The sequence below is a fragment of the Bos javanicus genome, chromosome 24, assembly GCF_032452875.1.
Source record: "Bos javanicus breed banteng chromosome 24, ARS-OSU_banteng_1.0, whole genome shotgun sequence".
NCBI lineage: Eukaryota > Metazoa > Chordata > Mammalia > Artiodactyla > Bovidae > Bos > Bos javanicus.
In genome coordinates this window covers 11,312,939-11,385,027 of record NC_083891.1, presented here as the reverse complement: position 1 = coordinate 11,385,027, position 72,089 = coordinate 11,312,939, and positions in this window count along the sequence as shown.

The following is a 72,089-nucleotide window of genomic DNA, read 5'->3' as shown; positions in this document are numbered from 1 at the left end:
CAAGGTTCATACATAGTGTTATTATTCTATTATTTAGGTTTTTTTTTTATCCTGTTTAACTCAATACCAGGTTTAATAAAAGTCCCAAAAAGTCCTTTGAGATTTATGGAGATAAGAGATTAGGGAAGCGAAGCTACGTCTAGTTTATCCTTACATCAGGGGTATAGTCTTTTGAGTACCCAGCTTACTGCAGTGAGGGTTCTTATATAATCCCTACTCTAGATTTAAATTATATACCTATCTTTATCCTTATCCCACGAGACTTTGAACTAAAGCCTGCGTTTGCTGGCTTGTCAGGACTTAGAGGAAAAAAATATTTGTATGCTCAAGGATTATGCCTGCATGTCTTCTTTAGAGTTTTCCCAAGAATGTATCTTGTCCCTGTCCTACTGGCCTGACAGCTCATCTGAATGCATTTAGGTCATCAGAAATTTTACCCAGCAGTTTTATTGTTTTCCTTGTAAAATTCGATCCTAATAAAGAACTTGATCCACATTATTAGAAACAGAAGTCCTCATCTCTGAATCTCTAGTACTTGATAGAGTACTTGACACAAATTAAGCACCTCATAATAAAAAGATGAATTGTTGAGGAGTGCTTTTTGCAATCATTTTTGGGCCTGAGTCACAAATTATACATTTCATAATTGAACAAATTTAGAATGTTACTTCTAAAATTCTGAAGATGAATAACTTGTAAGTATTTCTGCCTCAGGTGAAACTTTAAGCTAAAAGGCTTCTGTTAACTTTTGAAGCATTTTTTCCATGGTTAAAATTCCACAGCATGAAGTTTTCTAAAACCAACTTTCATGATTCTTGCAAGTGCATATCAGCTAAAATTCAGTTTTGGTAAAGTAACATTTAACAGAGCTTATTATTTATAAATGAAAAAGTGATCAATGTTTAAACATCAATTTGGTCAAATATATTGGAGCTCAATGTCAGTCTCCTCAAATACTTTTCAGTTATGTAAAGGAAGTATTTAACTTTTGCCACTGAGGTCAGTTAAGTCATTTGTATATACAGATAGAAACAGATAGTTCATGAAATTGTAATTAGACTTCTTTAAAGCTGTTTAAAAGTTTACATCAAGAATATTTTGTAAATATAATGATTCTATTAAAACACTGGAGAGCTTTCAGAGAAATCTAACAGAAGTTAATGGATAAAATATATCAAGTAGTTGATTTCAGATGTGGACAACATGGGTACTCATTGAGAATTGTATGAATCTCTACTAAGTACTGTATATATTTTCCAATTGTAATGGACATACCCTAGATTGACCACTATGGAGTCATGCCTTCATAATGGGGTCTTCCTTTGGAGTATGGACAGTAGCTATAACTTGATTTGAACCAATAGAATGTGCTACTCCCTTGATTGTTGTTGTTATTTAGTGGCTAAGTCATGCCTGACTCTTTAGTGATCCTCTGGACTGTAGCCTGCCAGGCTCATCTGTCCATGGGATTTCCCAGTCAAGAATACTGGAGTAGGTTGCCATTTCCTTCTCCAGGGTATCTTCCCAATCCAGGGACCAAACCCACATCTTTACCATTGAGCCACCTGCTAGGAAGCCCTACCCCCTTGATTAGGTAATGGTGTCTGGCAAAAGTGAAGGGATTTTGCAAGATGTTATTAAAATCCCTAATTCACTGTACTTAAGTTAATCAAAAGGGTAACTTTGGTGGGCCTGACCTAATCAGCTAAATGAAGTCCTTGGGGGTCAGAGGCTCAAAGCAGTAGAGACACTGTCCTGCTTGTCTGGAAGAACAAATGGCTTTATAGTAACAATTACCTGGCATGAACATCAGATGATTTCAAGGAGCTAAGCCCTTTTACTTCTAGGAACTGAAGTGAATCTGTCAACAACTAGCGAGTTTTTAGAAGCAAATACCAAGACCAGATAACATCACATCCCTGGCCATCTTCATGATGAAGCTCTGTGCACCCCTAAACAGAAGACACAATTATAATACAGCCACAATCCTGGTCCACAGAAAACTACAATAAACATATGTTCTTTAAAGCTGCTAAATGTGTGATATTTTTGTTTCATAGCAATACAAAGCAAACACACAAATACATATTCTTCTAGAGATAACAATTTTTAAGAAAACATTCTCCCTTCAAATTCTACCTGAATTTAATTAGCCTTTATAAATAAAAATATAAAGTAACAGGTAAAAATAATTAAATCACATTATTATAGCATTTTAAGAACATTATTATCTTTTGCTATAGCCAAAAACTGTTAACAAGATCATTGTAGTGTGTTAAGACAAATTGATTTCTGAACTGATCTCAATTATTCTTTTTAATTTTCATCTAATTAAACAATTAGCTCATTTTCTTCTCAGAAAATTCATTACAGCAAAATTTTAAACTTAGTAAAAGACTTCAAAAAATTACTTTTAGTCTTCACTCAAGAAGCTAATGAGGACATTTTGATCTACAAGTCTTTAAATATTTCCTATGCCTTTCTGCAAAGAAACACACACACAAAGTCATATATTTATAAAATTGGAAGAATCATTCACTGTAATCTTTTTTCAATAAACTTTACATCCACAGTATATTTTATACAATGTATTTCCATTTTAAATGTATCCACATCATCTTTAAAATTGCTTGATAGTCTCTTGCATGATATACAAATTATTAGATTCTGTATTTCTAATTATAATTTTTTTTAATTTCTTTTTATTTTAAACAAAGCTGTGAAAAACATTTATGCACATGTATCTTAACTCATCTTCTGATCACTTCCTCAGGAAACTTTCTGAAAATAGAACTCCTTATGACTCTCCAGCATTAAACAGTCATTACTGACTTGAAGATTATCCACATTGTTCTACACTATTTTACATGCACCTCTCATGCTGGTAACACTCTTATTTTGATTTGAGGATATTGAGGTGGACTTACATGAACACCTGACTATGCATGAGGAGTCCAGCTGCAAGTCAAACCCTTTGTGTGAGCTTTCAGTGTTGACCATTGGCAAGTGCAGGACACTCCCTGTTCCGTGACACAGAGAAGCCGCCCTTCCTACAGTAACCTGGGTTCAGGGCCTCTTCACTGCAGTCTTTGAAGAGAGTTGGACATAGAGGCCAGTCATGTTCTGGGAATCTTTGCATTTCTCATCCAGACACCTTCTTTGGGGGATCTTTTCATCAAGGGATGTCGGCTGAGAAACTTGTAAGGTGTCTCCATGGAAACCTATTTATTGTTATTAGGGGTAAGGGACTAGGCACTTTTCTCCACTTGGACTCTTCTCAGCTCTCTCTTGGTTCCATAACGTGGCAGGGACCTTTTCTCCAGGCCCTCTCGGGAGGAAGATGGGTCCTCCATCTGCACTTATGCACCTCACTCTGCAGGTGATGTTTCATGGGTAAAAATAAAAGACTGTCTCTTTTGGCATCTTGTTCGAAAGTAGAGCCTAGGTTGTTATTCTCAGTTTGACTCATTGTCCTAACTAACCATCTCAACACCTGGCTCAATGAAGGAACTCATTATGTTGGTGTAATCTCTACCCTGCACTTGAATGCAGAAATTAAAATGAATATAGATGAAAAAGATAGCACATATATTTTTTAAAGAATTGAATAATATAATCAGAGCAGTTGAGTAATATAATCAGAACACAAAAGAAAAAAAAAAGAAACATGCTTATTATTTGTAAGGAAGTCACCAATGAGTGGAATCTTTGACAAATACTAAATTTCAACTAGAATTGGGTAAATAAAAGTGTTTTTATATTTGAACTTTTCAAAAATTGCTTCATTGTGAACCAAAAACAAATCTTTAAGAATTGGGCAAATAATGCTGGAGATGCATGATTTTTACTTACTGGAAATGTTTAGTAATAAGTATTTTCAATTGATATTACAATCTATATTCTAATATCAGTAATGATCTCAAAAATTAAAGCTGTATCATTTATATTTTATATGTATTAATAAAACAAGCCCAAATGGTTATCATTGACTATAAAAAATATATGTAAATAATAATGTATACTTTTGAACTTTATGAAAACTATCTATCTTTGACTTTTATTATTTTTTTTGCTTTCGTGGCTCAGACGGTAAAGTGTCTGCCTACAATGCAGGAGACCAGGGTTCAGTCCCTGGGTTGGGCAGATCCCCTGGAGAAGGAAATGGCAGCCCACTCCAGTACTCTTGCCTGGAAAATCCCATGGACTGAGGAGCCTGCTAGGACCCTGCTAGGAGCCTACAGTCCATGGGGTCGCAAAGAGTCGGACACGAATGAGCAACTTTCACTTTCGTTTTATTAATAACACCTGGGGAACAAAATGGAGAAATCTGTATCTATATTTACATGCCAAAAACATGTCGAAAATGGTCTCTTTATATTCAAACACTTTAATATTTTCTAGTTATTGAATTAGAACATGATTCTGATCAATTAGTAAATAAGATATTTAAAACCCAAAATGCATAATATTAATGAATCATTGAATGGATAGGATATTCAATAGAACATTTTTCTGGGAGGAGAAAGCCAGGGTCACTGAGTTTTACTCTGCATATTTTGCAATTATAGCACTCTGAAGTATTACAGATTCTTAACTTTAAGAGGTCGACAGTCTAATTAAGCAATTTCTTCTTTGTTATGTTCAAGAAGTCATATCTTTATTCCTTCAGCCAAGGATTTAAATTTGTTTCTCTTTTAAAAAGCTTTGGAATATGTCTCATAATAATTGATACCAGAATCTTATTTAATATATAGATCAACTGTATTTAACTTTTATCAGTAATATTTTGCATAATTCTAAGACCCGACTTCCCTGGTGGCTCAGAAGGCAAAGCATCTGCCTACAATGCGGGAGATCCGGGTTCAGTCCCTGGGTTGGGAAGATCTCCTGGAGAAAGAAATGACAATCCACTCCAGTATTCTTGCCTGGAAAACCCCATGGGAGTAGGAGCCTGGTAGGCTACAGTCCATGGGGTCACAAAGAGTCGGACACGATTGAGTGACTTCATGTTCAAGGGCCAAAAAAGTTAACATCTTTTATATAAATTTAAAGATATCTAAAATATTTCAACAAATGAGCTTACACAATAAGTAAATTTTTAAGTTATTTTTCTATTCTGAAGCTTTTAGAGACCTTACTTTTGTTCAGTTTAAACAATATTCATGTATCTGCAAATAAGTACAAGTGACTCTTATGTGCATTATAGGTGGTACAAATTAAAAATCAAAGATCAGCAAAACATAATCCTCACATAAAAGATTATAAATAAATGAAAAATAAGATTCAATATTATTCAGTACATTTTAAGCTGAAAATGCCTTAATGAATTAAATACACAATCATTTTTCTTAGTAGAAGTTTATTTTACTTCTCTGACCATTATGTAGTTCATATCTTTCAATTGGCAAGTTATTTTATATAATTTGTAGTTTATTCAAAAAATTAAAAGATACACATCTGTTGCTTCTTATAAGTAACATTTATCAAATTATAGGAAATATGAAATTATACTTCACTTTATTGTAATATATTGAAACTAGTTATATTAGGTAAAGATATGCTATTGTTTCAGAGAAGGCAATGGCACCCCAATCCAGTACTCTTGCCTGGAAAATCCCATGGACGGAGGAGCCTGGTAGGCTGCAGTCCGTGGGGTCACGAAGAGTCGGACACGACTGAGCAACTTCACTTTCACTTTTCACTTTCCTGCATTGGAGAAGGAAATAGTAACCCACTCCAGTGTTCTTGCCTGGAGCATCCTAGGGATGGGGGAGCCTGGTGGGCTGCCGTCTATGGGGTCGCACAGAGTCGGACACGACTGAAGCGACTTAGCAGCAGAATGCTATCATTTAAGGGCTTCCCTAATAGCTCAATTGGTTAAGAATCCACCTTCAATGCAGGATGACTCGGGTTCAATCCCTGGGCCAGGAAGATCTGCTGGAGAAGGGATAAGCTACCCACTCCAGTATTCTTGGGTTTCCTTTTCAGCTCAGCTGGTATAAAGAATCCGCCTGCGATGCAAGTGACCTGGGTTCTATCCCTGGGTTGGGAAGATCCCCTGGAGAATGAAAAGGCTACCCACTCCAGTATTCTGGCCTGGAGAATTCCATGGACTGCATAATCCATGGGGTCGCATAGTTGGACAGGACTGAGCGACTTTCACTTTTCATGTTGTTGTTTTGGAGAAGGAAATGGCAACCCACTCTAGTATTCTTGCCTGGGAAACACCATGGACAGAGGAGCCTGGTGTTCTTGGGGTGTCAGAGAGTTGACATTGTTTAGTGACTAAACAACAACATGCTATTGTTTGCTTGAGTGCAAAATGGAATCTTCAGCCAGACAAGTTTAAACTCATCCAATCTGAAACACCAAACACTTAACTGTGCTAACAATACAAGTTTACATATTGGTGACTTAACTCATCATATAAGCATGTGTTTATAGAATTAGATGATCAGTTTATTGTATTGGCATCCTGCTGACTCCAAGGCAAAAATACATTATATTCATTATGCTGTTATTTTATTCTTTGTGAGTAATGTGATAACCATTGAATGCAATTAAGAGTTTAAAAGAGGAGGAACATTAGGAGAATATGGTGAGTTGTTTCTTACTGTAAAATAGCCACTTGTACGGAATAGATATAAAGCTCAGGTTCATTTTACAGAAAAGAACTTTTTTTTTTCTAATTTTATTTTATTTTTAAACTTTACATAATTGTATTAGTTTTGCCAAATATCAAAAGAAAAGAACTCTCTTAAAGCAAAAACTCACATTTAAAAGTTTGGCCTCTTGTTGCAAAAGGGAGAGCTTGTATTCAGGAAAAAGGTTGACAAATCATCTAAAAATAACACTGACTTTCAGGATCAATGAACTTCCCTGGTGGCTCAGATGCTAAAGCGTCTGCCTACAATGAGGGAGACCTGGGTTCAATACTTGGGTTGGGAAGATCTACTGGAGAAGGCAATGGCAACCCACTCCAGTATTCTTGCCTGGAAAATCCCACGGACGGGGGAACCTGTAGGCTACAGTCCATGGGGTCGCAAAGAGTCAGATATGACTGAGCAACTTCACTTTAACTTTCAGGATCAACACTTAGAATGAATTTGGGTAAAACTAAAACCCATAAGGAGAAGGCAATGGCACCCCACTCCAGTACTGTTGACTGGAAAATCCCATGGATGGAGGAGCCTGGTAGGCTGCAGTCCATGGGGTCGCTAAGAGTTGGACACGACTGAGCGACTTCACTTTCACTTTCCACTTTCATGCATTGGAGAAGGAAATGGCAACCCACTCCAGTGTTCTTGCCTGGAGAATCCCATGGACGGAGAAGCCTGGTAAGCTGCAGTCCATGGGGTTGCACAGAGTTTGACACGACTGAAGCAACTTAGCAGCAGCAGCAAAACCCATAAAGCCATGGGATTATTTAAAAAATAGGTTAAAGAAAGTTTTTGATGTAATGATTATACTTGGATAAATTTATAATCAACCTTTTATTAATATTTCAAATATGAGGATGTTTTAAAATGTGCTTATATGTATGTTTTAAAAAATGAAATTTACCTGCCATTTCATTGCAAAATCAGTCAGTATACAAGATCTCATTCTTATCTACATGGAATACAGAATATCACTGAGGGAGGAAAGAAACTCATGCATTACACAGTTGTCCAGGATTTTAAGCAAGTGAAAAATGTCAAGTGTTTATATAAACATTGAGGACCAGGTTTAACTTATGGCATGAGAGTGTAGGCAGAAATAGGAATATTGGGTTAAAGGAACCATTCGATTGGGTGATGAGGAATAACCATGTGTGTCTTGGAAGCTGAAAATAGTCTTGATGATTTTTCTACCACCAGGTGAAAGTGTGATTTAAGGCACGTAAGTATGAGCACTTAATTTCTGTCTCATAATTTATAATAGGCAAGATTTTTTTGTATCTGCCTTTTCATCTTAAAGCTAATTTTTAATTTTAGAATTTATGGTTGCATTTTTAAATGAATGCACCTGGATAAACATTATACAAAGAAAATATGAAGTGCCATTACATAAATTCAATTTAAAATATTATCTTTTCCTTGTATCTGCTGGTATTTGTTTTGCAAGACTCTAGTTGCCCTGTATTAGATATAGTCATCCAAACACAGGTAAAATAATCCTTGTAATAGAAGAAAAAGGACTCATAGTTAAAATAAATGTATTATATTAGTAGTGTACAATATGTTTCATTGCTGAAAATTAACTATAATTACAGTAGTAAAAGACTTTCAATTGATATTTTCACCCGTCCTTCCTTTAGCTAAGGGGAAAAAGTAAATGTACACAAATCTTTTTAGAGACAAATGTTTTACTGAATTAGAAGTGTGATAGACTTTCATAGACTGAGAAAGATCAGGCAAGTGAGAAACATATCAGTATATTTTTCTCTTATTTCTAAAATGGCAGATGCTAATTAAAAGTACTGAAGCTCTTAATTCTATCACTGGTAAATTATATGCATTTTATTATCTAGTATCCTAGTCTGGAGAAGGCGATGGCACTCACTCCAGTACTCTTGCCTGGAAAATCCCATGGAAAAAAGAGCCTGGTGGGCTGCAGTCCATGGGGGTCTCAAAGAGTCAGACACAACTGAATGACTTCTCTTTCACTTTTCACTTTCATGCATTGGAGAAGGCAATGGCACCCCATTCCAGTACTCTTGCCTGGAAAATCCCATGGACGGAGGAGCCTGGTGGGCTGCAGTCCATGGGGTCGCACAGAGTCGGACACGACTGAAGCAACTTGGCAGCAGCAGCAGCAGTATCCTACTTATTCATGAGTCCTGTTTAAATTTCCTGAGCTGACCATTAAAAGTCTCTTGTTAAATGGATTATTAATGATTAATAAAAGTTACAAAAGTGAAATTGCAAGTATAATATTTTAAATTAGGGAGTGTAGAAATTTAATTGTGAACTATGGTGCTGTAGAAGACTCTTAAGAGTTCCTTGGACAGCAAGGATATCAAACCAGTCAATCCTAAAGGAAATCAACTCTGAATATTCATTTGGAAGGACTGATGCTGAAGCTGAAGCTGAAGCTGAAGCTCCAATACTTTGGCCACCTGATATGCAGAGCCAGCTCATTGGAAAAGACCCTGATGCTGGGAAAGATTGAGTGCAAGAGGAGAAGGGGGCAGCAGAGGATGAAATGGTTGGATGGCATCACTGACTCAATAGACATGAATTTGAGCAGACTACAAGAGATGGTGAAGGACAGGAAAGCCTGCAATGCTGCAGTCCATGGGGTCACAGAAAGTCAGACACAACTTGGCAATTGAAAAACAACAATTCACAGTTAAGTCATAAAATTTTTACTTAATTGAACATTTAAGTAATCATTTTCAAATCCTAAATAAACACAGATGTATATGTTTTCTCAACTTTGTTTCAGGCTTAGATTTAAGCCAAACTGCTCAATAATTTGTATGTGTTGTGGTCACTTCTTACCAAGAAGTGGGTAAATCATGGGATAAATGAATTGAGCATGTTTAACCACCATCTGTCTTGCCAAAATTTCATATGTAAAGTGTACTACATAAAAAAACATCTTAAAATGCCTTGACTTTGAAACATGTAACATAAATTGCCTCTGAAATTCTGCTATAACTCATGACTGAAGGTCAGATCACAACATAAAGAAAGTTAATTAAAAACAAACTTTGCTGTCATAATAATTTTGAATAGCTCTGGGTAGTTTTAGAACAGCATTTTTTTTTTTAAGATTTCTTTTTTTGTGTGGACCTTTTAAAAAAATTTTATTACAATAATGATTCTGTTCTAAGTGTTATGCTTTTGGCCAAGAGTTATGGCCAAAGGGTTATGCTTTTGTGTTATCTTAGTACCCCAACTAGGGATTGAACCCTCACCCCCGACAGTGGAAGGTGAAGTTTTAAACACTGGATCACTAGAGAAATCAAGTTAAAAATTTTGATTCATGTTTTAAGCTGTGAATTAGGAAGTGGCATTAAGAAAGCTTTCCTTCAATGACTGAAAGTGAAACTGTTTGTGTAAATGGTATAACCTCATCCATGGGTTTGGAAAACTATTTTTAAATTCAAGCTGCTTTGGAACGTGAGTGTGTCTTTGGCAACATAGGGTTGAAATAAGTCTCTCGTCTTGCTTGATTAGAAAGAGTGAAAAAGCAGTTGTTAACTTGGCAATATTAACTGGAGAACTCTCAACATTTCTGAATGAGAAGTTGTCTGTAATATCTAGTCCTTTAAGCAAAATAGAGCTTCCAGAGAGCTATAATGTCTCCAGAAAAAATTATTGTGCAGATAGAATGCAACAATGAACAAGAAGACACTTGATTAGTACCAACAGAGCCTGGCAGTGCACTGAGGCTGTTGTTATTTCCCTTCTGAACGTTTTGGATGCTGTTTTTGCATGAGCCAGACGTCCACCGCTCTATGTAGTTTTGCCATAGTTAGTTCTCTGGATCAGAGCCACCATACCATTTGGCAGAGTGGCAGTGTGACAAATGAAGCATCAAACTCAAGGCTAAAGGTTTGTAAACTGAAGTGTGGCTTGCAGTCTGTTGTGCGTGTGTGAGACTGGAAAGCTTTCACAACCATCCCCTCAGCAAATTGTATTAGCCAAGCTTGTGCATCGTGTTTATACGAGACACGATATATGAGGATACATGAATATATGTATGCATACAAGAAGGCTTCTCAGGTGACTCAGTGGTAAAGAACCCACCTACCAATGCAGGAGGCATAGGTTTGATCCCTGGGTCGGGAAGACCCCCTGAGAAAAAAATGGCATCTCACTCCAGTATTCTTGCCTGGAAAATCCTATGGACCAAGGAGCCTGGCAGGCAGCAGTCCCTGGGGTCGCAGAGTCAGACATGACTGAGTGACTAAACAACACCAACATGTACACATACATACAGTAAGAGATAATTTTAAACTACCAGAGTGGGAATGAGCAGCAGTGAGAATCCAAGCCTAAAAAAAACTGAAGACTGGAAATTATCCCTGTAGTTTTTCTTCTAAAGGGGCAGAGATGCAGCATTGCAAGCAGCAGTTGAACTTTTCAGCTAAGGCCCTTCTTTCCTCAAAGCACCCTATGCATATGAACATCGTGACCAGTTAGCCTTTCCTTGTTCTCCATCATTTGTCAACCGGAGAAATTCCCAACAATTCTCAGAATGGGCTTTCAATTTGGAAAATTATGTTGATACAAAAAAATGCAAAGTTCATGGACAGTTTATCTCAATGTTATTAATATGATTCAGAAAAGATCATGACCAGTTTTCACTTTTTATCTATATTGAATGAAATTAATCTTTGTTAGGAATGATCTGCAAAAGAATGTCATGTGAAACAAAATAGAGTAATGAAAGCATTTTCAATATCAATATCATTTCAGTATCATTTGGTTCCTCAAAGAAACAAGATGTCATAATTACAAATCGTCTTATTTTTGTCAATGCTATTCTTTTTGTTGTAATAAACTTGGGTGAAATCACCTAAACAGTTAACTAGAGGAAAAGAAAAGCAAAATGATTTTTTGTAAAAAGTCAGTTCAAACTAGATTCAACAAAACCAGTCATTCGTATCTCCTGCCAAAATTTTCCGTGACATATTAGTGCTAAATAGTATTACCAACATTTCAGTGCAGCAGCCACTATTCAGTAATTTATAATTAGCTTCAGTGTCCAAAATTCTGTGCCAAAAACATTTATTTTGCAAATTTATTCCAAAGAAATTTTGTGCATACTTAAACCTGCAAGATGAGACATTTCTTTAAAATAATATATTCAGAATGTTTTGCAGTTGCAAGTCCACTTAATAGAAGAAATATCAACTTATGAAACTTTCCATACTGTAATTTTAATATTATTGAATCATACAGTGATTTTTTTCCATATTAAGATTCCTTCTACAATTTTGTCTCAGAAAGTTGAAAAGTCATGAACCAGAGTAGTGTATTATGCATTTTAAAGAAACAGAGGAAAGTTTGATTTGAAGAATAACTTAAAAGAGTACAAATTTATTCATGATAATGACATGCTAAACTCAAAGATGCACACATATTTAAAACAAATGTCTTGCTTTTAACAGTAAAAAGTGATGTGATATCTAGTATAAAATAATGTATGGCCAGCAAATCCATCTGAAAATCTTTTAATCTTTTTTCCACACACTTTCCATCAGCCACATACAATGAGAAACAAACTTAAGGGGAAGTATCAGAGACTAAGACTTAAAGTTTTCCTAAACATCAGCAAGGAATTGAATAATTCAGAGATGAACTGAATTGGTTGCTCAAAATTCAACAACAATACAATCTGAAGTGAGGTCAAAAGTATACTTTCAAATTTCCTGCCCCATGCTTACCAGGCATTCACAAAAACACTATCTGGATAAGTATAACTTTGGCCATGTGTTTTTCCACTTCATAAGCATGGATTTTACATCAGCCAAAAGTACTGATGCCAGATAATCACTTCTTTACCTTCTATCTTTTGGATGATGAAACTCTCTGAAAAACAAGTAAGTGAAGAATAAGAGTGGTAGTGTGATGCATTTAATTGAAGAGGTAACTCTTTCAAGTTAAGTTTTTTGTGCAGGGCAGAGTTGTTTAGTTGCTAAGTCATGTCGGACTCTTGCAATCCCATGGACTATAGCCCACCAGGCTCCTCTGTTCATGGGATTTTTAGGCAAGAAACCTGGAATGGGTTGCAATTTCCTTCTCCAGGGGAATCTTCTTGATCCAAGAATTGAACCTGTGTCTCCTGCATTGTAGGCAGATTCTTTACCATCTGAGCCACCGGGGAAGTGAACAGAGCAGAAGCAAAGTATAATTTGGAAAGCATCATTTTGGATATTAAAATTCTTCTTGTACTCTATTTTTTCAAGGTATAAGATCTTACACTGTAGAACTTCTGATTTGACGTGATGATGTTCAATTTACTTAGTCTTTCTTTCCTTTTTCTATTAAGAAATCTTTACCAACTTCATTTCCCCTTTCTCTGATTATGTTGCTTTTTTTTGACATGTTGAGAAAATTGAGCATATTTGTATAAGGTTCTTAAATTTTCTAGTCTCCTAACTACATGTTTCTATCTTTGGGTTGGGGGGATTCTGTCTCCATTTACTGGTAATGTTTCTTCATAGTCATAGAACACAATTTCTTGGTTTTGGAAATGCACAGTGATTTTTATTTAAATACTGGAATTTATAACTATACAGTGTCAAATGCAGAAGTTGGTGCATTTTTAAAGTGATGTTGAAATTGGTTTTAACTGCAATTTCCAAAGAATAGAGCAAATATAGTCTAAAGAAATTTCTTGAAATCCTTATCATCCAAGAGTATATAATAAACCTTCTAGTTGTAAAATATTTTCTTATTTTCAATACTTTTGTGGTCTTTGAGACAATACTTTAAAATCACATAAAAAAAGAAGAATAGGACTCATGATAGTTCTGCTGCTTCCATAAGCCTCTTATCTGTCTCCAACAGAGGGCAGACAGAATGAAAACCACAATCACAAAAAACTAACAAATCCAATCACAAGAACCACTTCCTTGTCTAACTCAAGGAAACTATGAGCCATGTATGTAGGGCCACCCAAAATGGACGGGTCATGGTGGAGAGTTCTGACAAAACGTGGTCCACTGGAGAAGGGAATGGCAAACCACTTCAGTATTCTTGCCTTGAGAACCCCATGAACACTATGAAAAGGCAAAAAGATAGGACGCTGAAAGATTAACTTTCCTGGTTGGTTGGTATCCAATATGCTACTGGAGATCAGGAGAGAAATAACTCCAGAAAGAATGAAGACATGGAGCCAAAGCAAAAACAACACCCAGTTGTGGATGTGAAGGTGATGAAAATAGAGTCCGATGCTGTAAAGAACAATATTGCATAGGAACCTGGAATGTTAGGTCCATGAATCAAGGCAAATTAGAAGTCTTCAAACAGGAGATGGCAAGAGTGAACATTAACATTTTAGGAAAAGGAAACTAAAATGGACTGAAATAGGTGAATTTAACTCAGATGAACATTATATCTCCTACTGTGGGCAATAATCCCTTAGAAGAAATGGAGTAGCCATCACAGGCAATGAGAGAGCCTGAAATGCAGTACATGGATGCAGTCTCAAAAATGACAGAATGATCTCTGTTTGTTTTCAAGACAACTCATTCAATATCAAAGTAATCCAAATCTGTGCCCCAACCATTAGTGCTGAAGAAGCTGAAGTTTAATGGTTCTATGAAGACCTACAAGACCTTCTAGAACTAACACCCAAAAAATATATCCTTTCCATTATAGGGGACTGAAATGCAAAAATAGTAAGTCAAGAAACACCTGGAGTAACAGGCAAATTTGGCATTGCAGTACAGAATGAAGCAGGTCAAATGCTCACAGAGTTTGGCCAAAAGAATGCACTGGTCATAGCAAACACCCTCTCCCAACAACACAAGAGAAGACTCTACACATGGACATCACCAGATGGTCAATAGCGAAATCAGATTGATTACATTCTTTGCAGCCAAAGATGGAGAAGCTCTATACAGTCAGCAAAACAAGACTGGGAGCTGACTGTGGCTCATATCATGAACTCTTTATTGCCAAATTCAGACTTAAATTGAAGAAAGTGGGTAAAACCACTAGACCAGTCAGTTCAGTTCAGTTCAGTTCAGTCGCTCAGTTGTGTCTGACTCTTTGCAACCCCATGAATCGCAGCACGCCAGCCTCCTTGTCCATAAACCAGTCAGGCATGACCTAAATCAAATCCCTTACAATTATACAGTAGAAGGGAGAAATAGATTCAAGGGATTAGATCTGATACACAGAGTGCTTGAAGAACTATGGATGGAAGTTCCTGATATTGGTTTCTGATCACAGGAAGCAGTGATCAAGACCATCCCTAAGAAAAAGAAATGCAAAAAGGCAAAATGGCTGTCCAAGGAGGCCTAACAAATAGCTGAGCAAAGAAAAGACATTTTAGGAAAGGAGAAAAGGAAAGATATTCCCATTTGAATGCAGAGTTCCAAAGAATAGCAAGAAGAGATTAAAAAAGCCTTCCTCAGTGATCAATGCAAAGAAATAGATGAAAACAATAGAATGGGAAAGACTAGAGATCTCTTCAAGAAAATTAGGGATACCAAGGGAATATTTCATGCAAAGATGGGTTCAATAAAGGACAGAAATGGTATGGACCTAAAAGAAGCAGAAGATATTAAGAAGAGGTGGCAGAGATACACAGAAGAACCATACAGAAAAACATCTTCATGACCCAGATAATCACGATAGTGTGATCACTCAACTAGAGCCAGAGATCCCGGAATGTGAAGTCAGGTGGGCCTTAGGAAGCATCACTACAAACAAAGCTAGTGGAGGTGATGGAATTCCAGTTGAGCTATTTCAAATCCTGAAAGAGGATGCTGTGAAAGGGCTGCACTCAATATGGCAGCAAATTTGGAAACCTCACCAGTAGAAACAGTACTGGAAAAGATCAGCTTTAATTCCAATCCCAAAGAAAGACAATGCCAAAAATGTTCAAACTATCACACAATTGCTCATTGCTATTTACAATTGCTAGCAAAGTAATGCTTAAAATTCTTCAAGCCCAGTTTCAACAGTGCATGAACCGTGAACTTCCAGATGTTCAAGCTGGATCTATAAAAGGCAGAGGAACCAGAGATCAAATCATCAACATCCATTGGATCATTGAAACAGCAAAGAGTTCCTAGAAAAACATCTACTTCTGCTTTATTGATTTTGCCAAAGCCTTTGACTGTGTGGATCACAATAAACTGTGGAAAATTCTTCAAGAGATGGGAATACCAGAACACCTGACCTGCCTCCTGAGCAATCTGTATGCAGGTCAAGAAGCAACAGTTAGAACTGGGCATGAATCAACATACTGGTTCCAAATCAGGAAAGGAGTACATCAAGCTGTATATTTTCACCCTGCTTATTTAACTTATATGCAGAACACTTCATGCAAAATGCCGGGCTGGATGAAGCACAAGCTAGAATCAAGATTTCCAGGAGAAATATCAGTAACCTCAGATATGAAGATGACACCACCCTTATGGGAGAAAGTGAAGAAGAACTAAAGAGCCTCTTGATGAAAGTGAAAGAGGAGAGTGAAAAAGTTGGCTTAAAGCTCAACATTCAGAAAAATAAGATCATGGCATCCTGTTCCATCACTTCATGGCAAATAGATGGGGAAACAGTGGAAACAGTGACAGACTTTAGTTTTGGGGGCTCCAAAATCACTGCAGATGGTGACTGCACCCATGAAATTAAAAGACGCTTGCTTCTTTGAAGAGAAGCTATGACCAACCTAGACAGCATATTAAAAAGTAGAGACATTACTTTGTCAACAAAGGTCTGTCTAGTCAAAGCTATGTTTTTTCCAGTGGTCATGTATGGATATGAGAGTTGGACTATAAAGAAAACTGAGCACTGAAGAATTGATGCTTTCAAACTATGGTGTTGGAGAAGACTCTTAAGAGTCCCCTGGACTGCAAGGAGATCCAACCAGTCCACCCTAAAGGAAATCAGTCCTGAACATTCATTGGAAGGACTGATGTTGAAGCTGAAACTCCAATACTTTGGCCACCTGATGTGAAGAACTGACTCATTGGAAAAGACCCTTATGCTGGGAAAGACTGAAGATGGGAGGAGAAGGGGACGACAGAGGATGAGATAGCTGGATGGCATCACCGACTCAATAGACATGAGTGTGAATAAACTCTGAAAGTTGGTGATAGACAGGAGGCCTGGCATGCTACTGCCCAAATGGGGTCACAAAGAGTCAGACATGACTGAGCAATTGAACTGAACTGAACTAGTTCTGTTTGATCAATTTCTATTTTCATGGAAGATAAATATATTTATATTCAAAAAACTGTGTGAGAAAAACTAATTAACTTTCTGAAATTTTAAAGTCAAGAGTAGCACTGAAGTATCCTGAACTTTCTTCTATAATGTCTCTTCATGTTATGAAATTCTCTCTTTCAATGGTATGAGTTTGTTCTTTCAAATCCAAATGAATTTGGTTAATTTTTCACAAAGTTCCTTCATGGACTACTTTTCCTTGTTGTCTAAGAACTGACTAAAATAAGAGCAGAATGATATTGAAAATGTGGACAAAAATTATAATATTTTCTTGATTTTTGCAAGTGACTGAATTTTCTCTATAATTTTTGAAAATTATGGTCCATGAATGGTCAATAGTGTTTCATTTTTTGTGTTTTTTTTTTTTTCACTGACTTGGATTTTGAGCCCCATTTGTATATTAGATCAAATTTTAAAAACTAAGTTTAACAGCTAATATTTAATACAGATACACTTTAATTCCTGAAGCTTTATTACTGAAATACACATATCTAGAAATGAAGTTGAGACTAATTTCGCAACTACGTTACAGTAGAATATCACAATTAGATTTAAATGACTTAAAATACATACTTAAAATTTGAAGAAATCAGGCTATTAATGTCTGCATTCCTATAATGTATCCCTTATTTTATTAATTAATCATTAACAAATCATCTGAGTAATTGAGTAGAGTTAAATGCTTAATGGAAATAAATAATAAACAGTGATATAAGCTGGTTCTAATAGTGCATAACCACCTGGGTTTCTTTTCCAAAACATTAATTTGTATAGTATATTAGTACAATGTAAATATATGAAATAAAAATTAAAAATAAAGTGTGAATAGTGTTCCTATAAGTAAGATATATATACATATATTGCACTATATAGTATATGAATTTTGTTTTATATATGTTGTTGCTGCTGCTGCTGCTGCTGCTAAGTCGTTTCAGTCGTGTCCGACTCTCTGCGACCCCATAGATGGCAGCCCACCAGGCTCCCCCATCCCTGGGATTCTCCAGGCAAGAACACTGGAGTGGCTTGCCATTTCCTTCTCCAATGCATGAAAGTGAAAAGTGAAAGTGAAGTCGCTCAGTCGTGTCCGACTCTTAGCCACCTCATGGACTGCAGCCTACCAGGCCCCTCCGTCCATGGGATTTTCCAGGCAAGAGTACTGGAGTAGGGTGCCGTTGCCTTCTCCTTATATATGCTAAAATATATTAAATATATTATATATAATAGAGCGGGCTTCTAAGGTGGCATTACTGATAAAGAACCTGCCTGCTAGCGCAGGAGACATAAGACTCATGGATTCCATCCCTGAGTCAGGAAAATCCCCTGGAGAAGGAAATGGCAACCGACTCCAGTGTTCTTGCCTGGAAAATTCCATGGACAGAGGAGCCTGGAATACTACAGTCCATAGGGTCACAGAGTCGGATATGACTGAAGTGACTTAGCACACACGCACAAATAGACTGTAAATAATACATATGTGCATACATATGTGTTAGTTGCTCAGTCGTGTCTGACTCTTTGGGACCCCATGGACTGTAGCCCACCAGCCTCCTCTGTCCATGCAAGTTTCTAGGCAAGAATACTGGAATGGGTTGCCATTGCCTTCTCCAGGGGATCTTGCTGACTCAAGAATCGAACTTGGGTCTCCTGCACTGCAGGCAGCTTCTTTACTCTCTGAGCCACCAGGGAAGCCCAGGTGTACAAATGTATATATAATGTAATAGTATGGTTTATTATTTAACTTTTTATTTATTTTATTTATAGTATAATTTATTATTTAAAAGTACAAGTGAAGAGTTATATTTCTGGTCTTGTAACTATTGTGTGAACTAATTTGTCTTCAGTTTCTCCATTGATGTGATAGGAAGATTAGCCTTCTAAGAATTGTTTCTGCTATGAAGCTCTAATTATCTTTGTTAAATTTTTTATGTACCAGCCTTTTGGTAACAACATTTGTAAGATCTTACTGTTTTAAAATGTCTTATATATTTTGATAGCAATAAGGGAAAACAGATTAATATCAATGCGTTTACCAACTATCACTTTATGTGAAACTATGTAGCAGAATATTAAAAATAAGGTATTTGAATTGATACAATACCCTGGAGAGAATTGTTGTAATGGCTGGTCCCTAAAGGAGATGAAATATTTATTCTTAAGATCCAGTCTTCTAGTCAATTTGTCTGATTTCTGTAGAGCTGCATATTTCTACATAATTTTAGATACATTCTATCCATGTGAAAGACCTTAAACAATGTGCAGATTTCATCTGAATTGTGTGGGGGAAAATAGGTAATCTAATCACACCACAGTGCCTAGATAGGTCCAAAGCACTTTTTAAAGATAGAAAAATATGACCAGCAATAAATGCTAAAACAGCAATTTGTGCAATGTAGAACATTAACTAAAATCTTAAAACAGTTTATATTCCAAGTATGTATCAAACTGCAGGTGTCATGTAAAATGCTTTCCCTGATGGAGATTACATGTCATGCAGAAAGGTCTTTTAAGGAGACTTCCAAGGTGATGAGCCATAATAATAAATCAGCCAAATGATCCTCCTTTCTGGCTGATGAAAGAAAATTCTCCTTAAGATCAATCATTGAGAACAAGCTGACAACTAACTAGCCTTGCTGATCTCGTGCCAAACTATATGGAAGATTTCACACATCCTTGAGTTGCAGCTAGTGTAAAAATTGCACGCTTTTCGCTTAGCCAATTTGTTTCAGAGAGAAAGCGACAGAATGATAGCTTTTTGACCTCAGAGAAGAAGAGCATAAAGTGCTGCAAAAGAGAGGGGTGTGTGTGTGTATCAGAAGATTTAAAAGCAAAAGAGATGTAGGAGGGATTTGGTAAACGTGGTGGGGGTAGAGCAGCTACATATTCTAATAGAACTTTCATAGTCTACTGACCTCGATTAGGAGTTCAGAATCAAGAAGCTGGTTGGAAACACTGAATTTTTGTAAAATCTACAATACCTTTCTATACATACTGCTTAATATGGAAAATCGCCATCTCTCCCACTACTGTGTAAATTGCCATGTGAAAATAACCTCAAGGCTCACTTACAAACAGATTATGGTTCCTAAAACCCTCCCTCCACACAAACATTCCAATGTATCAATGTACTTGTAATAAACCACTGAGTAACTCACAATGAGAGTCTAGGAGAGAAAAATGGAGATTTTTGCTGGAAACACAGGTAGTTATATGCTTTACCTGTAATTAAGAAACATGCCTAGTTTAAGTATCACAAGCTATTCTAAAGGATCCTTCTTACTCATCAGCTTAAGATATTTGTACTTGTTCAGGCTTAAGACAACAGCTAGTGGTGGGAACATTACTGACTAGTACAAGCATCAGAACTAAGCTATACTATTGGCTCTGCTACTATTTCCTGGACTTTGAGGAAGTCACTTAATCATTTTTTTTTTTTTTTTACTTCAACTTTCCTAGCTTCAATGGGAAATTCTTGCCCTTCATGAAACCTAAGTTTCTTATTATCAAACTTGCTGAAACTTACTAGGCTCTTCTCTCTGCATGGAAATGCATTGCCTAGGTCACGATTCTTGCCAAGGAAAAATATCACAGAAAAAAATATGATATTTTCTTGTCTAGCTTAATTGGAATGTTCCTTTAAACATCTACAAAGTTTCTAGCTAAGTGAATTTTGACTCTTTATTTTCATCACATAAATTATGGTCAGAAATCATTTAATTTTCTTCCTGATAATCAACCAGTAGGTATAAACATTATTTGTAAATCTATCTCAATTTTATTTTAAAGTTTCAACTTTAACCTTATGCATCTGAATCATTTTCACAGTTATTTTAAAACAGCTAGACACTTAATTAGGAAATCTAGCAATTACATCGGAGAAGGCAATGGTACCCCACTCCAGTACTCTTGCCTGGAAAATCCCATGGATGGAGGAGCCTGGTGGGCTGCTGTCTATCGGGTCGCACAGAGTCGGACACGACTGAGCGACTTCACTTTTTCACTTTCATGCAGTGGAGAAGGAAATGGCAACCCACTCCAGTGTTCTTGCCTGGAGAATCCCAGGAACAGGAAGCCTGGTAGGCTGCCGTCGCTTGGGTCGCCTAGAGTCAGACACGACTGAAGCATCTTAGCAGCAGCAGCAGCAATTACATACAAATGTCTGAACAAATACCAATGTTCTTATTCTTCACAAGCTTTTAAGTTCAAACATTCTATGGAGAAACTTCCAAGTTTGTCATGTTAATGCTTGTATTAATGAATAAAACATGGCATTTTTTCAAAAACATGATTTATTGAATGTCAAACCTTTGTAATAACATAGGTCTTTTAATTTCCTTTCCTCATAATGGACATTACTGAAATGAATCAAGAACAAGGAGGAAGAGAAGTAACAAAGTAACCGACTGCATAAAATGAAGAGCAACTTTCATACAGATTAACTGGCTCCATTTGTGAAAAAATAGAATCAAATGTAATCTCCAGTTCTATCTTCCCAACTGATGTTTGCTGATTACAGATAAAAGTTTTTGATTATGATGAATTTTACTTTCTATCATTTTTGTCTCTTTCACTGAAAACAGTTTCCATATGACTCTTATGTAAACATTTTCTCATGAAACTGAACTGTAACCCTGAAGTTGAACACTTCATATACACTGCTTTCTGTCAACTGGAAATCCCTGCATCTCTTAACAGAAATCTGAGAATCAAGTGGGGGAAGAAAATGGATGACTGTGTAGGATATTTCTTTTTCTTATCTTTAAAGTCAACATAGTCTGTGTTTGAGATGAAAAAAGATGTATCTGAGGGATTATAGATTCCAACATATGTAGTTTATGTAGCATCCTTGTGCTGCTTGCTCTGGGGAGGACTAATCTTAAAGTATGCGTTTGAGTCTTAAAACAGCCCCTGGATGTTGCTAGTGTGACAGTTATAGCAGCCTGGGAAGCACAGAGGTTTGGTTATAAATCAGGCTCAACTATAATAAAGTTTATAGAAGCTATATCAACAGCATATACCCGGCATAGGAGGAACTACTTTTGCCCTCTTCTTGCCTCCCTGTTTTTATTTCTACAGTAAGAACTTTTGAATATTTGGGAAACTGGCCCCTAAGCTCCTCATCTAGTCCCTGTGAGGGAGGAGCAATCATGTGTTTGGTGAGATGGGAGCAAAAAACACAACTGGGCATACAGCTCAGTCCTTCTGACCTCTCTTTCAAGTGAGCTGGTCCTTAGGATGTCCGCTCTTCTTTCCACACAGTAAAGAAATTCAGCTAGAATTCTTGCCTTGGAGAGCTGAGTGTGGAAGTCAATTTTCTCTATGTTTCTGTCTCTGTTCCCTCTCTCTCTCTCTCTCTCTCTCACATGCTTTATAGGTAGCTGCATTTCTAGAGTATCTTACCAGATTTTCATGTGATTTTAATCACAGAACATTCAAGTGTTCAATATTCAGAACTCAAAATGACACCTGCTAATTTAAAAATCGATGTGGATAAGTGCCAGCACAGGCTATTCTGGGCTTTATTTTCCTAGACTTTCTGAATGTAAGCTTAGAATTTCTAAAATGTGTAATGTTATATGTTACTTGATTTGAATTGAATTATTATGTGTTATAATAATTGTATTATGAAATTATAAGTGTTATAGATGTTTCTGAGGGTTTATATACTTAGAAAGATTTACAATAGGCTTAAGCTTGAGCCATGGGCCAAAAGTCTGATATTGTACAAAATGCCAACAAATATTGGAAGATAGATCAAATTAGCTATTATGTGAAAGTAAATCTGTAATGATGGAGATGAAATGAAGAAACAGGAAAAAAATTAATTCCAAAAATGAAAGCGAGAGCAAAAGACTAAAGGCTGATGACAAAGCTTAATCAATATACTTTAATTCATGTGCAAAAAGATACCAAAACAAACAGAAAAAAGTTTACAACTCTGAGTATTATAAGTCTAGATTCTGAAAACTTTTTCTCCTCCCTAATATTAAGAAATCTGCTACTCTCTGAAACACAATACACTCCATATTTCCTTATAAGATATCCTCATATATTACATTGGCAAATACTTCTAGTAAAAATTTAGGAAAATAATTGACACATAGTCGTTTCCTACAAAGTTTATATTCTAAAGAAGATACCTTGTAAATCTTCAGCTTTTTCAAACAGGATCCAGAAATCAAATTTGTGACAGAATCTGCTTTTAAATCCTAGAACTTTATTAACTTAAAGAAAATTTGCTTCTCTCCAGATGTGACTATAGAACTCTTAGTAATCTGGGATGTGAAGGCTTATAATGGAAAATTGTAAATTTGTTAATGTTTTATTAGCAATTATTTTCAAGTATTATCGATAACCTATATTTTAGTAGGCTGCATGCAGTCAGATATTATAAGACTGTATATTTACATCAATAATATGCATGGGCTTTGCTGAGTATTGACCGCAGGCTCCAACATCAGAGGGAGTATGGCATTTCCCCTTGCCACCTACTAATTTCCTCAACTTGCAGTTCAAAGGCTCTTGAAGGTTTCTGCTAAGAATATACTGATAAAAGGAAAGTCAAAATGGAGGCAGTGTTGTTAAGAGAACTCTCTAAACTGGAGCCAGGACTCTCTGAGGAAGTGTGACTTAAGAATGGCTCAGCCTGGTGGTATGTGAAGCCTAATGACTGATTGTCTCAGCACAGGCATCCAGAACACCTTCCCAATGCTCCAGAAACTCAAGATACTTACGGGACACTTATTCCAAAATCAGGCTTCTCTAGTGGCTTAGACGGAAAAGAATCCACCTGCAATGCAAGAGACTCTCTCTTGCATTCAGTCTGTCTCTTGACAACCTTCCCTTTAGGGACAAATATTTGCTTTCCTGTGTCAGAGTTAATCATAATTCCTGGCAGACAATTTTAACAAACCTTACAGTTTTTTTTGTTTGTTTGTTTGTTTGTTTTTTATAAGCCCCTGATTCTTTATCTCCCTAGAACACTTTTGGATTTTACCAGAATTTGGGTTTCCCCAGCTGCAATACCTAAGATACCCAAACAAAGCTCTTTGTTCTTGGCAGTCTCCAAGTTGATTATTAACTAGAAAATTCTGCCAAGAAGCTACTATGTTCTTTAGTTTTAGTAGAAGACACTGATGTTAAAAGTTTTTATATTCAAATAGTTATTTTGTACTTTCTCCAATTTGGAATTATCATTTTAAAGATTACCTCTTTGAAGGTCAAAAGTTGAAACCAGAGTGGATATTGTGAAGGAGCCTCAGGCAGATAGCAGCAGTTTTCCTCAAGTCTAAATGAAAAGGCTCCAGGTAACTTAAAATAATTCCATCAATAGTATCTGGATAGAGTGAATATGGACCAGAATGAAGGCTCAAAAGAGCAAGAGTGTGGTTTTTAAATAGTATGGCTCCTTTATATATTTCCTTCAGGTTAGGAACAGTCTCAGGGTAACAGGATAAGATTTAAAGATTTGGAGGTCCTTATCCTGCAAAGAACATTCTCATTTAGAGCCTTCTATATTCAGAGTGTGGAATTAGACACTGTTACCTTGACAGACTTCACATGATGACCTTTATAACCTTCAAGGCCATAGACACATTCATAACAGTATTTTTAGCAGACATATAAAAATACTTTGAAAAAAATAAAATACATTTTTTTCAGCTTAGAATGGTAGCAAAATTCATATTGTAAAAGTCACTGTGTATGTTTTGCTTTCATTATTCATGCATTTGTTTGGGATTGTGTTTCTGTAAGGACTACATATTTATAATTAACATTTCAAATACCCCACCAATGTTTTTCCCTCATTATTTACAACTGCTGCAGAAATTACTGAAAATGTTGCATTTCTAGGGAGAAAGGAAGGCACTTCAAGTCCTTGCTATTATGTTAGGAAACAACAGAAAAGGATGCAAAAGGAAAGGCTTGTTGGTGATGAATGACATTAGGAGAGAAATTGTAGGAGTGGTCTCAGGTTTGCAGTGCACCTCTGTAGTGTCTCTATTGCTATTGAATTGTCATTGCTAACATACAGAAGGAAATGATGAAGGCGCTTTATTGCTTTTTGAAACTTAGAAGGGAAAAAAAAATCAGTATCTTAAATAAAGATTTCAATTCCTGACCTCACTAGCCTACTTTGCAATTGAACCAAAGTCATTAATTTTAGCCTCAAGTAAATGAGAATTCAGGATTTTTCTCTCTGCATGCAAAAGCTCAATAAAATGGGCTGTACTGGTAGAGTAGAACCACTGCATATGCAAATTCAGACACATTAGGAATGGATTTCATTTCACAATGTCATAGTAAGTCACTCTAATATGAAACTACCATGCTTTTTTAAAGAAAATCACATTTTTAAGCATTCTATGCTGAACTTTAAAAAAAAATTTTTTTGTTTTGTTTTGTTTCCTAAGTCTTTTGGCATTTGAGAGTTTGGACTCTTTTCCAACTGTCAAATTTCTGTACCACTGATGAACATTTTTGATACCTGCCATCATTATTTTGAAATGTCTCTTAAAATATGCATGCATAGGTTGAATACAAAGGCAAAGGTTCTATGGAGAAGACGAGACCCAGGATTGGTTGGAGGACAACTGAGACAAACAGAGGGGCTGAGGAAGTCTGGATTCTTTCTCTAAGGAGAACACGCATGCTGACTGGCCCCAGAGCAGGGCAGAGCAAAGTCTACTGTGGTGGCTTTCAGGTTTCCTGTGGACCACTTCGCTGTGAAACCTGGCCCAAGCTGAGCTGGAGGCATCACAATCCTCAATTTCAAACTCTATTACAAAGCTACAGTAATCAAAACAGCATGGTACTGGCACAAAAACAGATGCATGGATCAATGGAACAGAATCAAGAGATGATTAAAGACCTAAATAAGACTGTAGAACTCTTAGAAGAGAAAGCTTTTTGACAATATTCTTTGGATCTGCCTCCTAAGGCAAAACAAATAGAAGCAAAAATGTAAAACTTGGACCTAAACTTAAAGACTTTCATACAGTAAAGGAAATCACTGACAAAACAAAAAGATAGCCTACCAAATGGAAGGAAATATGTGCAAATGATAGTCAGCAAGGGGTCACTCTCCAAAGTATACAAACAGCTCATATAACTCAACAGCGAAAAATAAGAACCCAATCAAAAAAAAAAAAAAATGGGCAGAAGACCTAGACTTTTTTCTTTTGAAAAGTAAGCTTCATAATTAATAAACTCAATTTTGCAAGATGTATATTTTAAAAAATTGTATTCCCATCAATTTATAACATGTCTGCAATCACAAGACTCTGGGAAATGCAACCCTATAGACCTAAAAATGTATACAAGATGTGGTTGGGAAGATTTTATTTGTTTAATTCAGATTTGAAGACATTTATCTCTTCCATAAATTACTTATTTGGCTGATTTTTAATAATATTCAAGAATTCAAGTACACATATTAGTATAAACTATCTTCCCAGATAGCATCTTAATCATTTTCCTAATATCCAGCTTCTTTTAGGACATTTTTGTAGCATATCATTCTGATATCTTACTTAAGCTTCAACAAATGAACATTTTCTTTCACCATTTTAAAATTCATTTTAAAAGCCTTATTTTTATTTATGTTAACCATTCACATTTCAATTTTCTCACCAAGTCATTTATTCCCACAAGTTTTCCAACTTCATTATCTCATAAATCTTAGTTAATAAGATCAATTATATCTAATGATGAAAATATAAATACCAAAGAATCTTTGGGTTTTCTTTTATATTGATTTTTTCAATGTAGGGTTTATGCTAGTCAGGAAGATTCCCATCAATTTCAATAGTAACTTATTGTTAGAGATAGGAACATGGAAAATTGTAAAGAAAGGAGATGAATCATAGTGTCAGAATTTTCTAGGACAAAAAGCAATAAAAACCTTTGGTCAGGAAACTATCTATTCCAACCCTCAACCTTTGCCCAGAGAAATGGCAAAAGGCTCTTCTGAAAAAGATTTAAAATAAAAATATAAATTTTGTTTTTATAAAAAATAAATATCTCAACCCTGTGCTGTGCTGTCTGTGATTGTATGGTAGCTACTTACTCTGCTCACGTGATAAAGAAATGTCAAGCTAAGAAAATAATACAGTAACTCTATCTGTGTCCATGGAATCCCAGGGCTCTGGAAGAAGCTGTATGAATCTGTGCTGTAGAGGCAGATTCATAACTTATGTTAAGACCCTGAGAATCATACTCTTTGTTAAAAATAAGCAAAAAAATAATAAATTTAAAAGCCACATGAGAAAACAAGTCATCAACAGGTAGAATCACAGTAAATAGTCTGGAAGGATCTGGGATAATTACCAACCTGTAAGTATAAAATCAGTTCAGTTCAGTTCAGTCACTCAGTTGTGTCCAAATCTTTCCAACCCCATGGACTGCAGCACACCAGGCTTCCCTGTCCATCACCAAATCCCAGAGGTTACTCAAACTCATATCCATTGAGTCAGTGATGCCATCCAAACATCTCATCCTCTGTCATCCCCTTCTCCTCCCACCTTCAGTCTTTCCCAGCATCATCTCTTAAAGAATTTTCCGCAGTTTGTAGTGATCCACACAGTAAAGGCTTTGGCATAGTCGATAAAGCAAAAGTAGATTTTTTTGGAACTCCCTTCCTTTTTCAATGATCCAACAGATATTGGCAATTTGATCTCTGGTTCCTCTGCCTTTTTTAAATCCAGCTTGAACATCTGGAAGTTCATGGTTCACATACCGTTGAAGCCTGGTTTAGAGAATTTTGAGCATTACTTTGCTAGCCTGTGAGATGAGTACAATTGTGTGGTAGTTTGAGCATTCTTTGGCATTGCCTTTCTTTGGGATTGGAAGGAAAACTGACCTTTTCCAGTCCTGTGGCCACTGCTGAGTTTTCCAAATTTGCTGGCACATTGAGTGCAGCACTTTCACAGCATCATCTTTTAGGATTTTAAATAGCTCAACTGGAATTCCATCATCTCCACTAGCTTTGTTCATAGTGATGTTCCCTAAGGCCCATGTGACTTCACATTCCAAGATGTCTGGCTCTAGGTGAGTGATCATACCATTGTGGTTATCTGGGTCATAAAGAACTTTTTTGCATAATTCTTCTGTGTATTCTTGCCACCTCTTCTTAATATCTTCTGCTTCTGTTAGGACCATACCATTTCTGTCCTTTATTGAGCCCATCTGTGCATGAAATGTTCCCTTGGTATCTCTAATTTTCTTGAAGAGATCTCTAGTCTTTCCCATTCTATTGTTTTCATCTGTTTCTTGGCATTGATCACTGAGGAAGGTTTTTTTTTGTTTGTTTGTTTTTAATCTCTCCTTGCTATTTTTTGGAACTCTGCATTCAAATGGTATAAAATCAGTATGCATAAAATGAAAGCAATACAAAAAGTAACAAAAATCAAAATGTATAACTTAATACCATGAAAAACTGAGAAAGCATGTTCGCATCATGATCAAACTAAGATTCTGGTGTTTCAAACTGTGATGAAAAAAACACATTATATTTCTATACTCAAATAAAGCAGTGTACAAGGATAGGCATGGATTACCCTTGTGGCTCAAACAATAAAAACTCTGCTCACAATGTGGGAGACCTGGGTTTGACCCCTGCAATCCCTGCATCCACAGAAGATCACCTGGAAAAGGGTATGGCTACCCACTCCAGTATTCTTGCCTTGAGAGCTCCATGGACAGAGGAGCCTGGTGGGCTACAATCCGTGGGGTCGCAAAGAGTTGGACACCACTAAATGACTAACACTTTCACTTTTTTTTTCACATTTTAATCAAGTGAAGAGATAACATGAGATAAAATTAGAGCACGAAACTGAGCAAACAAATTTAAATAAATAATAACCACCTAAGTCAATATAAAAATAATGGTACTTTGGGTAATTTAAAAGGGGAGCTAAAATGGTCAGATCAAATTTAAAGCATTGTATAAAGGGAAACTTTAGAGTTCTTGAAAACATTACACATTAGTAGGTCAAAACTGACTTAAAGAATTAGCAGTAAATAGAGTGTTTGACTTCCAAACCACAAGGATCAAAAGGAACAAAAAAATGCATGAAATTTGATGCATTCAAATTTTTGCCAGATAAATCTTACCAACATCTTATGCTATGCATATTAGTACATAGTAAAATCATAAAATAATTTTTCCATTCAGTCAGTGTCTACTATAACTACTGTCTTTCTGCTTTATATGGGAAATCCAATTCAGCTGAACAAAATATGAAAATTATATAAAAGGTAATAAAGGAGAGGAAATTATTGTATAAATGATAATGTGATATTTTACAATGTACAGCATCAGAGAAATCCTAAAAACTATTAGAAAGGGATGTTTGTTGGTATGGACCAGAAAAAAACTATAAAAGATTACTTAAAAAAATTTAATAGCAGAAAAACTAAAACTTTTTAGGATAAATATTACAGAATTATTCAGTTTGTAAAAAAATATTATCATATTTTATTAAAGTGCATAAAAAAGATCTAAATTAAAATACCTAGTAACCCCAAATTACAAAGTGATCCCTTTTTGCCCCCAAGTTATCTCATAATTACAATGCAATTAGGCAAGCTGATCCAAATGTTCATATAGGAGATGAACTGGTTCAAGATGAAATAATTCTCATAAAAGAAAATAAATTTCCAAACTTACTGTATTAGAAAATAAAGTTTGCTACAAAGCCAGTAATTCAAACTGTGTGGTAATGGCCTAAGGACAAGAGAGACAGATAGAAGAAAATTTATTAAAAAAGAAAAAAAAAAGTGGGATATATATATATATAGACACACACACACACATAGAGAGAGAGACACGTATAGGCTCTTGAAGCACAATGAAAATCAATGGGCAATAGATGGGCTAGTTCACCATATGTAAAGACATTGCCTAGACATTTTTTATGATACATTGCCATATATTTTATGTAAAAAATACCAATAACATATTTACTCTTGATGGGTATAGCAATATATTAATAGGACCTATACATAACAGTTTTATACATATAAATGTACAGATAGCACACACACACACACCTATTACAGCAATTATAAACATTTTATAAATAGTGATTGCTTGTCTGTCTGATAGTCTTCATTGTCTTATTCTGTGTACTTGAATTATTTCATAATTAAATATCATATTTCATATTTAAAGATAAATGAAATGAGAAGAAGCTCATAGAGCATAAGATATTCCAGTCTTCCACAGTGATTCTTCTGTAGGCAAATATGTTATGTCAGACTTAACACAGCTCTGTTTTCATTCTTCAGTCCTCACCATGCTGTACACTACCAATTATCTATTTGTGTAATGAAAACATTGACTGAACTTTTATAGATTCAATAAAAGTGTTGGGTTGTTGTTTTTTCTTTTTTTCCCTTTCTCTATTTCTTTAGATCTTGAATGTTGTGTTAAAAAAATAGATTTCATTTTGCTTTTATCTCCTAACCTGAGTCAGCACAATTCTGTTTTCTTGCTGGCATTTTATACTCTGGAAATCATTTGAGGGCTTAGAGCATGAGAAGAGTAATTACCCAAAACATCAAAATTGCCCACTGCGATTTGTAGGACTTCGGCCAAGAAGGCTGACGCAGTGACAAACTACCCGCTTTATAACTCCAGGTAATAGAAGACAAGCAGATTCTCGCCATCTGTACCTCATTTCATTTTCCATTTAAATGAAGTATCATCTCTCACCATCTCTTGCATTTTAACTCACCCTCTGAAATGGAATCGACCGTCCTGCACATACAAAGCAAATGGACATATGTAGGCGATTTCTGAGCGAGCTTGGCACGCTTTCCCCTCGCATGTCGCTGCCTCTCCCACCCGCTGTCCTCTGCCCTCCTTTTTGATCCATTCCTGTTTGAGAGCCAGCCGTTCCGCCCTCACATAGGGCACTTTTGGCAGCTTGAGGCCTCATCGGCATACTGGCCGGCCTTAGCTGGGTATGGAACAGATGTTGGGGAAGTCACATTTTTTGAAATTTATTTTCTCTGTAGAATAGAGGACAGAGTTTTAAAAATAGAGGACAGGGTTTATGTCCACATTATCCTTTCCACTCTTTTGAGAGTTAGGCTCTTAAAAGTCAATTCTTAGAGAAGAAACACATGAATATTTTCTGCTAATTTCATTAGGCATCGAGTTGATGATCGGAAAAGGTGTCGCTCTAAGATGCAACAAGGAAGGTATCACTGGTTACACAGCCAGAACAAGATGTCAAACTACACCAAGCCTTTCACTGAGGAAGAAACTGGAAGAAAACACAACTTAATAGCCATATTGTAGGTTTGTTAAACGAATAATATTTTAAGAACATTATTTATGGAAGCTTATAAAGACCTATTCTCCCTTGTGGAAAATGCATAGGATAATTAATGCATGGCTCCTATCCTCAAAGGAATTTACAATGTAGTAATCACAGAGAGGGAAGAGAAATAATAAAATACAAGTTAGGAGGGAAAAAATGAGATGGAAATAAAATGCCACCTGCATGTAGTATGAGTATAAATAAATGCCACCTGTGACCAGGAGGAGTGTGGTATAGAGTGTGAGCACTGTTTGAAACAGAAACCCTGAACTTATTCTGTAATGTTTGGTTGCTTGTTTTGTATCTTGGTATTCACAGTTCTTTTTAAACACAGAGTTGGTTATTTCTGAATATATGAGGGGGAGGTACATTTGAGTTAACTCAGAGGCCAACTTTGAAGTCTGAAGACAGAATGGGGGATTTCTAGTTTCTTTATTTTATTTTTAATTGCAGCATAATTCCTTTACAATGCTGTGTTGATTTCTGCCATACATCAACATGAATCATCCATAGGTATGTATATTTAAATGGATAGGATATTCATATGTGGAAACATGGAATATTTATGTATAGCCAGAGGTATCTCTAAAAGAATCAAATTGTAGGGGTTTGAACAAGATGATTCCCCCTCACACACCTGCCAAAGTATCAGATAATGTTTTCAATACTTGTTTGTATCTCCTTGTCTAGTCAAGGCTATGGTTTTTCCTGTGGTCATGTATGGATGCAAGAGTTGGACTGTGAAGAAGGCTGAGCGCCGAAGAATTGATGCTTTTGAACTGTGGTGTTGGAGAAGATTCTTGAGAGTCCCTTGGACTGCAAAGAGATCCAACCAGTCCATTCTGAAGGAGATCAGCCCTGGGATTTCTTTGGAGGGAATGATGCTGAAACTGAAACTCCAGTACTTTGGCCACCTCATGCGAAGAGTTGACTCATTGGAAAAGACTCTGATGCTGGGAGGGACTGGGGGCAGGAGGAGAAGGGGACGACAGAGGATGAGATGGCTGGATGGCATCACTGACTCAATGGACGTGAGTCTGAGTGAACTCCGGGATGAACAGGGAGGCCTGGTGTGCTGCGATTCATGGGGTCACGAAGAGTCGGACACGACTGAGCAACTGAACTGAACTGAATTGTTTCTCCTTGTAGCAGTCGGGAGATGAAGTGATATAGATTACCCCATTAGAGTTGGGACCATGTCAGCTTTTCAATTTTGACACTATTCTGTTAATGGTTTACAACTTATTCATAAAGTGTCCTTTCCTTCTGAGGGAAAAAAAGCAAAAACTTGGTTTCTCAGGTCCTGAAGGAGGAGAACTATTTTTAAAAACTGCTATTTTTTTTAAGACTGGCTATTTTAATTTTAAGGCAACTTTAGAAGAATGTTTTAAAGACATTTTCAACTCCAGAATTTTCAAAAGCAGGATTGATTTAATATGCATTTAGCCTTAGCTATGGAATAATTACTTGAAACTGGGGTCTATTTTCAATGTTACAATAATTTAATTTCTTTAAATTGAAGTTTAAAGTCCTATTTCAAAGATAGATAGTTTCTGTGTCATGTGCTAAAAAATTTCATTTGCTTTTTATCCATACGTTAACCACAAACTACTTCTTTCTAATATAAGCTATAGAAACAGTAGCAATGAAAGTATATTTTCCAGAACAGAATTTCATTTCTTTCAGTATTTCCATGACTAAGCACAAGAAATAAACAGTAGAATTCCACCGAATTTATTCTTTGCTAAGCTTTCAGTCCTTTTCCTCAGCAAGTTATAATTTATTTTTTAGTTTTAATTTGCATAATTTAATATTCTAATTATTTAGAGATATCAGATATTAGATTCAGAAAACTAAGGCTTTACAGAAATGAAGGTAGCCCCAAGGGAACACTTGAATTATTTTCCTATTCACTCTGCTTGGGTGTGAATGAGATACCTTTTCTTTTCCTTCCATCTGCTCTTCATAGCAATGATCATTTCATGTGAGAATTATTAAACTATTCACTTATCTTTCACATTCGATGGATATTGTTTCAGTGTCTTGATTTGTGCATTTAATCTTCTTATATTGAGTACCAGAGCAAAGTGTCAGGGAACTGTTAGACACTTTATGATTATTTATTGAATGAATGGATGAAATAAAACATTCCATAGCCTGAGCATCTTGCCTACTGATGATCTATTGAGTTGACACCAATTCTCTCTCATAGATTTTGCCATAAAGAGCAAAAGCTTCTTTTATTAAATATACATGCACACAAGCAAATACGTATACACCTAACAGATATACAAACACATAACTTTTTAATAAATCTTTTAATGGCCTATGACTTGTGCTTCTTCTTTCTTTCCTATTCTTTATAAGAACTGCATTTTATTTATTTATCTTCTAAAAGGAATTGATATATATATATATAATATATACATACACTGTTGTTACTTCTAATTCAGTGGTTTTTAAAAATGTATTTAAACCTATTTTTCAAAAATGCAAGCATCAAAATTGGAGAAATTTTTATATTAATTTTTCTTTTTCATTTTCCAAAAATGTTTTGTTTTTTATTGCCAAAATTTCTATTTTTATTTCATTTCTTTTTTGTAAGCTTACCTTCATGAATATAATTATTATCCTGATATCTCTTTATTAATATGCATATCAATTTTTCCCACTATTCCTTTTGTTTTTTGGCAAAAAGAATTCTAGATAGAGCTTTCTCAAGTTCATTCTTCACGTCACTAATTTAATTTTCTCTTTGGTAACAATTTTACATTTTACTGCTTCAAAGGCAGATTTTAATTCTACAGTTATATCTTTATTTTCCTTGCAATTTTATCTTATTTAAACACAGAATACAAAATAAATGTTAATCCTCTCATTTTCAGCTTTTGTTTCCTAGAGCACATTTCAACAATTTTAATTGAATGCAAAACAGATGTTTTCTAACAGTTACTCTGTGTACCACTGTCACAATCACCGTCTCTCTCTGTATCTGTTTTCTTTCAGAATTTTTCCTGGGTTTGTGTCAAGATGTTGACTTACTTATTTTATTCTCCTTCAGGAATTGTTTCTAGATACGGAGATTTTAATAATAGTTCGTTTGTAGATATTTTTTGTTTTCCTCAGTGCTCACTCAGTTGCCAGTTAAAATCTTTGTCTTATCTCTTGAACCGAAGGGCTCCGTACTGTAAACATTTTCAACCCAAAAGGCCTGGTGTTTCACAGCCCTTTGTTAAGTAAGTACCTCCGTCCCTGGGATTCTCCAGGCAAGAACACTGGAGTGGGTTGCCATTTCCTTCTCCAATACAGGAAAGTGAAAAGTGAAAGTGAGGTCGCTCAGTTGTGTCTGACTCACAGTGACCCCATGGACCACAGCCTACCAGGCTCCTCCGTCCATGGGATTTTCCAGGCAAGAGTACTGGAGTGGGGTGCCATTGCCTTCTCCGATTGACACAGTACTTAATTATAGACAAATGGCTCCTTTTACCTTGGATAGTAAGTGCAAATAAACTGAGGAAAAAACAGAGACACAGAAATCAATTTTAAGTTAAATATATATTAAAATATAACATTTGAATAAATAGGTATTTACACACACATTTATGTCAGTGTATATATATTTGTGTGTATGTATATGTGTATGTATATACACACAATTAATGTCATTAATGAAAATCAATTGACAAATCCTTGAGCAACTTCTAATAGGGTTTCTTCAAAGGTATAGGACATTAACTGAAGACATTCATTCAGCACTTATTTCATATTTATATAAATATATCCAGTATGTGTATTTGTTGATTTGTATATAATTCCATATACATTATATATTATATATTTAACTCCATGTATAATACACTAATATAGAGGAGGAAGAAAGAGAGATTGATTACTGGTTTTGGAAGCAAGGACGAAAATGTGGCCAAGCTGGAAAGGAAGTTCAGAGTTGAGTAAAAGCAAGAATTAAAACAAGGAGTCACAAATAGCATGTCATTTTCTTTGTGAAATAGTCATTGTCCTTCAGGGAACACTGCAGTGATGGAATACTATAATACCCAAGATTCACCATGACTAGATCAATAGTGATACTTAAATCACTGATGTATTTCAATATAGAGTCAATATTTTGATAACAAATCCTTATTTTTCTATCATCTTTCTGTTCTAGCCAGCATAAAATGCACTCCCAGTGTTCAAGACAGCATAAAATATATAGATTACCCTCTATAAGAATTAGATTTGAGGAGAGGAAGACCTCATGTAACTTCATGAAATTTTGACCAAACTAATTCATTTCTCATAAATGTATTATCTCTTTGATAAAGGACCTAAAGAACCCTGAGGCTGGTGATGCATAATTAAAACTGTGAAATATTTCATTTTATATTGCAAAATAAGCCAATATTCTTCTTAAAGTTTAATATAATGAGTTCACAAATGGAAGGAATAAATTGACTAATATCTCTCAACTTACTTAACTGAATGCCTTAATACTGCCTTAATTTTGTTTGTCCAATTGCCCCCTGGTTTGTTATTAATCTTTCACTATCTTTCACAGTTGGCGTTTAATATAATTCTATGCAAGGCCACTTGTAGCAAGCAGAGCAATTAAGTATGCAATGGCCTGAGCTATAATCCAGTAATTCAAACATTTTAGGTAATTTTTTTATGAAACAAAATAACAACAAAAAATTGGCTCTTGACTGTAGCCAAGTCATGTTGAAGCTCTATTCATTAATTATTTATTAAGTATCCCTTCTGAATCTGGCATTAGGCTATGCCCTGCACAAATGAGTAATGACTTCATTCCTGTCTCAAATACTCATGGTTTAAAAGGGAAAATTTGACACAGATTCAACAACAAATATCAAGTTGAGTATAACAAGTACCTGAAGGGAGTAGGTACAAAATACAGAGTGACTTTAGAAGAGGCAGGTCCATCTGGGCTACAAGAAAAAATGAATGAAGGCTCTATGAAGAAGAGACATGTTGACGGATGGATAAGATTTGGATAGAGAGCTATAGGAAAATTGCATTTCAGGTCTAGAGGAATATATTGATAAAGAATCAAAGTATGGCAGATGTTTTAGAATAAACCAAGTTGAGCTTTAGCTGGAGTATTTGTGTGGAGTTAAATGAGCTTAGGACAGACTGTACAAGCATGAATGGTAGGCTGAGGAGTAGATAATTGTTGCCAGCAATGCAGGAGACCTGGGTTTGACCCTAGGTGGGGAAGATCCCCTGGAGAAGGTAAATACTAATATTTCCCTTCCAATATTCTTTCCTGGAGAATTCCAAGGACAGAGGAGCCTGGTGGGCTACAGTCCTTGGGGTTGTAAAGAATTGAACATATGTAAACATCTCTTTATAAACGACCAAAATGTAGAAAAATAGTATATTTTCTGTGTGAAAAAAATTTAAACCAGTTTGCCTAAATAAGACTGAGCCTTATGACACCAGTTTTTGTTATTTTATAACTTTTATTTAAAAACAGTTCTGTTATGCTGCTCATTAATGCACTTTATGTTTTTAATCCATAGTTTTATTCTCATGTTTAAAAATAATCCATTGTACCCAAATGTAGAGTATGTGCATACATGCTGAAATTGCAGCTCTCCATTTTTTGCTTTTCCTGTTCACAGGCCCTATCGCTTTGAGAAATCTAGGCCCTTGCTCTCAGTTGTTGACAGTCCCCCACATGTACAATACATGTCAGGAGGAAATAGGAAGTTATGCCTAACGGTTTTGCATGATGTAAGGGCTGGGAATGCCACTGCATGGTCCATTGTCCCCTGAGATAATCATATGAATGAGCAGAGCAGGAGCAAAGTGGATTTGGTACCCCCCACAGCATCAGAGCCACACCTGTTCACCGACAACCTGGCTCCTAAGCCGGAAACCAGACCAGGCTGGAGGATTCCTTTCAAAACTAAATGAGATGCTGTGAATGGACCTAGAGATTATTATACTAGTGAAGTAAGCTAGACAGAGAAGGACAAATATATAATTCTGCTTATATGTGGAATCTAAAAAAAAAATGATACAAATGAACTTACGTCCAAAACAGAAATAGATCCACAGGCGTAGAAAACATGATTTTCCATGGTTACCAAAGGGGAAAGAATGGGGGAAGGATAAATTGGGAGTTGGTAATTAGCGGATACTCACTACTATATATAAAATAGACTACCATCAAGGGCCTACTTGGAGAAGGCAATGGCACCCCACTCCAGTACTCTTGCCTGGAAAATCCCATGGATGGAGGAGCCTGGTAGGCTGCAGTCCACAGGGTCGCTAAGAGTTGGACCTGACTGAGTGACTTCACTTTCACTTTTCACTTTCATGCATTGGAGAAGGAAATTGCAACCCACTCCAGTGTTCTTGCCTGGAGAATCCCAGTGACGGGGGAGCCTGGTGGGCTGCCATCTATGGGGTCGCACAGAGTCAGACACGACTGAAGTGACTTAGCAGCAGCAGCAGCAAGGGCCTACTGTATAGCACAAGGAAGTCTAGTCAATATTTTGCAATAACCTATAAGGGAAAAGAATCTGAAAAAGAAGATATATATATATATATATATATATATATATATATATATATGAATCTCTTTGCTGTACACATGGAATGAACACAACATTGTAAATAAACTATACTTCAATTTTGAAACAAAGAAACAAAACAAAATGAAAATTCAATGAGATGACATACAGGGAAAGTGAAAGTATATATTACATTTTTATTAATATTTTCTCTTCACATAACTTGTGCATAACTCTGATACAATGCATACCACTGGCATGCACCAGATTCTGAGTTTAAAAAAGGCAAAATTTCAGTTTTAGTTTTCATTTTCCAGGGTAAGATTCAAAATAGCAACAGATCTGGATTAAACACTTAAAATGGGCATTGCAGCAGATAAAGAGCAGCTTCCTACTGATTCGGGCATCAGTCCTTCACTTGCTGGGTATAGGGGAGTCCAAGCTGGCTAGGGAGGTGACAACTCACTCAGGGAGTAGTGGCGATTTGTCAACCAACCCAGAATTATTCAATGCATAGCAGCTGCTGGGCTGTACTAATGCACACCACTGTATCTACAAGTGATAGTGTTCCTATAACATGCTGCTTGCTCTTAATCAATCAATGAATTAAGAAAATGAATATCAGTTTTCATTTTAGTAAGCAGGATATCTCTGTGTTGGCTTGTAACTTCTTAACAAGGTCATTCTATTATATATTTATGTTAAAAATGATCATCTCAGGGCTCCCATAAAAGAAACCTTCCCAAAGACCAACTTATACCATTGGAGCATTCGAGGAAGGATTAACTGTGACTTTGTGAAGCATTTATTTCCCCATGTATTGTTTATTTGTTCTTGGTTTCAATCTGCATTCCATAATTTAGCTTGTTTTTTCCTGTTAGTATCTTTCAAAATGAGGTACAAAGTTGTGTGTTTAATTATGCATTTTAAAGTATAATATTAGCCATTCTCTGTCTCAGAACAACCCTTGTACATGTCACTCAACAACAGAGCAAAAGGGAAAGCTGGAGTGAGTGTATTTTGGGAGAAGGCAAGATGAAAAAGAAGGAGAGTTCAAAAAAGTGAGAGAATCTGAGCACAAGAGAATAAGAGGAAGAAAGAAGGCAAAGGCCAGGGCAGGAGTCAGAGATCACATTGATGGGAGCAGAGAAAGATGACAGTAAAAATATCTATGATGGACTAAAAGAAAAAATCTTAGTGGCCTCAGAAAAAAAGAAAAATATGAATGGTTTCAGAAAAAAAATGAGGAGGAAAACAAGGGATATTTAGAAATAAGATGAAAGAAAATAATAAGGAATGATAAAAGGAAGAGAAAGGAAGAGAGAGGAAAGATGCAGGGGAGTTGAAAGTGACAAGCATAGTAAAAAAACCTGAGAGGCAGACAGGATTAGACTGGATACTAAATAGGAAGAAATAGAAGATTTTTAAAGAAGGGAAATAAGAACACAAGGTAAATGGAGTTTAAGTAAGAGTTTAAGAGAAAAAAGCACAAGGCCATTCAACTCTGGGAGGGAGAATTGTTAATATACCCTTTCTTTCAGACCCAGGGATCAAACCCAGGTCTCCTGCATTGCAAGGCAGATTCTTTACCATCTGAGCCACCACGGATGCCGTTATATCCTTCAGGTGTTATTAAATGTTACGCAGTTGAGAACCAGAGGCAATGGAGGACTTAAAAAGAAATCCCAGTGTTCTATGCTAAATAACATTGTTGGAGATTTAAAGCTCATCAGCAATGATTTAAAAAGGAAAAACTAAAACAAGAGAAAACCACTTTCGGTAAAGCACAATAGGCAGTCTCGGGGTTAGTTATAGAATGTTAATTAGACAAGTCATTTGCTCTTTTATCCACAGGTCATGAAGAGATACATTAATAATTTCAATTGGCAGCCATTTGATTTTATCCTCATCTAATATAAATGACCACTTACAGGCTGGAGTTAACAAAGCAGGTGGAAGAAAAAAAAAAAAAACAAACCAGGAAGGGAAAGATTTATTCTACTTTAGCCAGTAGAACTGATGGAAGGAAAAGTGAAGTATGAAATGCATCTTTTGCTAATTATAGCACACCATGAAATAAAATTTTAAAGTTATTCAACAGGAAGTAATTCCTCTCATATTAGAAAAAATATAAAGATATATTCTGGGCACACATGTAAGCCACAGTTGTGCTATTATTGATCTTTTTTTCTTTGTTTCTTTCTTAAATTTCTTTTATTTTGATTTATTTTTAATTGAGATATAGATGGGGAAACAGTGGAAACAGTGTCAGACTTTATTTTTGGGGGCTCCAAAATCACTGAAGATGGTGATTGCAGCCATGAAATTAAAAGACACTTACTCCTTGGCAGGAAAGTTATGACCAACCTAGACAGCATATTGAAAAGCAGAGACATTACTTTGCCAACAAAGGTCTGTCTAGTCAAGGCTATGGTTTTTCCAGTGGTCATGTATGGATGTGAGAGTTGGACTGTAAAGAAAGCTGAATGCTGAAGAATTGATGCTTTTGAACTGTGGTGTTGGAGAAGACTCTTGAGAGTCCCTTGGACTGCAAGGAGATCCAACCAGTCCATTCTGAAGGAGATCAGCCTTGGGATTTCTTTGGAAGGAATGCTGCTAAAGCTGAAACTCCAATACTTTGGCCACCTCATGTGAAGAATTGACTCATTGGAAAAGACTCTGATGCTGGGAGGGATTGGGGGCAGGAGGAGAAGGGGACGACAGAGGATGAGATGGCTGGATGGCATCACTGACTCGATGGACATGAGTTTCGGTTGACTCCAGGAGTTCATGATGGACAAGGAGGCCTGGCATGCTGCGATTCATGGGGTTGCAGAGAGTCGGACACGACTGAGCGACTGAACTGAACTGATGTACAATATTATGATTCAGGCATATCAACAGAGTGATTTGCAATTTTTAAAGCTTATACCTCATTAATAGTTATAAAATGTTGGTTATCTTTCCCATGCTGTACAATATATTCTTGTAGCTTATTTTATACCTAATAGTTTGTATTTAGTTTTTTGTTTGTTTGTTTGTTTTGGCCATACTGGGAAGCAACTTATCTCATTTCCCCAACCAGGGATCAAACTTGAGCCTTCTGCAGTGAAAGCTCATATTCTTAACCACTGGACCACCAGGAAACTCGCATAGTTCATGCTTCTTAATTCTCTACCACTATCTTGCTCCTTCCTCCTTTCTTCTCGCCACTGATAACCACTAGTTTGTTCTCTATACCTGTGAATCTGTTTCATTTTTTTAATAATCACTAGTTTGTTTCATTTTTTATATTCCACATGTAAATTATGTCATACAATACTACTGATCTTTTTTCGGTCATTTTGATGCTAGGAGAGAGGATTTGGGACTCATCGCTAGATGGATATGTTACTTTTCAAGTTCACAGACAAAAGTGGCAGTCAAGGCCTTAGTAATATATATTAAATTGTGCATTTACATCAGGATGAAGTTTTGAAAGGCTGTATGCTGTTCAAAGAACAGGAACAAAAGCAAAAATCATTTGCTTTACTCTTGTCTTACCTGGGGTTTTTATTTTTCTATTCCCTTACACTTTATATTATATTTGCATTGCTGTAATCTGTAATAGTCCATCGTGGATAATACATCCTTAAATAAATATTATTTCAATAAATAAATGACAATAAATATTCAAGCTATTGGGTTCAAAGGGGAAAAATAGGGAGAGGAGAAGAAGGAAAATAATTGAATGAAAAATTATTTTAAATAATTTGAATTTGAATTAATTCACTTAAATTCTTAAGGCACATTGCACTTTCAATCTCAGCTTGAGCAAGTAATCTTAAATATTATTAAAAATAGGTAAAGGGAAATCCCATGGACAGAGGAACCTTGTGGGCTATTTAGTCTATGCCGTCACAAAAGAGTCAGACACCACAACGTAGCAAATAAAACAAAAACTATAAAGTCTTATCAGGATAGTTGAGTTTGAACAGGACAAATAAAATAAATGAAATGCAAAAATGTATTACTTTTTATCATTTGTTCAACAAATACTTGCAAAGTTTGTGTTATATACTAGATGTTGGAGATGAACAATTCCAGAGCAGTGATGAAGGCAGCCTGAGATTTTCCTGGAGGGAGTTTATATTACTTGTAAATAATGTGATGCTGAATAAAGAGATGTTTAAGTCTCAGTGAAGTTCTGGGCAATCTATTAGCACTAGTCTTAGCTGAGTAAAAAGATGATAATTAACACATAGATCTGTAAAACACTGCATAAGAAAGGAATAGGGTTCTGACATGCTTGATTCCAAGCCAGGTGAGGAAAACGGATTAAGATAAAATGTTGTGAAACAGGGGGCCCTTGATTCCAAGATTCTGACAGTCCCAGCAAAGAGAAAAGCTCCCATTCAAGATGGTTCCTCTTAGAAAGGGAAGGTCAGCTAATTAAAGAACAGGATAATGAGTCTAATGAGAAGAGACAGACCCTTTTAGATTATACATCAAATAACTTCTATTTAACAGAAAAAAAATAAAAACATACTGTGGCGTCAATAGTGTCTCTGTTTCACACAAGCATTCTTGTTTGTTTTGTTTTGTTTTTGGTGTTCTTTTCTGGTCTGGGGTTTATTTGCTCAAAGTTGCTCAGTCATGTCTGACTCTTTGACACCCCATGGACTGCAGCATGCCAGGCTTTTGTGCCCTTCAATATCTCCCGAAATTTGCTCAAACTCCTGTCAATTGAGTCAGTGATGCTATTCAATCATCTCATCCTTTGTCACCCTCTTCCCCTTCTGCCTTCAATCTTTCCCAGAATCAGAGTCTTTGCCAGTGAGTCAGCTTTTTGCATCAGGTGGCCAAAAGGATTGGAGCTTCAGCTTCATCATCAGTCCTTCCAAATTATGTTCAGGGTTACTTTCTTTTAAGAGTGACTGGTGTGATCTCCTTGCTGTCCAAGTGACTCTCAAGAGTCTTTTCTAGCAGTACAATTAAAAAGCATTAATTTTACAGTGGCCAGCCTACTTTATGGTTCAACTCTCACATCCATACATGACTACTGGAACTACCACAGCTTTGACTATAAGGACCTTTGTCAGCAAGGTGATGTCTCTGCTTTTCAAAACACTGTTTAGGTTTGTTATAATTTTTTCTTCCAAGTAGCAATTATCTTTTAATTTTGTGGTTGCAGTCACCATCCACAGTGATATTGGAGACCAAGAAAGCAAAATATATTTGCCATGAAGTGATGGGACCAAATGCCATGATCTTAGTTTTTGAATGTCGAGTTTTAAGCCAGCTTTTTCACTCTCTTCTTTCACCCTCATCAAGAGGCTTTTTAGTTTCTCTTTGTTTTCTGCCATTAGAGTGGTATCATCTGCATATCTGAGGTTGTTGATATTTCTCCCGGCAATCTTGATTCCTGCTGGAATTCTCCAGGCCAGAATACAGGAGAGGGTAGCCTTTCCCTTCTCCAGGAGATCTTCCCAACACAAGCATCAAACCCAGGTCTCCCACATTGCAGGCAGATTCTTTACCATCTGAGCTGCAAGGGAAGCAGGTGCTTATAGTTGCAATATGGGTTATTATCATCTACTATTTATGTAGATAATGCTATGCTGTTGTTTAATGGAAGGTGAAAGGTCTTATTTCTTTTTCAGAATATCTTTTAAAATAGCATCACTATTGGGATAAATAGAGTTTAGAGAAAATTTTCCTGTAGTGTTTTTAACACTAAAGAAATGATGGTCATAAAGGCTCCTTTGACATGGAAAATGGAAAAAAATTAAAATTACTGTAATAAAAAATACATTGTCTTAGAGTTTATATATTTCTTGTTTGTAGTCCTAGATCTTAACTTGCTAATCCATTGGAGATAGTTAGATTTTTAAATTTTATATTCCTATTTCATTATTAATTCCAACAATGTTTCAATACTGTTTTAAACATAAGTTTGAAGAAAAAACTGAGAATTCATTAATAGTAGTTTTTAGAGAGCTTCTTGAATCATTTGAATAGCAATACAAATAAATCACATAATCATCAAAAAAGATTTCCAAGTGCTTTTTCTACACCTGTCAATATTCTTTGTTCTGTGATTGATCAGAGAAACAATGTAAAAGTCAACCCCTGCCCTCAGGATTTTAATATTTAAAAGATGAGATGATGATAATATTGATGAGAGGATTGTTCAGTTGTTGAACACAGTATGTCCGACAATATGAGCAAAAATTTTTTGAAAACAGATAAGAGGCTGAGGTAAACAAGGAATGTAAATTGGAAATGGAAATGTAGCAACTTCATTGGTACTGAAAGTGAAAGTGAAGTCGCTCAGTCGTGTCCAACTCTTTGTGACCCCACGGACTGTAGCCCACCAGGCTCCTCTGTCCATGGGATTTTCCAGGCAAGAGTACTGGAGTGGGCTGCCATTTCCTTCTGCAGGGGATCTTCCGGACCCAGGGATCGAACCCGGGTCTCCCACATTGTAGGCAGATGCTTTTACCCTCTGAGCCACCAGGGAAGTCCATTATAGTTTCCATCATTGGCACTAGGATTTGCAAAAAAGAACGAGATTTGAGTAATGAAAGTCATAAAGGCAAGAACAGTTGTTAATGGTGCAATAATTCCTGAAATCACTCACTTTATGAGTAGTAGAAATTTATTCTGTATTTTATCTATTTTTCTTTATACACATATACATGTATGAAATTTCAGCAATATAGATGGTATTGTGAAGGAAACTTGTCTTTTTTTTTTCTTTAATCATGTCTTACCATTCAGAAAGTTTGCAACTTCTGACACTGTGAACAGCCACTCTTCCTTGTGTTTGCACTCAAAAACATTGTTAAGGATATTTGTTTTAAGGCGAAACAAACCACGTCTCTCTTTCTTTTAGTGAAGTCCAATTGCAATTTCACTCTTCTCTGACCATTTGTACTGCCTTTCTCACAATTTGCTTCTCAGGATCTTTCTTAATTTTCTTTGATTTGTTCTTATTTGTATAGTTAGTGGAACATTGTTTTATAATTTCACATATATCATTTTCTTGTTATGTGTGCTTTTTAATGCATATTACAGTTATTTTAATCCATTTGTTTTTCTGTGATCCTTATGAGAAAATTTTATGCTGACATTTGTTCATTTTTTTCTCTTATAGCTTAAAGTTTATCTTTCCTTGCATGGTTTATATTTTCCCTTCTCTGTTAAAGAAAGCTCTTCCCCATCCCCAAGAACATAAAAATATTATATAAAGTTCTCATTTAAAAAATTATATTAATAAAGTATATAAGAAATATTAACTCTATTGGATTAAGAGTATTAATCAATGCTTTTAAGCATTTAGAAAATGCGTTGAAAATGTAAAGTTCATTGTATAGGTGAGCAGTTGGAACAGAGGCTTCGATACACAATAAGCATTTTCTTCTCATGAATGTTTGTATTGGCTGGGGAGCCCATGCTCTGTTTGGCCTCAGGTTAGCTATGTGGTAATGACAGTACATTTCACTGGTGGTCCAGTAGAAGCTGTTTGTACAGCAATAACCTCAGAGCAAGAAGCAGAGTTTACTGCACAAGTGTATTCTTTTCTTTGTTTTTAAGGTCTTTATTGAATCTGTTACAATAGTGCTTCTTGTTTTATATATATATTTTGTTTGTTTGTTTGTTTGTTTTGGGTTTTTTTGGCCCAAAAGCATGTGGGAACTTAGCTCCTCCACCGGGGATGGAAGCCACATCCCCTGCTTTGAAAGTAGAAATCTTAACCACTGAGCCATCAGGGAAGTCTCCACAAGTGTACTTCAAATCTCTACTTGCATTGGGTTTGCAAACCTCCCTTTGAACAGAGCAAGTCAGGGGCTGACAACCATGTTAAAGTTTAAAGAAGGAAGTTTCACCTTTAAAGGGGAGACTTCAAAGCGAGGTGCATGGGGCAGTGTGAAAAAAAGAAACAGGTCCCCAATTTAATCTGATTCATATACACATACTCAAATACATACACATTCATATATGCATATATTTATGAGCATAGGTACATATGATGTAAATATAAACTGTAGTGAAATTTGTTGCATGTCAAATGCCTAATCATAATTTTTAGAGATACTGTCCAAATAGCAAATGCTTCCTGCAAAGACTGAAACTCACACTTCTGTGCAACTAATGCAGAATTTCATATCTTGTGCAAAATGTGCGCCTTTGAAAAGGCTTCACAAGAAAATTAACCATTCCTGTGCAACTGAAATAATTCATCTGTTCCAATAATTACTTTACTCCATTTGGACAGCCTCACAACTAAACTAATTTAACTTGGCTCTGTTCAATCAAATATCATACATAGATATCATATATCATACAGGAATCCAGACCATGAGCTTCTGTTTTGTTTAGCTTTTTCATATTTATGTTTGGTAGCAGCAGACTTCAACACTGTATTTGTTACTTAACATGTGTTCAGTGTTGTATTATTCAATCAAACCTTTTCTTTAAGGTATCTGTTATATCATTACTGGGGATGGTGTTTCACAGACATACCGATTCGGGAAAGAGTTTTCTATAAGGATATGGTCTCCAAAAATGTTTTCATATTTCACATTAATAATAAAGCTTTGATTCACTTACACACAGACACATTGTGTTTGATCTAATAAAGGCAATATTGAATAAAAAGGGAAAAGAGATCAGCACAGGTTAAATGTTATCCAAATAATCCATAGACCTTTTAAAATGTATTATCAAGTGATCGACCTAGAGGTAACTGGTGCCAAGAAAAATGCCTAAAGAGCTTGCCAAGGAGCCAGATGCTCCTACTGCTAAATTATCTCCTGCAGATTGTCATGGGCCTCTTACAACTGGCACGCCCACAGGTATTGCTCACCCCACACTGCCTTATGGTTTGAGCTAATTGTTTAAAAATAGTTTGCTGCTTATGGAGCAAATGTGTATGCTCTGTATACATTTATTTTATTCTCCCAGGGAATTGGTCTGTTGTTGTGGGTTTTTTTTGTTTTTTTTTTTTCTGGTAAGACATGAGACAGTAAAAAATATGGATGAAATAGACTTGCTTAATTTAACTATTTGGATGGTTATCATTCACTGGTACCAACATTTTCTACCACTGCTTATATTTTTCCTTCATTCAGCCCCTCTGTGAAAGTCGGGTGAGAATTTCCTGGTGGCCCAGTGGTTAGGGCTCTGTGCTTCCAATGCAGGGGGCATGAGCTCAATCCCTGGTCCAGGAATTAAGGGCCCATGTGCCACGGTGCAGCCAAAAGAAAAAATAAGAAAATTGATTTACAGGACTCCAGTAAAGCAGGTGACATAATGTAATCATCAGGTGTTTAAAATATCAGTATCCTACAAATGCATCTGCTTTTGATTTGTAATCTAGGTATATTATAAATGTATCCAGATATCCTGAGATTCATATTTGTAGGGTGAAGAAGTATTTAATTGAATTATATGTAACTGACAAAGTTATGAGGTATTAATAACAATTAGAAATTGTTGACACTCTTTCTAATATTCTTTGCCCTTCTCCAAATAGTCTTTTGAAGTGTGTTAAATGCGTGACAGTATTTCCCACCAAAAGCAGTGGATTTAAGAAAAAGTTCTTAGTGTATTGGGGCAAATTTAAACAACTTTCCATTCTCTGCAGCAACTACACTTTTATTTTTCTAAATATGTCAGCAATCTTTCAAAATATTGGCTTTTATGTTTATCTAAAGATAGAAAAACTTTTGAAACTCTTATTTTTATTTAAAAAAAAAAGACTTATTTCTTAGATATTATGAAGCACTGTGTCAAGTGAGAAAAAGGACTAGAAAGAACCCAAATGACATTATGTAAGGTTATTACAAAATAGAAGAGCTGCGATTCTTTGCTATAAACACGTCTTTTTAATATATTCAAAAATATTTTATAGTGTAGGTGGCACATGTATTTTGGAAAGAATTTTGAAGAATAAAAGAGCTTAGCATGCCACGTAATAGCAGCTTGTGTTGGTGATAATAATTGGACGATACAGAGAATTAAGAAATATGAAAGCCCCCCCAATTTATTTTTCCTCTAGGCTCTTGAAAATTGAAGGCAGAGCTTACTTAATTGAATGCCAAGCATGCTCAAGAACATTCACATTGAAATTAAACATAAAAGAAAAGAAGTTGAGTTATGTATGTGGTATTATTAGCATATTTTTATCATTCTTTAGCAAGTATTTCTGATTTAGAGGTTTTGAAATCAGTATTCTCTAAGACTTACACAATCAGAATTCTCCAAAAAGAATAAAATAGATTGTCATTTCCTTGCTATACTTATCTCTGGTTGCAATGATTTTTGCAGTGTCAGCATATATCCAAGAAGGTATATGCATGCATATGTGCGTACGTAATGTACCCACATACGATCCAGATTTATCAATACACCATTCCATTTATTATATTCTGATGTTAAGTTGATAGTTTGTATTGCATTCATACAAATGTACATGCACCTCTTGGGAATTTATATTTCACATGTAGTTCATATGCAATAATTAACCTAAAATTAAGCAATAGTAGAATAAGTGTATTGAGGGATGTTTGTTTTGATTTGTAATCTAGGATGTTTGCTTTAATTTGTAATTCTAATTCATATTTAGAATCCATTAGAGAAACAACCACCACTGGAAAAGCCAATACGGGCTTTTAAAATTATTACTATTATTATTCGTAAAGCAATGAATACCAGATTTTGAAAAGATTTTTAAAGCAAAGGATGATTTTCTTTAGCTAGACAGAAGACTTCTCCCCTGGGACCTTGTTTGCCAGGAAAAGTACTGGCTGGGAAAATATCAGCAGCTGGCAAGATAATGAGTCCACTTCACCACAAATGAGTTCGTTATTATTCCATTCCTACAGTCTTGTAATTCACAGTTGCATGTCATTTACACATAAATAAAAAATAGGTATTATATATAGCCAACTCTGGCAATCTACAAGAGCAACATTTACAAACATAAGGGACAAACAGGAAAACATATGCAAATGAAGCTGGATGACAATGGGAAGAGTTTAAATGTTCCATAAGACAGCACGTCTTATTTAAAAACAATCAAAAACTAAAACAAGTCTGTATGAATTTGTACTCTTCACACTGGGGATTCAGCTTTGTTTTATATTTATATCAACCAGAAATTGGAAGATGATATAGTTGATGATACAGTTTTTTAACCAAAAGTGATTTCTCAGGAATTATTTTTTTATGAAAGAGAATCTTATGTTCACACAACATGAAAAATAAGTCCACTTATACATAGTTGATTAAACTTAACAATAATTGGAAGTTATATTTTTCCATTTCCTAAAGATTTTTGACATTTCTTTGTGACCCCATGGCCTCTACCTCTCCAGGCTCTTCTATCCATGCGAGTTCCTAGGCAAGAATATTAGAGTGGGGAGCCATTTCCTATTTCAGGGGATCTTCCCCATCCAGGGATGGAACCAGGTCTCCTGCATGGCAGGCAGATTCTTTACCACTGAGCCACCAGGGAATCCACAGACAGGCAAATAAAATAAGAGAAAAAAGTATTGTATTAAACGATACTGGGGTATGGTTATGCACAGCTTCTTTGGGACAGGACAATGAAAAAGTGAACCTCAGAACACACCTCACACCTTGGAAACTGAAGCGTTGAAATAAATGTTAAACCCAAGAAGACTTTGGTATAATGAAAATGAAATAGCAAATGAACATTTTAGATAACAGCATTTGAATTGTTACAGACATTATCCAACATATATATAAAAGAAAACCAAGTAAAGTGATATAATTCAAAGTAAATCAAAATATGAGAAATACAAATTAAGACATCATATCCAATAAACTGATTATATAGTTTGCTAATTAACATATAATATACCTTAAAATAGAAAGTGAAAAGTGTTAGTCATGTCCCACTCTTTGCAACCCTGTGGCCCGTAGACCACCAGGCTCCTCTGTCCATAGGTTTCTCCAGGCAAGAATACTGGAGTGGGTAGCCTATCCCTTTTCCAGGGGATCTTCCTGACCCTGGGATCAAACCTGGGTCTCCTGCACTGCAGGCAGATTCTTTACCACTGAGCCACAAGGAAATCATCCCTTAAAAGAGAAAAACAAGTTTAATTCTGGTGCTGTTCCTTGATTTTAAAAATTGTGTCAAATTAAACAAATTTGTTTTGCAACAATAAACTTATTGTAATGAAATCACTCAGAGCATTTTGAAACTGACAACATAGTATGATCTACATGTTAACACATTAAGAATAAAACATGTTGAAATACAACATAATATCAAACTGTGGACCAAGAATCAAGGAAATCAGAGATTTTCGGTGAGGAGAAAGTACATTGCTGATAGTTATTAAATATGTTTAAATAGATGTGTTTCAGTTTGGTCAATTAAATTAGTAACTGGTGAATATGTTGGTAAAATAAATATCTGTTTAAGGTTTTCAAAAAGTAAAACCTCAGTGGAGCTTGCTGCTGCTAAGTCACGTCAGTCGTGTCTGACTCTGAGCGACCCCATAGACGGCAGCCCACCAGACTCCCCCGTCCCTGGGATTCTCCAGGCAAGAACAGTGGAGTGGGTTGCCATTTCCTTCTCCAATGCATGAAAGTGAAAAGCGAAAGTGAAGTCTCTCAGTCGTGTCCTACTCCTAGCGACCCCACGAACTACAGCCTACCAGGCTCCTCCATCCATGGGATTTTCCAGACAAGAGTACTGGAGTGGGTGCCATCACCTTCTCCCCAATGGAGCTTACACTGAATAATTAAATCTGTATTTATATCATCAAAAATTAAATGCATATATTTAATGAGATAAATAATTATATTAAAAATGTGTGTGTGTGTATATATATATATTTGAGAATCTTTTAATCTAATTTATATTCACTTGAGAATTTATGGACCCCTTACTAAAGACTGAAAAGTGTAGAATTTTTTTCTATGACTTTGTCTTCTTTGGAATACTCTTTCGTATCTTGTGCCTTTTAATAAAAATTAAAAGGAATGTTAGTCTTTTTGGAAGATTCAGTAAGACTTACCAAGCTCCTTGCTTAGAGAAAGAGACAGATCTGCCCCCTCTGAATTCTGCATATTGCACGCCCAGTTACGGGCAGCATCCGCGTGCCTTCCCGTGATTCTATCACTCTGCCCTGCCTGCCCGTGTGTATACTTCATTATGTGTTGAAGTCATGCTGCAGTGGGTTCAGGAAACCCTGGCACTCAATAGAACTTTCAGCATTTGTCTGAACAGAAAAATCATTTCTATTACAGAAAAAGTCACAAACGTCATGAGACATTCTGTGCAACACTGGAAATTTTCCTTCTTGATGGGACAACCTGGTATTTTACAGCTGAATTGTTATCCACACGCAATGCTCCTCTAAACCTGGAATATCTTTTCTAATGTTTTTTAAGGTATATTCTGCAAACCTTTGAACTAAGTAACATCTATTCTATGATAATATATGTGAGATGAATTTGAGTAAACTGTGGTGTAATTCAAAATTGTGAAATACAGAACTCCTTGCAAACATTTAGGTTTGTCTTATATATCCAAACACACCATATGTTGTTCAAACACTTTGAATATCCCCATAGATTTTGGGTTGACATGTGTGCTTTCCAGTCTTCTACTTAGAAAAGCCAAGAGGGAAAAAAAAATAAATAAAATGAAAGAAATCTTTAATGACTAGGAAGAATGTAAAAGGCACAAGTAACATCTATTGGGAGTTAGACTATCTGTCAACTAAACAGTGGTAAAGAATCTGCCTGCCAAAGTGGGAGATGTAAGAGACATGGGTTCAATCTCTGGGTCAGGAAGATCCCCTGGAGAAGGAGATGGCAACCCACTCCAGTATGCTTGCCTGGAAAATCCCATGGGCAGAGGAGCCTGGTGGGCTACAGTCCATGGGGTCACAAAAGACTCAGACCCAAATGAGTGACTGAGCACACAGCACAGAGCATTGAGTAAGTTTGTGGGCAAGCCTGGAAGGGAGATTCTCAAGGCTGCTAAATATCGTCTTCTCCAAATATTTGTTAGACTCAAGAAAGTAAACAACTTACTTTCCAAACTGTAGAGGAATAACATTTGGCTCATACAATTGTTTCTTTCCTTCTGAAAATGCATTTAATATTCAGGATAAGAACAGGCAGTAGCTCTAGAAAGTGTTTGTTTGTTTGTTTGTTTCCCAGACATGTAAACTAGACTTTCACAGTTCTCATCATTCTCTGGCTTTTTGTCTTCCCATGCTTATAAGAGGGCTTCCCAGGTGGCACTAGTGGTAAAGAACCTGCCTGTCCATGCAGAAGATGTAAGAAACGTGGGTTCAATTCTTGGGTTGAGAAGATCCCCTGGAAGAGGGCATGGCAACCCACTCCAGTATTTGTGCCTGGAGAATCGCATGGACAGAGGAGCCTGGCAGGTTACGGTCCATAGGGTCGCAAAGAGTCAGCCATGACTGAAGCGACTTGGCATGCACAGGACAGATGCACACGTGCTTATACTAATATTAATATTCAAGTTCCACTCGGTTGTTAGCTTTAAAATGCATATATCATAAGAGTTGGAATCTTCCTCCACAGTAGTTTTTTGAGCTTCTAACTATAATTCCCTTAGTCATAGGCTCAATATTTTTCTGACTCATTTCAAAATTATGCAGAAATAGTCTCTGCACGTGCTCAGGATCTGGGCAGTACATGCAAATGAGTTCCAAGCTTTTCTTAGAAATCCGTGAACGAGGTATTGGAAGGGGTCACCAGCCAGCTGCCATGCACAGGCAGCCAGGCAGCCTCTCTGCTTGGTTGCAAAATCCTTCTTCAATGTTTGCTAACTTTATTAAGTTGGCTCCCAGACCCCATAGGTTGTGCTTGGAGTGTCACCAAACTTCTCAAAAGGCGATCCCTAAAAAACGAGCTTTAAACTCAACATTGAAAAAACTAAGATCATGGCATCTGTTCCCATCACTTCGTGGCAAATAGATGGGGAAACAAAACAGTGACAGATTTTGTTTTCTCAGGTTCCAAAATCACTGTGGATGGTGATTCCAGCCATGAAATTAAAAGACTTGTTCCTTGGAAGAAAAGCTATGAAAAATCTAGACAGTGTATTAAAAGCAGAGACATCACTTTGCCAATAAATGTCTGTATAGTCAAAGCTATGGGTTTTCCAGTACTCATGTACAGATGTGAGTTGGACCTTAAAGAGGGCTGAACATTGAAAAATTGATGCTTTCAAATTGTGGTGCTGTAGAAGACTTTTGAAAATCCCTTGGACAGCAGGATCAAACCAGTCAATCCTAAAGGAAATCAATCTTGAATATTCATCGGAAGGACTGATGCTGAAGATGAAGCTCCAATACTTCGGGCACTTGAGGTGAAGAGCCAACTCATTGGAAAAGACCCTGACGCTGGGAAAGATTGAAGGCAGGAGGAGAAGGAGGCAGCAGAGGATGAGATGGTTGGATGGCATCACTGACTCAATGGATGTGAGTTTGAGCAAATTCTGGGAGATGGTAAACAAGCAGGACCCTAGTGCTGCAGTCCATGGAGTGGCAGAGACACGATTTAGTGACTGAGCAACAACATCTCCTTTCACTCTTCGTAGATGAGACAGCGTGGCCTCTCAGGTGACTCTTAGCCTCCTTCCCATCATCCCACCCCTAGTCTGTACCATTGGCCCAGATGCCTCTGTACAACATTCATCTGAGTCTTCACTCTACCAAAAATAAGGACTGAATAAACATCCATGCTTAACAGTCCATGAAGATTGAATGTCGCTACCCTGAACATCATACAATGCTTGGAGGCAGTGAAGCTTACTCTGTGCAGAGTTGCAAACATATAGTCAAGGATAACAATAAAAAGGAATGAATTTGAGTCAGTTCTAGTGAGGTGGATTAACCTAGAGCCTGTTATGCTGAGTGAAATAAGTCAGAAAGAGAAAAACAAATATATATTAACACACACATATATGGAATCCAGAAAAATGGTATTGAACCTATTTGTAGGGCAGCACTAGAGAAACATGCATAGAAAATAGACTGGTGGAAACAGCGGGAAAAGAAGAGGGTGGGGCAAATTGAAAGAGTAGCACTGAAATATATACATGACCGTATGTAAAATAGAGAGCTAGTGGGAATTTGCTGTACAATGTAGGGAGCTCAACCCGGTGCTCTATGAAAACCTAGAGAAGTGGGATGGGGTTGGAAGTAGCAGGGACATTCAAGAAGGAGGTGACATGTGCATACCTATGGCTCATTCATGTTGATATATAGCAGAAATGAATACAACATTGTAAAGCAACTATCCTCCAATTAAAAAAGAAAGTGTTGGGATGTAGCTTGCCAGGTTCTTCTGTCCATGGAATTTTTCATGCAAGAATACTGGAGTGGGTTGCCATTTCCTTCTCCAGGGGATCTTCCCAACCCAGCAATCGAACCTGGATCTCCTGTACTGCAGGCAAATTATTTACTGTCTGAGCCACCAGGGAAGCCCAATTAAAAATAAATAATTTTTTTTAAAAACAGGATATGGGCTGACATGAACTGCCTCTAGGTCAAGCTCAGTGCACAAGAAAACACACCTTTGAGGGCACTCTAAATCCTGGAATCACTCATTCAGGGCTCAGGTAGTTTAGACTTGCTCTCTGCACACAGGCATAATTGGGAGCACTGGGATACAATACTCAACAAAATTAAGAAATTGGAGTTGCAGCCTAGAATGATTGGCAGCACAGCTGTCTGACTGAAGTGACACTTTGAAAATGTTAAAGTTTGTCTCACATTTGTTTCAAACTGAGGCTGAGGGTCAATGCCCAAAATAATTAACTAAAAACATTTATTTGTTAAAAATAAAGGAATTTAATGGGAATTAAGAAATATAGCATTTTATCTAAAAGATAACAAGAATGGTATATTTTATATTTTATAAAATCTGTTTATATTTAGGTATAGATTTTTATAATATAAGTGTATTTTATATTTCATAAAATAAATATGCCATTGTTGCCTAAATAGTTGAGAATAAAGTTGTACCAAAAACTATAAGCAGACTGATTCCATTGCATTTTTTAACTTTTATCAAGAAGGTGAGAAAAGTGTTACTAAAATGCAAAAAAATATAAAATGAATTCCTTTTTCTATAAGATTAGTATAATTTTTCTCTTTGTGAATTAAAGAAATATGTATCATTTCTCCGTTTTGTTCATGACTTTTCAGTGTGTTTTGATAATAGAAAATTCCAATTGTAGGACTATAACAAGACAAAAGAATCACAGAAACATTTTCATAGTAGCATAAAGTTCCTGATAAATGGGCAGCCATCCTAAAAAATAATATTCACACATAGCAAAAGAAATTAAGCGAGAGATGTGACTATTTATGTATGTAAAAGGGGAAACCTATAGTTAAAATGTTTTAAATCTAATAATGAGTTAAAATTGATCATCAAAATGCAAATTTCAAATGTAAAGAATAAATTAGAAACTGAACTGGTAACAACTAAAGCAAGCAATTAATTTTATTGAAGAGAAAAAATTAAAAGAAAGGGTTTCTTTTCAATGTTTTCCCATAAATAGTCTTAAGTAATTCCCAAGAAAAAGATTGAAGCTAATTTCTCTTCCTTTATTATTAAATTAAAAAAAGGATCACAGGATATGTCCAGGGATTGACATCTTTTCATTAAATATTATTAATATCCAATTAGCTATTTTAATTTCAAGACTCTTGCTCTTTCTCTAGTTCAGGTTGTATTCAATTATATTTTTTATTACATTTGTTCAGCTACTTAGAGCAGGATTATTTATCTAAAAATTAGCTCTAAATTAATGACCTTTTGTTCAACCTTTTCATAATGTCCTTTTGTTCATGTTCAAGCATTTTGTCCTATATATTAATGATGACATATTCTGTAAACTTGATTCTGCCCGTTGTTTCTTCTAAGGAAAATTTCATCTATCAGCTACATTCTTATTTTCCTACACATTTCCTCTGGCATACAGGTTTTTTTAAATTATTCATGTTTGTTTGCATCCTTTTTAGTCTCCTCTTGATTTGAATCTATCACCTTATCATATCTATCTTATTTTATAACATACTTTTGATATTTTATTGAATTAAAGACATTTTCCTTATTTTCCTTTTACATCCCTCAATATATTTTTCTCAAAAATGTGTTTTTCTTCTGCATCTGTAGTACTGATTTTTGCTCACATTACATTTTTTTTTTCCTTCCTCACATTCAGACAAAGGTGTTGGCTATATTCAGGTTGTACATCTTCACCTTGGTTTTCCTTCTTGTTCGTAAGGTTGCTGTTTGAACCTCTTCTCTGACCTTAAACTGCTCAGTTATCTGACTGTCAATAATCTGTGTTTATAGCTACTGACATTTCTGCCAGGCAGGTTGGCACCACACTCTTCCAGGTGTTAGCTGAAGCTTCACTGGGCTCTGTCTTTTTCCTGAGTCTTACATCTGGCCTTTGTGACAGCTACTCTTCATGGCCTTTGCACCTCTTCTTTCCTGTTTCTAAACCTCTGTAAGTCTTCTATGTTTTCACTACCTTTAGACATTGAATGACCTCTGATCTTCTGGAGTGTCACAGTTCGAAGATGCTGCTCGTTTGCGTACGTGAAAGTCTCCCAGATACTCCCGATCTTTCCTTTCTCAGCCCTGTAGGGGTTCCCACAAAGTCTGCTTTTCTGCTAGTAACCCTGATTTCATCAGTCAGGGCTCCTATATTGATTGATCTTTGGCATCATCATATATAGTACTCAAAACTTCTTGGAATGGCCAATTTTCTGCTTCTTATTGAAAAAATCTAAATCTATCCTAAATCATTTTAATGTCATTTATCATTTAATTTTATCAAATTGTTCACATCTAACTTGCCAACTCCCTCTAGAATACTCATGTAGTCCCTTGCACATTATTAGCACATCTAATCAATAAACCACTATTGAGGATCTACCTACATATTTTAAGTACTTAGAGAAGCATAAAGACCTATTTGTTTGTACTGCATCTAATGGATATCAACAATTGTGGCTCCAAATGCTTCGGTGAAGTCCTAGTGACTGGAGATTTATATTTGGGATTTTCTATATAGAAATTGGGGGAAATATCCACAAAGAGTGGCAGAAGGTGATCTTGCACTTAATGTGTTGTAACTATTCTTGTAGTTGTCAAACTCATTTATAAATGAAGAAAGGAAAATGTTTCTGGCCACAAGAGAAGGTTTTCTCTGAGGCTTACTCTGGTTCATTACTTAGAGTAGAAAGTAGTGACACCCTAAAATATGTGTGATATTAAGTAAAAGACTACGTCTTGACAACAAAGATGGGTAGGAATCTGTATTCCGACAAATGTGAAGATTTTATCTAACAAGATATATGGGGAATCTTAACAATAAAGTCTGGCTGGAGATGCAACAGATGGCCAACTATGAGGCTTTTGATAAGAAAAATAATAACAAAAATATTTGAATAAACAATGATTTAATAACTTTTTGCAAAGTAAAATAATATTTCTCTGGTTAAGGAATAAAGTTTCACATGCTTGATGTAAAGCTTCTGCTTCGTTTTAGAAAAAATCTAAGTGAATATAGGCCTTTCATAGCTAAAATTTGATAATCCTTCAAATGGTATTTATCCTCTAGGTTATAGATTACACTAACATACGTTACATTTACCTATATACATTCTCCTATATATGCATGTTTATTCACACATATTATACATATAGCATCCAGCAGAATGTCATATCAGTGATAGCTGTCAATACTTGGTAATATCTTCTAGAAATTTTATGTTGAGTAATATTTGATTATGTATGCATTTTACATATCCTTTGAGTCACAAAGAGTTAGACATGACTGAGCATACATACATACACACATACTTTGCATGATACATATTTTACATTTGAGACTGTCCTAAGCTTAACAAATGGATAATTGTTTAAAGGACAAGGCACATGACCTGATTATGGAAACCAGAGAGGACAAATCTATCCACCAGTTAGTAATCAAATGTCAATCAAAAATTGAAAAAAAATTTATTTTGGCCAAGCAGCATGTGAGCTCTTAGTTCTGTGACCAGGGATCAAACTCACATCCCCTGCATTGGTAATACCAAGTCCCAACCACTGGATCACCAGGGAAGTCCCCCCAAATTGAAATTGTGCAAGGTAAGCATCATTCTGATCTCATCTGTGCTTCTTCTTAATTACAACCCCCTTTAGTTCTGAAATTAAATTATGTTTATTTGAATCCTTTACAAATTTCTGTCTCTTATTGCTTGTCTCAAAAAGAAAATAAGTAATTGCAAAAACTATGAACCTCAAAATATATTCTATTTTTAAGAAGTAGTGAAAGGGTATATAAATACTTCTTATATCCTCTCTTACATTCATATTGTTTAAAAATCATTTCTACCCCCAATTTTTTCTTCCCTTAGCTTCCTTTTGTTACATTTATTTGCTTGGTCAGTTTCTGACATTCAGGTCAGAAAAGCTTTTCAAATGTTATTTTTAGAATTGCTACCTTGGGGACTTGGCAGCACAATCATTGAAACCAAGGAAGAAAGAAACCTCCCAGACTGAGTTCATTTCCATTGGAAAAGTAATGACTGATTTTTGACTTAGACTAGTTTTATGTGTCCCTAACTACCCTCAAGTATTGGTTGCTGTTATCTTTTTTTTTTTTTTTTTAAAGTATACCAATGGCCAATAACTGTCTTCATTTTACTCTTCAAAAAGTTCCCTCATACACATAATTCTGATTGTATGAAAAGCTGAATAGCTTTATGTGACCGATGCATAGCTGAAATTTGTCATAAATTTGACAGCTTTTATTGCTTTAATGTTCTTTCATGAATTATTTAAAAATTAATCAAAGTAATGAAAAATTTAAGCTAGAAACTAACTTGTATGTACCTTAAAGGTACACAGTTTGTGTCAAATGAAAACATTTCCTACATGGAAGGAAATATGCATAAAAAATATTCATTACTTTATACATACATTACTTCAATCTTTTTTTTTTTTTAATTTGAGGTTGCTGGACCAAAATGTGATATTCACAATTGAAATATTGTTGTAAAATACTTAAGAGTCTAGGCTTACCTCGTGCCTTTGGCTCAGTATTAAAGAATCTGCCTGTCAACGCAGGAGACATGAGTTCAATCCCTGGTCCAAGAAGAATCCACAAGCCTCAAAGCAACTAAGCCCATGTGTCACAACTGTTGAGCCTGTGCTCTAGAGTCCCAGAGCTGCAGCTGCTGAGCCCACATCCCACAATTATTGAAGCCAGTGCTTCCTAGAGTCCATGCTCTGCAGCAAGAGAAGCAACCACGAGAAGCCTGCACATCGCAACTAGACAGGGGCCCCTCTCGCAAGTCAAGAAAAGCCCACACAGCAGCAAAGACCAGCACAGTCAAACATAAATCAATTTTTACAAAAATGAAGTCTGAGCATTATCCTTGAACTCAGAGAATCTGAGATGCATGTAAGAATCAAGTAAGTCTGTTTCATAGAACAGACTTAGGTATTTACAAATACCTAAAATAACAAGCTACTGCTGGAAGTTCAATGAGATTAAAGCTATATCAGTTTGTTCCTTATAAATATAACTCCTAGAAAACTTTCAACAGGCCAGTAGGGACTATTATTATTAATACTGACTTGGGAAGCAAGATATTATAAAGAATTGAAAATTATTTCAGCCTCCTCCCTCCAAGTATTTCCAGGAGAATAAGATTACTGAGGTAAATGTTTAAGTAACGAAAACCAAAGTCATTTATGATAAGGTACACAAGGGGAACTGAGATACTAAGATTTTCATGAGTTCATGTAAGGAGGATTCATTCTGAAACAGTATTATCTGGCCATTCTCTGTAGAAAGTATGACATTTCAGTTTGCTCTTAGGGAATGAATATAGGTAAGTGAGAAAAGTGAAGGAATGATAATATTTAGATAATGTTAACAAAACACAGAAGATTTAAAGGCACAGGGGAGCGGTTGGATTAACCAAAATGATGATAATTACCTGGCAAGAGAGTGCTCTTTGAAGAACAGTTACTGAGAATATGGCTGCATAGTGCTTTCTGGATGGTTTATCAAAGAGCTTGAATGCTGGTTTGAGAAGTTTGGGCACTATTATAAGGGTTTAGAGATTATTAAATAATATCATTGAGGGAGGGCATAGTAAAAGGAGGAATTTTAAAGGATTTGTCTAGTAAATACACATTCTATGAATCAGAGGGAGATCTAGGGGCACAGAAACCAGTCAGGAAACAGATTAAATCGTGTTGGAATAAGATAAATAAAAAAATACCTTCAATTTAATTAACTAACTAAGTTATTGCAAGGTTCAGTTGGAGCCACAGGCTGTGCCAGGTGGCTCTGAGTATGTGAGGTAGTAAAGTGCAGGTCCTGATGGAGACGTAGGGCAAGGATGGCCTGGGATGCGCAGAGCACCAGGTACCAGTCAGAAAACAGCAGAATCGAGATACAGAAGCTCCTGCTTTGACCAGAGGAAGCCCAAGCTTGTGGGGTGCCTGAGGATCCATAGTTACATCTTTGCTGCTGCTGCTAAGTCACTTCAGTCGTGTCCGACTCTGTGCGACCCCATAGACGGAAGCCCACTAGGCTCCTCTGTCCCTGGGATTCTCCAGGCAAGAATACTGGAATGGGCTGCCATTTCCTTCTCCAATAGTTATATCTTTACCAAAATGCAAAATAAAGTGCTAATCACACGAGTGAAATTCCTAAAATAGTATCAACAGGACTGTTGGTTGATGAGATATCAGAGAAAGGGAAATAAAGAAGGATTTTAATGAAAATAAGGAAGGATTTTAATGGATTTTCAGGGTAGCCAGAGACACTGATATTACAGTAATGGTTTTGTCTAGAACTGAAGTAGAGAGGAAATGTTACCACTTAGTGCTTCTTTACAAAACATATCTCGATAAGTTTATTTGCATGTGTGTGTGTGTGTGTGTGTGTGTGAGTCTCTCAGACATGTCCGACTCTTTGCGACCCCATGGACTATAATCTGCCAGGTTCTTCTGTCCATAGAATTCTCTAGACAAGAATACTGGAGTGGGTTGCCATTCCCTTCTCCAGGGGATCTTCCTGACTCAAGGCTCGAACCCAGGTCTCCTGAATTGCAGGCAGATTCTCTACTGGCTGAGCTACCAAGGAGTCCATTATTATGTATACATAATGCAAAGTGCATGAAAATCTCTTATCCAAAAAATGTTTGTTTTCTGTGAAGATAGGGGACAGAAAACAGCTTCTGAACCCTCCTAAGGCATATTTTTATTGATTCATTTCAGAAGGTTATGCCTTGGCATTTTATAAGTAATTGCAGTGCTTGCGTTTCTTATTTTGGAATAACAATATACAACCATAAACTTCTAATGGCAGAAGTTCTTTTAAGAGCTCCGAGAATCTTCAGTCCAAATGTCCTAATAGATGAAGTTCTTGTGATTTCATTAGTTGTCTTCTCCTGCAAAAATATCTATGTATTGAAGGAGTTAGAAAATATTCATTTTGGCTATGCTTGCAATTAATGGCATTATCTCTGATGACTTGAAAAGGGAAATTGAACCACTTGCAGCTCTCAAGATGAATGTCGTATGCAAATTGTTAGTATTTTTAATTTGTACAAAAATATTGACAACAAAGATAATATACTTACTAGGCTAAAAGGGAACTAGAAAGCTTCTAAAATACAAGCACGTGTTACAAAACAACGCTGAGCCTAATTATACTTGTAAGATGGGACATTTTCTTATTTTTAAAGCCCTCACGGAACAGAATCCATCCTACTAACACACAGCCATTCTGATCAGGTTTTACTGTCAATGTGGGGCAATTGGTGTTCTAAAATAGAATCTTGATTTCTACCTAGAGAGTCAATCCAACGGAGGAATAACATTATATTTATAGTCGTATGTATGTCAATCACTTAGTCCTTTGTGACTCTTTGCGATCCGACGGACTGTAGCCCACCAGACTCCTCTGTTTATGGAATTTTCCAGGCAAGAATACTGGAGTGGGTAGCTATTCCCTTCTCCAGGGGATCGTCTCGACCCATGTATCTAACCCAGGAGTCCTGCAGGCAGATTCTTTACCATCTGAACCACCAAGAAAGCAGATTTATACTCAAAATCACAATCAAAAGGGAAGTAGTTTAGTCAGAACCATTCTTATGTGAATAGTATTTGGGCTATATGAAAAATATATTTCTTTTTTTTTTTTTTGATAACAGGTGATTTTTTAGAATATGTGAGGCAAACTGCTAGCAAGCTTTTGGTGGACCCTTTCTGATGCGCTATAAAATGGAAAGTATGCTGAGCTAATAAAGGTGAAATTTCCTAGGAAGTGAGAGAACCAATTATTCAGAAATACCATGAGGTCACCTTGCTTGTAATTCTCAAGCATGTCGCTGGTGCATAAATTACCAACTCGCGGTTCACGTTCAATATCATCCAATGTATGCTAAATAAAATGTTGGAACTAGATAGACAAGCAAAAGTAGACATGTCCTCTTCTCTGCCTTCTTAAATCGGAGTTAAGCATTTTCCTAAATCTTATGATTATCATTTCCTTCACCTACTACTGTGTAGGACTTAACTGTTATTACATGTATCGCTAAAATGTAGGTTTACGTTTTAGCTATTTTTAGAATTCTCCTAAGTGTACCATGTCATATATAATCTTTTCAGACTCTTTGGGTTTATTTTATTTTACAAAGATTCACCCCTAGTGTTGTGTATAACCGTGGTTGTGTATGGATTGCTATATAATATTCCACTGTGCCCATGTAACGTTCATTGTTTTTGCTGTTTATGGATATTTGGATTGTTTCCAGTTTTCGATGTTGTATAGAATGTTGTTGTGAAAGTGATGAATTGGCAATTGTAAGTCACTCAAATGTTATGTCTTTCTTGTTCGGACTAAATTCAACATTTAAAATTTTAACTAGTGAAAAGTGGTGACATCTCTTAAGCGTCCATGAAATAGTATAGAGAATCTTATTTAAAGAAAATATATTCTATTATCAGCAGCAGTATTACTAATTTTCAGAACAAGTCTTTAAGTGCAGAGTTTTCGGTGACAGAAACCAAAACCAGCTGGAATTTGCTAAAGTAAAAGAGTCAGTTACCTGTAAGCTTATTATAAGGGCATTGGTATAGCACATGAATAAAATTTCATTGGGATCAGAAAGTTTTAGAAACTCTGTTAAGAGGTTTTTTGTTTTGCTGTGTTTTGTTTTTTGGTCTCTCCACACTATTCTTTATCCATCTTTATAATTTATATTTTCTGTAAATTTTATTGCTTGCTACGGTCTGAAGTTCACAGGAAGAAGAAAAATGGCCATCATAAACAGCTCTTTTAAGACATATCCTTGGAGCACCTCCCTGGAATGACGTTTTCCTCCTGTTTCTTAGCCCTTCCCAGAGAAGGACAGTTACTGGGTTAGCCTGTGTCAGCTGCCCACTCCTGAACCAATCAGTTGTGTCCAGAAGCTTGAGTACCCCATATTGTTGAGATTCCCATGGCGATTCTGAGAATGAATTTGGCAATTTCAAATAGAAGGGATAGGAATTTTCCTGAAAAGAAGTGGGGATGAGCTGGACAAACTAATACATGCCAGTAATATTCATAGCAGTGAATGTGCTTAAGCTTCACCTGACTTTCTTCATTAGCTGTTTGTATTATGTACAGAACACTGGAGTGGGTAACCTTTCCCTTCTCCAGGAGATCTTCCCAACCCAGGGATCAAACCCAGGTCTCCTGCATTGCAGGTGGATTTTTTTTACCAGCTGACCCCCAAGGGAAACCCACTATGTTCTAGAAGATTTATGTCTATAGGAATCTATCATTATAGTTATGTCCACACTCACACACACACACACACGTACATATATATGCGCTATATGATGGGAACCCTAGCATCATCAAATCATATTATATGTCTTTACTTGGAATACTTTGTAGTTTTCCTTCTTAAGTCTTTTATCAGATGGGCTATATATTGAATAAGAACTAATGATTGATGCAGACACCTTTAGAAATTCTCTTCATTGTTGTTGCTGTTTAGTCCCTCAGTCATGTCCAATTCTTTTGCAACCCCCATGGCCTGTAGCCCATTGCCATTTCTTCCTTCAGGGGATGTTTCCAACCCAGGGATCAAATTCGTGTCTCCTGCCTTGGGGTCTTTAACACTGAGCCACCTGGGAAGCCCCTGAGAAATTCTCTAATAAAATACAAAAATAGGCAAGTATATATTCTCTTAACTCTAGAAGCTTTCATGTAATATTTAGAAAGTAATAGAGTTTCTAACAATAATTTATACAAAATTCTCTTCAATTATTTTTATAATCTATAAACAGTCTAATACTATTACCTGAACTAAAATAATATTTGTGAAGTACTTAAAGTCTCTCATTATATAAGCATTAATAAATTAAACTCATTAGATATGAAATTCTTAGTCTAATAAAAGTTCAGGATTTTCCTAACTGAGATTAAATACTACATTGCTGCTTGTGCAGTTTCAGTTAGATAAGTGTCCCTGAGATGCATGTGTCATTCTTGAATCTATTTAAGTTATATAGATATTCTCTGTTGTTTCCTATGATCTGTATGTTTTAAACAAAAAATGGAAAAAAGTAATTGTGCATAAGCATTGAAATATGTCTCTTCTTTCCAAGGTTTTCTCAAGGTTCCATCTGTGACTCAATTGATAAATATTTATATTCCAAAGCCATAACTTTAGAATTCTTGTGCACACGCATACAATTCTGATGGTGGTAGTGCCCCATTGTACAAACAACAAGCTACTGGAAGCTGTGTATCCAGCAGTTCTCAGTAGGGTGATTCGACAAATTTTCAGTAACTGTCTTTTGACTGCACAGCCCCTGCTGCCTTCATCCACTTGGACTTTGGTAGAAGTAAATGGATGAGCAGAGCGGGGACGAGGAGGAAAATGTCTTTATTGGATGGTACAGAAGAAGTAGAGCAGTGCGATTTCTTATTTTCAAATGTGAAGTAGCAAAAATGTGATGTTACATATGCACAGAATATCCTAGCATATTGATCTCCAACTGTGTTCTTCCAGGCTTGTAAGAGTCCTGGCAGTATCTTTAGGGATATTGCAGAGGCTCAGCAGTGGCTCCTGGGGCAAGCAAGGAAGTGAGGAGAGCCTGTGGTCCAAATTGTTCTTCTCTCTTCAACTAGAACATCCCCTAGTCTCCTGCCTGATACACTGGTATTCAATGTAATGCTGTCTTTAGAAATATTTTGCTGCTAAAAAATAATTAAGGCAAACAATTTACATTTTCCTTTTACCTTTTTGAATTTTTTAATATCCCACATGACTGGCAGTAATCAGACTAGAAATAACCAAGGGAAAGAAAAATAAATTTTGAAGAAACTCTTGTTGCTTTTGAGATAATTATGCATAAATTACTGAAAGAAAGTTATATAAGCAAACCCAAATAAATGTCTTTACCATTTTTTATATTTGATTTAAAAATGGAAAAAGAAGAATTAAGAGAAGTACTAAATAAACAACCAAAAAAGAAAAGAGAAATATTAAAAAAAGAAAGGAACTGATCTTGTCTAAGAGAAAACTGAGTTGTTAGTAGACATGAAAGTGTGCTTTTATTGGAGAGGGAGACTGCAAACCAAAGGATAATCTATTTCAAGTGAATGGTTGTTAAGCACTGAGAGACAGATGAAAGGGTACTTGAAATCAAAAGGAATTTAATTAGAATGAATTTTTAAATATTAACCTCAATTTCAGGTTATAATATTATTGGTAAACTGACGGTCCAACTGACTATAACAATTTTCATATCCTAACTACAGCAAAGTTCCAACTACTTACATTTTTCAGAAAAGAAATGAACTATAGCCCTCAAAGTTGGAAAATAAAAAGAAAAATATACAGGAAAATCACTCAGAATTCAGAAATTCAGACTCAACTATTTTTAATGTGCTGGTATATGACTTCCCAAGATTTTTTCATCTATATTGGTTATTGGTATTGGTTAATATATCATGTAAAAAAATATATATATATATGTGTATATATATGTGTGTGTGTATTATTTTAAGTATAAATTGGCTCCTTATATTTGTTTGGTTGTGATTGTTTCTTTCAAGTACCATTATTTCATAAGCATTTTTTGTGTCATTATTTTTATTATAGTTGTGATTTCTGCAAGTATTTTATCTAAAACTACACCATAGTATATTCACCCAAGTTCCTATTATTGACTATTGAATTTTCCTCAGTTTTTGCTTTTATAAATAATATCATTGTTAACACAGTTGTCAATTTCTCTGGTTATTTCCTTAGAATATATTTATAGAAATGGAATTTATGCAGTTTGAATAATTTAAGACCCTTGATTCATGTTGCCAAATTACTTTCTGAAGTTTGTAGCCATATTCACTCACACCAGTAATATATGAAAGTGTCTTTCTTACTGCATCCACATTAGCATTTAGAATGATATATTTCCAAACCAGTAATGCACTTGACAAAGTCTTTAATAAGCCCCGTATGGAATGTGGGCTGGATGGTAATGTAGACAGGAAGATTCATAACTGCTACTTGTGTCTTTAATGAGGACATTGCCATGCTCTTGAAGTCCTGAGTCAGGGTCAACTCCTGCAGGTTCCTGGGAAATATTTTGCAAACAGGGATACTCTAGCTAAATGCATCTTCTTTACATTGAATGGATACTAATAGAAAAACTCCAGGTAGATTTTTGTCTTGGCAAACTGAGTTGAAGGAGATGTTATAAATCAAACTTTTGGCTCAACAAAATGTAGCCTAAGCAACTTAGTCTATGTGTCCCTGAAATACAATATGGTGCCCATTCATGGCTTTCAATAGGTGACTTTATGTCCTCCCAGAATGTTGATAAGAAGTGGTGGCTCAATTCTGTGAATGCATCAACTGTTCTGGTAGCAGCCGCATGGTTGATTACTTGACCCCTGATAACTTCAAGAGACAGAAAAAGGTTGAAAAATAAGTACTAAAAACATTATCTACATAATGTTTATTGTGTGCCTGTTTCTGTTTATCTGCTGCATGTACTTAGTTAATTCCCAAAGAACTTGAGCAGTCTATAACATGATTTTCATTTTGTTTTTAAATGAGGAGAATGAGATAAAGACAGTGTCTCACACTTCAAGATACTCTCACTCCAACACCTGGGAATCACAGAGCCCAAAACTGAATTCAGGACATTTGACTTTGGGGCCTTAACCACATTAGTACCTCCTGCACACACACACACACACACGCACACGCACATGCACACATGCGCACATGCAAACAGATATATTATACTCATAGGCACATTCAGAATAGATGTCACTGCTTTTAAAAGAAGGATATTTTTAACATCTTTATTTCTCTCATCAAAAGGTCTATCTGTAGCAGTTTGCTTCACTCACCTGTTCTTGGTCATCTTTATGATATGTTGGGCCACAATATGAAAGGATTCTGGTAGAGGAGGGGAAGGAAAAGAAGTCTAGCCTCCTATTATGCCAGACTGGCTGCTGCTGCCACCCCTTTAAAAGAATAGGGTCAAAATACACACACTGAAGCCTGTGATCACAATAATTCACACTTTTATGAGTCAGTCAGATATATGCTTGGCTTCCCAGGTGGCACTAGGGGTAAAAACACCTGCCTTCCAGTGCAGAAGATGCAAGAGATGTGGGTTCAGTCTCTGGGTCAGAAAGATCTCCTAAAGGAGGGCATGGAAACCCATTCCAATATTCTTGTCTGTGAAATCTCATGAACAGAGAAGCCTGGCAGGCTACAGTCCATAAGGCCTCAAAGAGTTAGACATGACTGAAGCGACTGAGCATACATGCATGCAGATATATGCTAAGGAATGTCAGGGACTCACCAGCAAGAGGGCTTTCTGAGGTCCTAATTTTGGGAGGAAGGGAAGAGAGAGATGGAAAAAGAGAGAGAGAGAGAGATGGAGAAAGATAAAGACTAAGACAGAGAGAGAGAGAGAGAGAGATCTGAGGAACAGACCTGAGAAAGAGGAGCTGTTTGTGGGAATTTTGATTAATACCAGTGGGGAACTAATTTCCAGCACCTGTGCTGGCTGGGGAGGCTCAGAGGGACAGAGAGAGTGGGTTGCCTTATATGTGACCTTACCTGATGTAGCAGAGTAAGTGCAAAGATGTCTGCCAATTTCTTTCTACCCTAGCAGATGTTTAAAGGTTTAGCCAAATATAATTTTGCTGTGAGTGACTCAGTGCTTCCAAGTCTATTGCTCCTTATTTTCCTTAGAACTTAGAGTATGTTTTCAATATTTTTTCTAAGCTTTCTTTTCTCTTTCTCAAGATCCAAATAATGGAACTTTGAAAGAAGAGTAATATGAAAATATAAGATACATGGTGAAGGAGATTCACCAAAACCCATGCGTTCCGAACCTTTATGGCAGCAACAAACAGCCCTAAAAATCTCCAGGCTTGACTCAACAAACTTTTAAGTATTGAACCTTTTAAATGGGGCTGTGGGTACCTGTGGTCATTCTCATAGTAGAGAAAAACTGAGGTAGCGATTAGCAGGAAGAAGAAACAAGACCCACAGAGCTTCCAAACCTTGGGAAAGCATCAAGCTTCTGCTAAGAAGCATATCCATCACCATCACTCGCATCTCATGGGACAAAGCAGGACACAGATTAACCAAAGTTAAATGGCCATGGAAGCTTATCCCTACTACAAAACCAAATGGCTAAGAGTGGCTAACACATCAGTGCTAAACTCCCTCCAGGTGTTTTCTCCAAGGTAAAAGACATTTTCCACAGAATAAAATCGAGAATTAGTTATTGATTTCTAATTTCTTGGAGGGTAAGGGTTTTTTCCCCATTGTTTTGAGTTTTTGTGTATCTGAGATCCCACAGTTTGGGGAGGGACAGCCAAAGAGCTCCATCACTGGGACCTGGTATGATTCTGAGGAGCAACTGACCTGATCCCATCATTCTTTATCCTGGTCTCAGGCAGAAATGTTTGGCAGTGATGACATCCAATTATAATTTTCCTTAATCAAAGCTCTGAAGAGTAAGAAGTTTGTGTCTAAGGGCAAGCTTCTGCCCATGCTTCAAGAAAAAAAAAAAGTAGTGACATGTTATGCATCTCATTATTTTACAGAAGGAACATTTGTCATATAGCCAAAGATAAAAGTCTCTTGTCTTCCAAACCAAACTGATTGTCCAAAGTTTTCCAAAGCATTATCATATACAACATAGAATGCTATTTATACAAAGTTCTCTAATAGTATTGCATTGCAATCACTGTTCCCCATTTTCAATCCCACAAATAAAGCTTTTAACTTGGCTTAGAGTATAATCTCAGTTCCAATATAATTTCCTGGTTTTCTTACTTCTTAATACAACCATCAAGTCTGGTTTGCCTGACTAGAATAAGAGTATCCGTTTAAGCAGTTTCTGCTTGGGCCTCATCTGTCAAATCTGTTTTTTGTTTTTATCATTCATAAATGTATATCTCACCTGCTAGGTAGTTAGAATAGGAAAAAGGAGTCCAAAACTGTGTTGGCTAAAAGATAAAGAAGGGAAAAGCCTGTGGAAGTAGAACAAAGGAAGGCCCAAGGACCAGAGTGAGAACCTCAAGTGAAGCAAACAGCCCTCCTGGCTAGCTCAATTCACATAGGCCAGGCTCAGGGGAGGAAAAAAAAAACATAAAAAAAGGAGCCAAAATTGAGTCAGGGGCTTCTCTTCTCTTCACATCTTTTGGATTGACCAGCCCTCATGCCTCAAGGTTGTATTTTCCTTTGATTTCTAAATAAAACTGAGCTGTAACATGGAGCTATAACACTGGTCTGTCCATCACTTCAAATTTTTGCTGCAGTGAGACAGAACCAAGGAAATCACATACTCCCACGACATATATGGTGCTGTTTCTCAGATTTAACCTGGCTGAAACAATCTCGGGTTGGCCCCTGCTAGGCAGAAGCCAAGTAAGCAGAAGTCCAACTTGCCAAAAGCTCCCATGGTGAAAGCTCAATGCAAAGAAAACCCAGCTCAGGGGAAGTGACAAGAAGCCTAGTGTGCTAGAAACGGGGACAGCAAAAACAAACTCAAGAGAAATCTCATATGGTTCAGTCTCAGATTCCAGAAGACCCCTGGCTAAGGTAGGAGGCTCTTGCTTCTGTGGCTGAAAGTACATAAGGCTAACAAAATCTTAACTCCTTTGCAATCTCTCATTCCTTGTTTCCGCAAATCCCCTACGAACAGGCGAGTGGCAGTGGGTGCAACTGAGGGATTCTGGCAGGGGTTACTTAGTAGCTGTTTCCCAAGTGGGTGGGGGTTCTTCTGTCCTTAATCTTATTTGTGCCAAGGATCAGGTCAATGAAAACTGTGAGCACAGGTCAGGTATTTAGCAGATTTTCTGATAGATTATGAAGGGAATTCCTCGGCATGTTTTCCCCACTGCTTTTTCCTCCCATCCTTCAGCTCCTGTCTCCTGGGACTTGAGCCGAGCCAAAACCCATTGTGCTTGGCTTCAGGAGCTAATGAAGCTCAGGCTCTTGATGTCTCATTGCAAAAACTCAGTGAGACACAATGATAGGTAATAGATGGATTTGCTCAGATTCAGAGAGAAGCACACTCCAAAAGTGTGGGCCATCACAGAGGGAAGCGGCCATGGAATACGATGTAGTTAGTTTTCACTGGCTGGATCATTTCATATGGTAATGAGTGGGAGGAGCATTCCAACAATTGGGGAACCACCCACTCCTGTCTTTCGACAGTGCCTTGGAACTGTCCTGGCAGCTCTGCATGTGTCACTTAGTTTGAAGAATGAGGATCAAGGTTTAGTTGAATTTGACTTGTCATCTTGGACCCATTTGATTTTAATTGGTTTATGTTATGCGCTTGGGCTATGTCACATTTTAGGGACAACCAGAAAATAGCTGTCCTTTGGGAGAGAAATGTTGTGTAATACACAATCTCTCTAGATATTCAGACCTTCATCTTCCATGTTTTCTACAACATATGCCACAATAGCATCTCTCAGTGAACCCAATAGGGTGGGTGACGGACACACAATGCCTGCTAGAAGTTCTTCTGTTGGTGGCAATTGGGCTTCCAGGGATAATGTTTGCCACTTTGGGAATCAGCCCTGCAGGCCATTTGGGCCCAAACCCTTACCACCCTTCTCCTAAAGTTATAAACATATCCCTGGATCAAATTTCCACCCCACTTTATGAAACATCTGGTCTGTTGCCTCTTACCAATTGGTTCTTAAGCCAGTTACTAACTCTTACAACCAGGACCCTGCCTCCTTGTAGGCAACATTGCTCCACCCCACTTATTATTATTAAAATACTCCTAATGCCCCTAACAGGACCAGATAACCCACTCCTTTGTCATTATTTCTGTTATTACCTAAAGTGGGTCTATGACAGTGAGATATTTACCATTGGAAACACCCTAAGTTGTTCTTATGGAGGACTAGGGGAGAAAATCAGTGACTTACATTCCTTCAGAGCAATGAGGATAAGGCTTATGACTGTTTCACCAGGTTCCCAGTCTCAGGGCACAGACTTGGATTGCTTTAATTCATGATACCTACTCCTATCCATGGTGAACAAACCAGCAATGACTTAAGATTACAAACTCTTAATCCTACCCAGTACTAGTCATGCTGGAGACCTTAGGGATGCCCAACTCCAGCCTAGGGATCCTAGGAGGTCTACCTGCTTCAACCTGGCTAGGGATCCAGTCCCTAGGAGGTTGCCATGCCTCAGCCTATTTGGGGATACACCAACCATGGGTCCCAGAAGATTGATCTGCCTTGACCTGCCTAGGGATCTGGTTCCTAGGAGGTTGTCACACTTCAACCTGCTCAGGGATCTGCCAGTCCAGGGGTCCCAGGAGGTCAACCTGCCTCGACCTGCTTAGGGATCTGGTCCTTGGAAGGTTGTCACACCTCAACCTGCTTGGGGATCCCCCAGTCCAGGGGTTCCAGGAGGCTGTCATGCCTCAACCTGCCTGGGGATCTGCACCCTGACTCAAGGATGCCTGGCTCTCAGGTTGCAACAGTACTGGGTACGATAAGCTTCAGAAGACTCACCCCTAAGGAAGTCCACCCATGGAAATAGAAGGAAGCCTATTAGTTCTGGGACTGTGCCCAATCTCAGCAATAACTCAGGAACCCAACGAGAACCCCATTGCTTTTCTGGAAAGGCCAAAGGAGGTCATCCAAAAGTTTACCAGTCTGGACTTAGATACTTACAAGGGACAGGTGATTTTAAAGG